The 72,089-nt window shown below is 44.8% G+C and overlaps 4 protein-coding genes across 6 annotated transcripts; all 4 read left to right on the top strand.

Annotated features, from left to right (window-relative positions):
- The first annotated feature begins 4,570 nt into the window (after positions 1-4,570).
- LOC109767812 (uncharacterized) lies at positions 4,571-5,759 on the top strand. The gene has a single exon (XM_020326532.2). It carries the CDS (start codon positions 4,571-4,573, stop codon positions 5,462-5,464), a length of 894 nt encoding a protein of 297 aa, XP_020182121.1. The 3' UTR covers positions 5,465-5,759.
- A 6,717-nt stretch (positions 5,760-12,476) lies between these two features.
- On the top strand, positions 12,477-25,754 carry LOC120965354 (uncharacterized). Of its 3 annotated transcripts, none has more exons than XM_073498316.1 (4): positions 12,477-13,146; positions 13,227-13,576; positions 24,146-24,233; positions 25,316-25,754. In XM_073498316.1, exons 1-4 carry the CDS (start codon positions 12,745-12,747, stop codon positions 25,448-25,450), a joined length of 975 nt encoding a protein of 324 aa, XP_073354417.1. In that variant the 5' UTR covers positions 12,477-12,744; the 3' UTR covers positions 25,451-25,754. The 3 variants fall into 3 exon arrangements, 1 of the variants encoding a protein (XP_073354417.1); XR_005758164.3 differs by lacking the exons at positions 12,477-13,146; positions 13,227-13,576 and adding exons at positions 22,257-22,941; positions 23,022-23,371 and having other exon boundaries at positions 25,316-25,573; XR_012183298.1 differs by lacking the exons at positions 12,477-13,146; positions 13,227-13,576; positions 24,146-24,233 and adding exons at positions 22,257-22,941; positions 23,022-23,371 and having other exon boundaries at positions 25,316-25,573.
- Positions 19,972-21,270, top strand: LOC109767811 (cyclin-D5-3). Its single transcript, XM_073498553.1, has 4 exons — positions 19,972-20,013; positions 20,067-20,229; positions 20,315-20,460; positions 20,552-21,270. Exons 1-4 carry the CDS (start codon positions 19,972-19,974, stop codon positions 20,768-20,770), a joined length of 570 nt encoding a protein of 189 aa, XP_073354654.1. The 3' UTR covers positions 20,771-21,270.
- Positions 25,755-36,978: 11,224 nt separating the features above from the next.
- LOC109767814 (uncharacterized) lies at positions 36,979-38,727 on the top strand. The gene has a single exon (XM_020326534.4). The coding sequence runs from the start codon at positions 36,979-36,981 to the stop codon at positions 37,855-37,857; it is 879 nt and encodes a 292-aa protein (XP_020182123.1). The 3' UTR covers positions 37,858-38,727.
- Positions 38,728-72,089: the final 33,362 nt, after the last annotated feature.

The following is a 72,089-nucleotide window of genomic DNA, read 5'->3' as shown; positions in this document are numbered from 1 at the left end:
TATTTTCAAAAATGGGGTTTACCAAATTTTTAATGACTCTGAGGTTCAACCCAATCCATCTTTTCTTTCTTTTTCCTTCCGGTACTAAAAAAGATTGAAAAGGATCAAATTTTGTCATATCACGAAGAAATATACCCCTCCCATAGCAATAACTAGAATTTAAAAAAAGAAAATGACAAAACATCTGGGAATAAACAATTAATTTCTATCAATAAATCTGCTAAAGCACACAGTGCAGTAGCAATAAATGCGAGAATATCGACTTCCATAACCTCTTTATTTTTTATTTTCACAATAACTCGGGATGTAATCCCAGTCCGGTCATTAATAACTTGATTATTTTTAGATAATAGTAGATAGAAAGAACATCTGTAAGGAGTCCTACTGAAACCAAGAAATATAGGCCTGCTTGACATCCACACCAAATAGATAGAGTTTTCCGGTATTTTTTTAGTGATTTTTTGAGCGGAGCCCTGGCTTGTCGTATCCGTCTGAATGGTGGCTCGCTTTTTCTAAGTAATGGGGAAGAGGACTGAAACATGCCACTGAAAGACTCTACTGAGACAAAAAGATGGGCCGTGAAAAGGTAGAGGAGGTAGGATGGGCAGTTGGTCAGATCTAGTATGGTGATAGAATTTCTATCTCCTACTCTACAAGGATCATCTAGAAAGCGAAGAGCTTTGGTTCCATTCAAATAGAGAAGCTGACATAGATGTTATGGAAATTAGATGAGTTGATTTGTATTTTGTATACTATACTATGTTTTCTTTATATATTAAATATGAAGTTCTTACTCTTTCTGTTGTTTGGAAAGATCGAACACGCGATGTTCCTATTTCTTAATTTCGTGATGAGTCGTATGCTTGCGACAAGAACGGCAAAAAAATTTGAATTATAATTGTCCAGGAAAGATAATTTTTTTGAATTTGAAGAAGAATTCTATTAATTTTCATTTTCCATTTATTTAGTTAGTTTTTCTTAATGAAACTAAAATTATTAACTAATGGGTAAATACAAATAAAGAAACAACTTTGCTGACCATGATATATTTTTATCTAGGCGGAAGAGTCCCGTCATTTGAGTCTCCAACATTAGTCCAATAATTACATATCCGATTTGCCTGCTAAAGAGAAAATCTATTTGATTATCTCTCGGCCATATCGATTTTTAGAAAGAAAAAACTAGAAAAAGCATCAATATAATAAAAATAATAGAGAATTAAAAATCATAACTTGAAACAAGAACTACAAATTTAAAGCAATAATAAAGAGTTGGCATGTTAATAAAACTGAGAAAATTAACTCGGAAAGGGTTGTAAGATCGAATCAAGAATTGCATTATATCCATTTCTTATACCTTCTATTTTATATGATACTTCATAAGAATAAACCATAGGGATAGGGTTATCTCATGCCTTTCCTCGTTCATGGTTCAATATTCTGGTGTCCTAGGTGTAGAGGAACCACACCAATCCATCCCGAATTTGGTGACATTACAAAAAACTTCACTCGAATACATCTGATTCCTCTTTTTCTGGTCTTGATTATTCAACGTCGGATCGAATCATGTCCAATGTCCATTGGAATTTTATCTATCCTTCTAATTTTCAAACTTTTTTTCATATACATTTTGCCTTTTGTGGAGGATCTATGCCTACTCTACTTTCCTATCTAGGACTGCGATATACAAAATATATACTACTGTGAAGCATAGATTGCTGTCAAGAAAGAATTTTATTAGTATTTAGTTAGGTATTTGCTCGTTTCACTTTGTCTCGCTTTCTCTAGAATCTCTAGAAAAAAGAATAGCTCTATCCTTTATTTAATATTTAATAATACAATAATAAGAGACTACTAAATAAAAATGAGATACTACTAAATTAGAACCTAATTAAGATAGTAGGACTAATCTATGCAGTGATCATGTCCTTCAAGTCGCACGTTGCTTTCTACCACATCATTTTAAACGGCTGCCGGAGCCAATGGAGAAGGCGGATCCGGAGGAGGACGAGGCGGAGCTTCCCGAGTAGGGCTTCAACACATGGCGGAGGCGGAGTTCGCTGTCGCCCAAGCCGCAGAGATGGCGGAGCAGCAGGCCATCCTGGAGTCCATCCAGGATGACGCCTATGTGGAAGCCAACCGGCAGTTCCTCCGGCAAGAGCAGGCGGCGTCCGACGCGCTCTTCGCCGAACTCGACGTGGAGATAGGGGTGGGGAGGCCGGAGCGGAGCAGTCAGAGGCGCCTGAGGCTTGGGAGCTACAGTTGTCGCCCATGCTGCCGGAGCCGGGCACGAAGATTGTCGACATCTCTAACGAGCAGTAGCTAGATCTCTACGTAGTACTACGTAGGTTATTTAGTTTGCATGCTTTTGTATGGATTTGAGAATCTAGTATGAGATGTCCGGACGCAGTTGTGCTAATTTGAGGAGTGCCCGGTCACTACCCGCGAGCGCGTCTGCGGGCGTTTGAGGGGCCGGATTTGCAAAGTCTGGCTGTAAATGCTCTTAGATCTCTCTTGTCGGTTGAATTTTCAATCATGTACGTTAGAATGAGCATCCATGTGCAAACTCTAAAATGAGGCCTACTCCCTCCGACCGGGGAAGTGTATACATTTAGCTTTAAAATTTGTCCACCAAAGAGTCTACTTCTATCTTCCCAATGCATATTCAAATAGAAAAAAAAATGTTTCCCTCTTATTACACGATAATCAAGACCAATAATATTCTACACATTATATTCTTAATTTCTACATGCACTTAGCTCATTAAGGGTTGGGTAATTAAGGAGGCGAGAGATGGTGGCTTGTTCCTTTTCGATGTATTTTTTTACTCCATTCCATGATCTGTCCTAAAATTTCTCTATATACACTTTACAACCGACGGAGGGAGTACCTAACGGCCACATAGGGTCGACTTAGAAGTAGTCATGCCGATTGGGGGTCATGTTTGGTTGCACGGGCTGCTTGTCCCTGGGTAGCCTAATTCATCCTGATGTCTGCTATTCTCAAAACTTTTTACTAGTGCAAACCATGAACACTACGTTCACATAGTTCCCTTCTGATAATTTGTTTCTTCCCACCGATCGATTGTCGAAGATATATATAGAAAGAGGACCGTAATTATGATGACACATGAAGGGGCAGTACTATACCCATACACACGTTTAGTTATACTAAGACTTGATGTATGGTAGTTGATGGTCTCTAGCTTAGCTAGTCTAATGGGAGCCGGGAATTTTCCAATTCGCAAGGAAGTAGGTTTGGTAGCTAGGTCATTAATCATAATCATTATCGTATATATGCAAACTATTTCTCTGCAGGAAGCAGCTTTTCCACCAAATACCAATTCCAATAAACGCTCACGTTCATCACCGGCTACCACACACGTGGATCGGAGCGTAGATCAGTGCGTAGAGCACGTGCAAGAGAATGGGTAGATGAGGAGGGTGGATGAGAGATCACGTGCAATATATACAAGACTCGTGAGCAAAACACAAACGTAAGAGTATTTGTTTCCGTTTTCTTGTGTAGATATTTAGTTTTTTTTTTGAAAAGGAGGAATACCCATGATCTCCCGGTCATTGTGTCCTGATGATGCAAACAGCCAAATTATTACAGGTTAGTGAAGTGCATGAACAGAAAAGAAAAGGCTAGTGATTATGAGAAAGAATATGTCTACAACATCAATGAAACCAATGGTTACGGCCAGTTTTGTGTTATTTCATTTTTGTCAACATTTCTTGGCAAAAAATGTGAAGAATATTTCTTTAAAAATGCGAATAATTCTTGAAAATTGTGAAGAAATTTGGAAGTCGAAGAAACTTTTAAGACATGAACAATTCTTGAGAAATTTGAAAACAAATTTGAGAAACATGAACAAACTTTTGAAATTCCAAAAATTTATTGAATTTTTTATATGCGGTGACATTTTAAAATATATATCGGAAAATTTGGTAATATGCGCTAAACGTTTTTTTAAATACACATTGAACTTTTTTGTGATATAGGCTGAACAATATTTAAATACACATTGACCATTTTTGTGATATATGTTAAACATATATTTAAAACACATTGAAATTTTTGTGATATATGATGAACAATTTTAAAATACACAATGAAAATTCTTTTAAATATGTCAAACATTTTCTTAATATAGGGTGAACATTTCCTTAAATATACAATGAACATTTCTGTGTATAACACACAAGGAAATTGTATAATACACGGAAAAATGATGAAAATATAAAAAAACGTAAAATAAAATAAAATAAACAGAAACGGAGAAAAGCAAAAAAGCAAAAAAAAAAAAAGAAGGAGAAAAGAGAAGAAACAACAGAGCGACCATGGGCCGGCCCAAACTGGGGCTTCGGGAGGCTGAGCTTCAGCGAAGCCACGTACTGCGGTCCGGTCTTCCCTCAAATCAGTGGTTTCTTTAGTCCCACATTGCCTGATGAAGAGAAGGCGTCGGAGAGCTTCGGCTATATAAGAGGCCGCCCCCTCGATCTGCAGGGCCACTCGCCGCCTCCACCTCCACCTCCCGCGCAATCCCTAACCCTAGCACCGCCAACGCCATGGCCAGCGGCAACGCGTCCACCGCCTACCTCTCCATCGTTGAGGACGTCGTCACCAAAGTTCGTAAGGACTTTACGAACTCCGGCGTTGGCGACGCCGTCCTCAACGAGCTCCAGTCTCTCTGGCAGACGAAGTTGCTGCACTGTGGCGCAATCTCAGGGAACATCGACCGCAACAGGGCTCCCCCCGCCGGAGCGTCCGCTGGCGGCGCGACTCCACCGGTGCACGATCTCAACGTGCCCTACGAGGCCACGTCCGAGGAGTACGCCACCCCAACCGCCGACATGCTCTTCCCACCGACCCCGATCCAGACGCCACTTCCAGCTGGGATTGATACATGGCCGTGGGACTATGCCCCATCGCCGATCGGTGACATAAGAAACGGGATGGGGATGAATGGGGCTGATCCAAAATCTGGCCGCCCAAGCCCCTGCATGCAACCTCCATCGCCCTGGATGAATCAGAGACCACTGGGGCTTGATGTGAACCTTGCTTTTGCCTATGAGGACCCAGACCGGATGATGCCACTGACGAAGGATTTTCTGATGACTTCTTGTGGAAAACGGAAGAGGGATGAATATCCTTCAGCTGCTTCATTTGTGCCACAACAGGATGGATGCGCAGACCAGGTTGCGGTTCATTATGATGCAACACCAAAGCCAGGAAACGATACAGCGGGTGGTGATGATGATGAACCTCCTCTTAATGAAGATGACGACGACGACGATGATGACATAGATGACTTTGATGACACGCAGCACCTCGTCCTTGCACAGTTCGACAAGATAACAAGGACAAAGAATCGCTGGAAGTGCACTCTGAAGGATGGAATCATGCATTTGAACGGCAGAGATGTTCTATTCCACAAGGCTTCAGGAGAGTTTGATTTTTGAATTTCATTTCATGGTAATTAAAGAGGATATTTTAGGTGCCTGCTGTATCTACTGTCTTTAACACAAGGATAAGGAAGGGAAGGTGACAAAAGAGTACTGGAGTTGTGGCGAGTTTGGCACTATGAATGTGTGTCAGTGTTTTCCTGTTGAGGCTTGCTTCACTCATGTCACTGTAAAAATGGTACAGTTGGTACGGTTGTGGACATGTTCTTGAGATGGTCACTTAAAGCTGGTGGGACTGAAAGTACCTTTCTACACCTGAGCTCATATGCTCCTGCTATGAACAGTAAAATAAATAAAATAGAAAAACATTCAAAAAATTCTGAAATTTTTTTGTGACATACTTTAAGAAATGTTTGTTGTGCATGCAAAATTTCATCACGAAATCACATTGATGGAGGTCGTGGCAAAAATAACAAAATCAGAGCTCCAAAATACGTTTGAAAGTAACATTTTCAGAGTATCGATTTTGTTCTTTTTACCATGCCTTCCACCAACGTCATTTCATGACGAAATTTTGCAAGCACAACAAACATTTCTTAAAGTATGCCACAAAAAAATTTCAGAATTTTTTGAAATGTTTTCCTATTTTATTTATTTTACTGATCATAGCAGGAGCATATGAGCTCAGGTGTAGAAACTCCACGCTGGTGGGACGATATTATCTCATAAAAATCATCAGGAAACAAGTAGTGGCTGCAGAGTTGTACGGAGAAAAGGGAAAAAGAGAAGGGACTGTCGTCTATTCTTAACTCGACTGATTTTTATTTGGGTTTAAGTCTAATTTCTGTCCTATGATGCGCTACCACGTGTCTTGATTTGATTTTTGATTTTGTCCTAGTGAATCTGAAAGCTGAATGACCAATGATAGACAGAAAGATGACTGAAAACCTTACAAGAATTGAACACTGAAAAACCTGAAGATAGATAGAGAGGAGGACTGCATAAACGAGACTCAAAGGTGGTTGAGAAACGTTCACTAAAGACTGAAGAAAGATGACTTGAAAGGAAATAAATGGAGAAGGAAAGAGTCAAGAACGACACCCAGGAATAAACTACCAGAGTGAGATCAATAGTGTGCAACTATTGCCCAAAACTGAACTGACAATTATCACTGAAACAACTGACATGACCCAAGAAACTGAGGACTGAAGAAAGATAACTGAAATAATCCTGAAAACTGAAGAAGTACACTGAAAACTGAAAAAAAAAACAAGTTCAGTTGGTGAAAATATAAATGACAAAGGAACAAAATGAAAAAGGACATGGCTAGCGGGCGCCCGAGCGTCCACCGGTAGGAACTAGCGCTCATCCAAATATGAAAAAGAGCAGCTAACGCGCACAACCGCAGTTCACTAAAAAGAAACCATCTCCTCGCGTGCATTTATTTGGGGATCCAAAAAGTTTAAAAAACTGTAACTTCTGATTTAAGTGTAGAAATTCAATTTCATTTTCACAGTTGGCTTTCTCGCGACGAGTTCTTCGAAACTAGATCTCATATAGAAAGGTTTTGTCGAACTTTTTTTCAAGGCAACTTTGGATACGATGGAGGCAACTTTAGTGCTATAGAAAAGCAACTTCATTTTTTCCCAGTAGGACCGCCTATTAGGTTGGTTTGTGTAAAAAAATGAGAAAACTACGCACAACATGATGCACCTTCTACATATGGAAAAGTCTAAGTTCACCATTGATGGGGCTACTGGAGGCAAAACAAGGACAATAACTTTCAGATCGTTATGTACTTGAGTATCACCTAAAAAATTAGCAATTTTTGGGGTGTTTTCGTGCAATTCCAGTGCATTCAACAAGCAACTCATGTGTGTTTCCTATTGGTTGGTTTGTGTAAAATGAGAAAATCAAGAAAATGTGTGCAAGTCCAACTCATCTTGTGTGTGTATCAACTATATACATCTGCATATAGCAATTGTTCTAGCAAACTCTAAGCAACTGCCCCCCTAGCAGAAATCCACACAACTGTTCTAGCAAGATCCAAAGCCACTATTCCTAGCAAAAAAATCCAAGCATTGTCCTAGCAAATCCTAGCAATTGTAATACCAAAACGCAATGCAAAATTTTTTATAGCAAAACCAAGCAAATGTATTAGCAAACAGCAATGCAAAATTATTCTAGCATAACCGAGCAACTATCCTAGAAAACCAAGCAACTGTACTATCCAATCCAAGCAACTGCATTACTAAATAACAACTATGAAAAAATTGTCCTAGCAAAACCAAGCAACTGTCCCTAGCATTCCTACTTAGATTGTCTACTTTAGATAGAAAAACGTATGACCAACTTGAATAGCCTTTGTGGATAGCTATCTTACCCCCTCCCCTCCCCATGCAACTTATCTATTCTAACAAAAATCCAAAACAAGTCAATTACAAAGAAAACACAAAATAAAAATTGTTCTAGCAAAATAATCCAAGCAATTGTCTACCAAAACAAAGCAAATGTATTACAAAAAGCACATGCAAAAACCTGTTCAAAATGAATCCAAGCAACTGTCCCAACAAATCACGAGAACTTGACAATGATAATTACTTGCCTAACAATGATGCCCGGTTTGCATGTCATTGCTAATTAGTTGGCTACGATACTAGGACAAGTTGTCTGTCGGTGTAGCTCATGCTGCATGTACTCTGAAACATAGTGTTGGCATACTCGATTGTGTGGTAGACAACTTATATGTGAATTTAGTGAACATCATGATCATGGGAGGCAACTTATTAAGGACTTCTCGTTGATAGGCAATTATAGTAGGCAAACTAAGAAGTTGCTTTCCAATAACACTAAAGTTGCCTCTAAAGCCCCCAAAGTTGCTCAGAAAAAAAGTTCGTTGAAATATACCCATATGGGATCTAGTTTTGAAGAACTCACCGTGAAAGACCCAATGGCGAAAACGAATCTAAATTCCGATACTCGAATAAAAAATTATGGCTTTTTAAATTTTGTAAAACCCAAATAAATGCACGTATTTTTTCTTTCTTCACTTGTGTTCGGATGGGACGAGGACCAGATAGTTTCCTTTTTTGTACTGTAACGACGACACACACCCTTTATGGCAGGTCTGCTCAGATGCAATGTGAGTTTTTTTGTCGCATAGCGTGTGTGTTCGGGAAGCCCAATTAGCACAGCTGCACTGATAAGTATCTAGGAATGAAAAAATAATAAAAATTACTGAAACCTAAAACTGAACAAACACATCAAGGATGAAACCTGAAACCTGATAAAGCATGACTGGACCTGAAGAATAAAGAATGAGGACTAATAGAAATGAGAAACAGAGCAACAAATGATGACTGAAACTAAACCAGAAGATAAATGACGACAAAAGTAAGAATTCTTAAGACTGAAAAACAATGAAATGAAAAAGGAAACGAAAAAGAGACACCAAAGAGAAAATCATGATCACTACTTCATCACTCGATGCGGTGCTCTCCTCATAGCTCTCTCTTTTTGACAGACTGTCATCAGGATCGTAGTTGGGCTCCTTACAACCGCTAAATGACATGTGCCCCATAGGATCCACAACCCTCCTGCTGAAAAAAGAAGGCATCATTGCAGCGCGTTGTTATTTTCGCGTATGCGGTTAGCTGAAAACTGAAAGGAAAATAAATGGTCTGAAATATGACTACCTTAACCCTAATCGTGACAAAGTTATCTTTATGCTGTCTGTTTATGGTTCTTGGTGGGCATCTTTTCTAATCAATACACACTTGAACACAAAAGTTACACCATATTTTGTTTCAGAATTTCCTCATTCTTAACGTACTTGGGCGTGCATAGTAAAAAATGATTGTGTTAAAACACTCAAACGGCATGAAAAAAATTAGTCGGTACCGACTGTACCCAACTACCCATCCCAAAACTTTCAGTAATGATGATAGGTTCATGGGAATAGACAGTGAGAACTAACTAAATGAAAAATCAGCTAAAGGACTGAATATTGGCAGATAAATATATACATTGTCTCCATTCAGGGATTCATTTGATGTTTGCATATACGTTGGCTAAAATGTTTTTTTTCTGAAACTAACAGAGCTTTGAACTCTCTGAACTTGACTCGTGTGAGAAGTGAACTCTGCATGCATTCTTCAGTTAACAAAGCAGAGCACCATGGGAATTTTGACAAAATGATCCGACTCTGGCATCTATCTTGTGATACTTGGCATCTAACTCAAATGACAGTAAAAAAAGAGTGGGAATCCAAAATGAGTGGGAATCACACCATTTACTAAAAAACGCAGAACTAGAAACTTAATCTTATGTGTTGTCAGATGAATCTCAACGCCAGCAGGAAAATCACGCCATTTACTAAAATCTAGATAGTTAGTTTAGAATGTGGTGCAGTACTTAAGAGGGAAATAGTTAGCGAAGGGAATGGAGTACATATAGGCATGCTCTCATGGCTGGTGTGAGATGCTACAGATATCACGTGTTGCTTGTTTAGGTCATACTAATATGACATGCTAGAGCTGGTGTGGGTCATGGTTGCAAGGTGTGAGAAGGGGCTTTCATGTTTCGGGATATTCTTGGTTAATGTTATGTAGTTGATATTCTTGACCTCTAAGATTTTTTGCTTTTATTAGAAACTTGATGATGTGTTCTTCATCATCAATGTAGTATCAATCTATAGTTAATCAATGATTTCGGCGGTTGGGAAATGTAACCTACTTAGTTTTGGTAGTTATTTCCTATTTCCTATGGAACCTCCTAGTTCCCCAAAGTCACTTGTCCAAGAAAATTTGACATTGCACAAAGTAAAAGTCATTTGTCAAGGCAACTTATGTCTCACTTCTGCCACTAATACGACAAAATTACGTAAAAAAGACCAAACAACCTCATCTTCGCCAACGTGTCCGGCTGCTCCGCCTAGTGTGTTGTTGCCTGGCGCACGCTGTTCCCTCCTGACTTGTCATTCTGCTGAACTCTCACCGGACCTTGCATCCATACTTATACTCATCTACTAAAATGAATTTCTCAAAAAGAGAAAACTTCTAATATAAACCAACACAAGATGCATGTACTTTGTCTCACGGGCTTCAGGCAATTGATCAAAATAGTGTTGCTTTTAGTTTTTGAGGATCTTAGGGCATCATCTCCAACGCCGACCCTCAAACCTCCCGCAACCGTCCGAACCACGGAAGCCATCCGACGCCGACCTGTATCGGTCTGGTCCGGACGCGATTTCTCCGGCAAACCAGAGACAAACGGGGGAGAGGGGGGGGGGGGGGGGTTGCGGGAGTCCAGACACGCGAACGTCGCTCTCCACCCCCCGGCCCACCCAAAAGGAAGGCGGAGCCCGCGCTTTTGTACCATCCCGCACTGTTTCCGCGCCAAAATCCCCCACTCTTTTCTTCCATTCCCCGCTGCTCTCTGCCCAAGTCCTGCTCATTTCTCCCACTCTCTCTCGTTTCTTCCGCCGCCGACGCATGGAACCGTCGGAGAACCTGTCGGATATGGAGTTCGCAGACGTGCCGGAGGATCCGAGCATCACACTCGCCGGGAAGATCAACTCGGAGATGCGGCAAAATCGCCATGTCAAAGCGAAGGCCGCAAAGGAGGAGAAGCTCAAGAAGCAGTTGGCCACCGGTGGGCCTCGTGGTGGCGATGGGTGTGAAGGTCGTGGAGGACGAGGCGGTCGGCGCGGGCGTGGCCGACGCTAGCAGATGGGCGCGCCGACAGTACATACAACGCCGTGGCCAGAGCCTTACAAGCCTCCGTACTACTACGCCGCCAAGCAGCTCGGAACCCCCACCAGTACGGTGCCTTACATTGTCGACGTTAATACGGCGCCGCTCTTCTCCAAGTATTCTTCACTGCCGCGAGGTCATTAATCATAATTATATCGTTTTGCTGGTTGCTTCTCAGGAAGCGTCTTGTTCCATTAATTCCAATGAACGCTCAAATTAATCATGGCTACCACACATACACATGGGCCTGAGTACCTCTTCCAGAGTAAGGCAGTGCAATGTGTGCACACATAAACAACCATCAAGTGTCATGTTCTTGTTTAAACCCACAAGAACAACACTACCATGTAAGGTTCCTCTGCCTAGCTTGCGGGTGGACGGTGCACACTACTCCGTTGTCACGGCAGACATATTTAGGACCCACTATTGCCCACTTGATCATGCTTTAGGCCATCAGTGAACTAGCTGTTGCCTTCTGTTTCTTGAGGTTGTTTGCTTAGGGATCATCGCGGTCAAATTCGGTCATTTTGATTAAGATGCATTTTCCATACGTCTGTCAAACAAAAGACCGTCCAAGTGACCGTGTGGCAGATCATATGGGCATTTTTACACAATATAAATAGGCTCACATGTGTCATTTATGTGTACATATTAGCATAAATTTGACAAGTGGTCAAGTATTTGGAAGTAAATTTTGGTTTGAGCATAAGAAGATTATTTATACTCTCGTAGATCAAGCACTAAGCCAAGTTGCAGAGAAGATATATTCAGCAACACATGGGTAAATGAAATAAAATCAACAGTAGCTTATTTCGATCGCTTCATATCAGTTAGAGATGTAAGTTTCACTGAGGACAACTAGAAGGGCTATAATGGGGATGTAACGCCCCAAGACCGAAGCTCCAGATGTCTTCCTTATTTTGCGAGTCAGCTGCGTTATTTATTTGTTTGTTGCATCTCATCTCATAGCATCATGCGCATTGCATTTGCATGTTTCATAAAGCTTGCATCGTTCGTAGTTGCCGCTCCTCGCTTGTCTCCGTTGACCTCTTGACATGCCCCTTTGTCGTTGTCGACCTCTCTCAGACCCCCTCATGTGCGCGTCCGAAACTTGCCCAAATCCGACCCGCTCAGTCGTCACCGTCGGGTCCGGATCATCCTCAAACATCCCTAAAACATCACCGGTTTCTCATTTTGGACTCCCTAGCCTATTTATCCGGGACCGTCCGATCAAGATCGGAGGTTCCAAAATAGCCCTAACCAAAAATCCAATGCTATAAGTAGCAGCCTAACCCTAGCCCTGTCCCATCGATCCATCTAATCCTCCCGCCGCCGCCACCCATGTTCCTCGGGAGCTTGTCCCTTCGCCAACCAAATCTTCCCCTCGGGATCCCCTCCCGATCCGAACCACCAACCGAAGCCGCCACCTTCCTCGTTTTCTAGATCGGGCCAACCACAACCTTCCAATCCATCGATCCCCATCCAACCACCTGCCCGAGCTCCTCCGTTCGAAGCCACCAGAGAGCCTCCGTGCTGGCTGGATGTGGGAACGAGAGGGAGCTCCTCCCGTTTGCTCCTCCCTCCATGGAGTCGTCGCCATCGGCGCACCCAGCCACCTGGACCTCGCCCCGTCTTCCTCGTCGACCAGGACCGGCCTCGTCCCTCTCTCTCGCCCTTCGTTCTCCTCCTTCTGTCTCTCTCGCGCTCTCAATTTCTGTCTCTCTCGCCAGGTACATGAGTAATAGGAGCTCACCCTGCTGCCATGGCCACCGTTCCGTGCCGTCGAGCCCCGCCTCCCTCGCGCCGGATCCATCCATCCCCGATGCCTGCGCCTCCTTCCTGCTCGGATCCAGCGAATTCCGAGCCAAGCCGTCGCTCTTCTTCCAGCTGACCCTCACTGGAGTCGCGCCATGTTCCCCTACGTCAAGCCTCGACCTTGAGCTCTTCCCCAACGCCGTTCCTGGCCTCCACCTCTCGTCGCCGCCGGTCAGCCAGGCCCCCTCGCGGTCTCCCCTTTTTCTTTCTGTCTTCGTCCCTGTGTCTGAAGCTCTCTGTCTTTTGAACAGAGGACGTGCGCAGCCGCCTCCTTCAATTCGTCGCGCCGCCACCTAGTTCGCCGGATCCGCTGCCTGTCGGCCCCTTCTCCGCCTGGAGCTTCGTCTCCTGCACCCGCGCCCATATCCGGTCATCCCCGCCGCCAAACTCCGCGTCCCTGCAGTCCCGCGCCGCCGCCGCTTCCTGTCGAGCGAGCAGAGGAGGATGATGCCTCGTTCAGCGCCGTTGACCGCGCGAGCATCGTCAGCGCCTCCCTGCCTCGCATCGTGGACTGGCTCCAGCACCCTTCGCCAAGGCCCAGCCCCGCGCCGCTTTTTCCTCAGCCCAGCGGCTCCTACACCGATCGGGCCAACAGCCCATGGTGAGCCACCCACAGTCCTGCGCCCAGTTTCGGCCCATGCATATTTTTTCCACGCGCTGTGAATGTTGCCATTTAACCAACAACCTGCATATTTACAGTTTGACACTCCATGCTCATGCATGTAATAGCTTCACAATCATGCATCGGATTAAAACAAGTTATATATGTAAAATGCTTAGAATTCTGTCTAGTTTCATAATATCCAACTTTCATCCATGTTAAAAATATTTAACTTGCTGTTTGTTTAATTTTGCATAAATGCCATGTTAAAATGATTTATTTCATAACTAATTAACCGTAGCTCCGAATTTAATAAACTTTATATGTAAATGGGGTAGAAAAATGCCTAGTTTAACTTGGTGCACTTTATTTTGCTGTTTAACAACATTAAAATTGTGTTTAGGGCAGAACAGTAGCAAATTCAAAATATGCTTATGGGGATTTTCCGGAATTGTTGTTTGTTGTTCCGGCCTCATTTAAACTTGCCTAAATAGTTAGTTTACTTATGCTTCACCTCTTGCCATGTTAATCAACATTTAACATTGTTGGGTACATAACCTAGAGAGAACTAAATAATTGAAGTGGTGTCTCGTCAATATGCAACTCGTTGCATATTGAGCTCCACGTAATTTGTAGTATTGTTTGTTGCACTTTGCCATGCCATGCATCTTTAAACCGGACATGCATCATCCTTGGTTGTGCATCATGCCATGTTTATGCTTGTGTGTTTACCATGTTGTTTGCTTCTTTCCGGTTGTGCTTCTCCTTGATAGTTCCGGTTATGTTGCGATTGTAAGGATTCGTTCGACTACGTCCGTTTGTCTTCTTCATGGACTTGTTCTTCTTCCTAGCGGGATTTCAGGCAAGATGACCATACCATCGAAATAACTTCTATCTTTGCTTGCTAGTTGTTCGCTCTCTCGTTATGTCGCGCTACCTACCACTTGGGATATCACAATATCTCTTATTTTAATTAATGCACCTATATACTTGGTAAAGGGTGGAAGGCTCGGCCTTATGCCTGGTGTTTTGTTCCACTCTTGCCGCACTAGTTTCCGTCATACCGGTGTTATATTCCTTGATTTTGCGTTCCTTACGCGGTTGGGGATTTATGGGACCCCCTTGACAGTTCGCTTTGAATAAAACTCCTCCAGCAAGGCCCAACCTTGATTTTACCATTTGCCTACCTACCACCTATACCTTTCCCTTGGGTTCTGCAGACTCAGGGGTCATCTTTATTTTAAACCCCCCCCCCCCCGGGCCAGTGCTCCTCTGAGTGTTGGTCCGAAACGGGCAGCCTGCGGGGCCACCTCGGGGCAACTCGAGGCCTGGTTTTACTTGTAACTTGACCTATCTGGTGTGCCCTGAGAACGAGATATGTGCGACTCCTATCGGGATTTGTCGGCACATCGGGCGGCTTTGCTGGTCTTGTTTTACCATTGTCGAAAAGTCTTGTAACCGGGATTCCGAGCCTGATCGGGTCTTCCCGGGAGAAGGAATATCCTTCGTTGACCGTGAGAGCTTGTGATGGGCTAAGTTGGGACACCCCTGCAGGGTATAAACTTTCGAGAGCCGTGCCCGCGGTTATGTGGCAGATGAGAATTTGTTAATGTCCGGTTGTAGAGAACTTGACACTTGACTTAATTAAAATGCATCAACCGCGTGTGTAGCCGTGATGGTCTCTTTTCGGCGGAGTCCGGGAAGTGAACACGGTTTGGGTTATGTATGAATGTAAGTAGTTTCAGGATCACTTCTAGCTTCTCGACCGTTGCGTTGCTTCTCTTCTCGCTCTTATTTGCGTATGTTAGCCACCATATATGCTTAGTGCTTGCTGCAGCTCCACCTCACTACCTTCTCCTACCCATAAGCTTAAATAGTCTTGATCTCGTTGGTTTTGAGATTGCTGAGTCCTCGTGACTCACAGATTCTACCAAAACAGTTGCAGGTGCCGTTGATACCAGTGCAAGTGACGCAACCGAGCTCAAGTGGGAGTTTGACGAGGACCTTGGTCGTTACTATGTTTCGTTTCCTGATGATCAGTAGTGGTGCCCAGTTGGGACGATCGGGGATCTAGCATTTGGGGTTATCTTCCTTTTTCTTTTGGTTTTGACCCTAGTCGGTCTATGTGTGTACTCTGGATGATGTATGTTTATTTAATATGTTGTGTGAAGTGGCGATTGTAAGCCAACTCTTTATCCCATTCTTGTTCATTACATGGGATTGTGTGAAGATGACCCTTCTTGCGACAAAACCACCATGTGGCTATGCCTCCAAGTCGTGCCTCGACACGTGGGAGATATAGCCGCATAGTGGGTGTTACAAGTTGGTAATCAGAGCCATCCCTGACTTAGGAGCCCCATGCTTGATTGAATCGCTGACGTTGTTGAGCCTAGAACAAAAAAATGTTTTGAGTCTTAGGATTATATATATTGGAGAGTAGGATTCTTTTTACTCCTCAGTCCCTTCGTCGCTCTGGTGAGGCCCCCTGACGTAGAAGTTTTGACTCTCCTCTCCTCAAATTTCACAATTTTTTTTAGGATCACGCGGGTATCTTGGAATCGTTTTGATGGTTTTGTGACGAGAACATTGTTCTTGGTGCCTCCTAACATTTAGGGGTTGTGGCAGTGTCCCGGGGAGTTGAGCCCCGAGGTGTTGTCGTCACAATTTTATCGTTGCAGTTCTGGAATACCTGAGTTTCGCCGACATCGAAAATCTCTTTTATGCAGTTGTTGGTGAGTCACCTCGACGCGACCCAGTACTGGGGCGGGAGTTCGGGAGTATTGCCATAACTCGTATAACGGATGCTTTTCGAAGGTTGAGGTACACGATTTCCGGAGTTTTCTTGGTTATGTGTTGACGGATGGATACAACTGGATCTAGGGATTGTTAGTTTGGGTGAGATATATTGCGTCCCCTGTATCCCCAACACCAGATTGCATAACCAGAAAGTTTCGGGAGTTTATAAGTGGGAATTCAAGTAGCTCCTAGATTATCTTTCCAACAGACACATGATACGATATGGGATCTATCATATGTTTGTTTCCGGCTTATTTCCTAAGCCAATCCTTTGTTTTGTTTTGGTTTGTGGTATTCGAGTTGGTTCGAAGTCAAATGTGGATTCCATACCTTTTCTAAGTGGTGTTCTCATATTCCTATGTGGATACTAATCCTTCTTGATCGTCGAGATTGTCATGTCAATTCTTTTCTAACCGGCGTGCTTCTCTCCAGGCTTATACTATCATTTTTCCCATTCGCAAAGATCACCTCTCAGTTTTTCCAACGTTGTTCGTTTCTTCCATCCCAAGTTGCCTTTGTTTTCCCGCCCTCCCACCCTTTTTCTTCAAGGACTCAGATCTCTTAATCGAATATCCATTTTATTCATGTGAAGTCTCTCCATTCTTTTCCGTCAATGTTCTTACCTGGTGATTCTCATGAAGATGCTAAGGAAGCTTCAAGTCTATTATTCTTCGTTCTTTTCTGCTCTGGTGGACTCAAGTCAAGCTTTCAGTGTTGATCGTATTCTTTTCCTCGTTTCAAATGCTTTCTCATGTCGGTGCATCTCTTAATCATCCACCTCTTGTTATTCATGTTATCTGGAGTGCTGAAAATATCTCAGAAGATTTGCATTTCCATTCCCAATCCGTTCAAGCTATCTCGAGGTTGTTATCTCTTTTGAGTCATTTAATTCAACCAGCGCAATCTTTCTTTTAATCATTCAACGGTGTATCTTTTGAGTGGGCCCTAACCCACAGGTCTTTTCCCAGGATCTTACCTAACTCTTCTAATTTTCCCGGAGCTATTCCCAAATTCTTTTCGAAGTTTGACGTAAGAATGAAGTATTATCAGCCACATTCCTTCTCCAAGATCGCTTTCAAATTCTTTTCTTCGTTGGTTCAACCTTTCTATTCTTCATTCCGAAGTGCCTCAACAATTCATGGTGGTTCTCATCATCATTCTCAACATTTGAAGACCGGAGAAGAATTTCTCCTAAATCTTGGTCCGTTCTCTTGAAGATTCATAGTTCTAGCTTATGCCATCCTCTCATAATTGTTTTTTGATTGTGAGAATTCTTTTCATACCCATCCGGAGCATTTCATGAGTTGTTTTCGTTTCTTGATCATCCAAAGGCCATCATTTCAGAAGATTTCTTCGTTTTAAGTTTTCAGCCTCGTTCTCCAATTATTCTAGATTGATGTCTCTTCGTTCATCTCCATATTCTCCCGGTGCATCGTTCAAGTATTCTCTAATCAGATCGTGATCTCTTCGTTCACTTGTATCTAAATTCTCTCAAGTATCTTCGTTCATTTTCTAATTCTTCCCGGTGTTTCTTTATCTTTTCGTCGTTCATTTTCAATTCTTACGGTGGTTCGTTCAAGAGTTCTCTTCCTTCGTTATCATATAGATTCATTCGTTCTTTCCAATCCTACCGGTGGTTAGTTGAAGACCTTCCCAAGTTTGCGCCATATCTATCTTAATCCTTTCTACGAGAATAAGTAGTATGCCAAATCCATTGCTTGTCATCAATTTAATTGGTGAAGGATGAGCATAATGTAATTCTTATTCCTGTTTCATCGAGTAAATTCAATTCCTTATTCCGAAGGTTCATCAAAATTCTTGATTTCATTTGTTCATCTTTCTTTCCGGAGTTCCAAGTTTTCTCGGTTATATCATTTCAAAGCTTCATCTTATCACTGCAAGGCTTCACCTTGTGTTTTCAACTTCCCTTTCTTTTTATCATCCTTTCTTTACCGGAGTTCTTCATGGAGGCTCTACATGATGGTTCATCAAGGATGCCTTTCATTCTCGAATTGTTCTTCAAGATTTTTCTCGAAGTTAAGATCCGCCAAGCTATACTCTAAAATAAACATGGTGTTCAACACATGTTTTGTTTGGAGGAGTTCAAGCATTTCTTCATCTTGCATTCCGAAGTGCAATTCTTTCTACCTTATCTTTTGAGGTGGTGTTATGTCATTCTTAACAATTTCCCTTCATGCTTCATGATTCACATGTTGTCAAGAATGAGGTATTTTAAATCCATCAATCTCTTCATTGGAGTTATCTTGGGTTATATTTCACGTAAAGCTTTCCCTAAGGATTGTTGCTATTTATGGTGCTTATAAATGACCCAAGTTCTTCATTTGTCCTCCCGGTGAAATAAGTTTCTCGTCTCCTTGTTGATATCAATCCAATCATTTGTTTCCGTTGGTGGCAGAAGCTCACCTCATAATTTTGAGATGTTTCTATAAGGCCGCTACAAGCTTATTCTTACAGTTGTTGTTTTTCAAACAACTCCGTTCAATCCTACTTCGTAAGGATGCTCTTTCAAATTCATTTATGGTAGGAGATGTTGGTTTCATTCTTCGTTCTATTCATTCCAACTATCTAACTATCATGCATTGTTTCCGGAGGCATTGTGATGTTGCTCTCTTCACCCATCACCTCGTTTTGTAAAGATCATGTTCTTTTTCTTGCTTATCCATTTAACCGGAGTGTCGTGTCCTCTTTTCAAGTTCTTCCCATTTTGTCAAGTCTTGCATCTCTTTTCAACCGGAGTGCTGTCCGAATTTGTTCTTCCTTATTCCTTGTTTATCTCGTTTCAACCAGAGTGGTTCCGATTCCTTCTTGTCCATTGTACTCGTCATTCATAGCTTTGCAACCTCCAAGGTTCATATGGTGTTCCTTGTTTCTATTTTCTACCGCAGTGCTCTCAATTGCGTTCATTTCCGTTGTGCTCTTTCTTTCAACCTTTCAACCTCTCAAGGTTCTTTGGTTTCACTCGTTTGTACAAGAAGCAACTTAGTCTTACCTCTTCCTCTTCCGCTTCTCTTTGGTGCCAGCCTTAGATCTCGGGACGAGATCCTCTTGTAGTGGTGGAGTGTTGTAACGCCCCAAGACCGACACTCCAGATGTCTTCCTTGTTTTGTGAGTCAGCTGCGTTATTTATTTGTTTGTTGCATCTCATCTCATAGCATCATGCGCATTGCATTTGCATGTTTCATAAAGCTTGCATCGTTCGTAGTTGCCGATCCTCGCTTGTCTCCGTTGACCTCTTGACATGCCCCTTTGTCGTTGTCGACCTCTCTCAGACCCCCTCGTGTGCGTCTCCGAAACTTGCTCAAACCCGACCCGCTCACTCGTCACCGTCGGGTCCGGATCATCCTCAAACATCCCTAAAACATCACCGGTTTCTCATTTTGGACTCCCTAGCCTATTTATCCGGGACCGTCCGATCAAGATTGGAGGATCCAAAATAGCCCTAACCAAAAATCCAATGAGTTAAAAGCACTGGGAGTCCTACAACTTGCGCACAATGTGATGGTTTGGTCCTAAAACTTGCAAATTGACCCTACCCAGTCCCAGAACTTGCATCAAATGTGCACATTTGGTCCTGACCAATGACAGAGCGCCATGTGGACGCGTGGGTGCCGACCCGGTCAGTGCGCGGCATTTTGCAAAAAGGCCCCTGCCTTTCATTTGAATCTACCCGCAGGACACGAAAACACCAGCCGTCCTCGTCCTCGGCATGCTCAAGTGGCAGATGATCGCCGGTACCCCGTTCCCGTACCTGAGCTGCTTCGCGGCCAGGTTCCGGCACGACGAGCGCAAGGCCATCGTCCTGCGCACCGTCAATTGCATCTTTGCCTCCATCAAAGGTCATACCACCCCCTGCTCCCGTTCCACCCCATCATCCCATTGGATCGGATCATGAAAAGATCTCTCGTGTGCGTGTGTGTGCAGCGATGAGCTCGGTGGAGTACCAGCCGTCGACCATGGCGCTGGTGTCGATCCTGGTCGCGCGCGGCGGCAGTGAGGGGAGGACGGGCCCGAACCTAGAGGAGGAGCTCAAGGTGATCTTGGGCTCATCATGGCAGCAATTACACACCGTAAGTCCCCATCATAATAACCCCTCCCTTTTTGGAAATCTGTTAGGTGAAAAGGGGCAATGATGAGTAAATGCTCTTCTCCGTGGCACAGGGGCATGTGTATTCCTGCTACAGCGTGATGGTTCAAGAGGAGGACAGGTCCGTGCAGTCGAGCAGGGAGGTGGCTTCCTCCGGCGTCTCCGCCGCCGCCCCCGCCGGGAGCCCGGGCACCTCCGTCGCCATGGCCGTGGCCGCCAACGACAATAATGCCATTGCCACCACCTCGGCGGACAATAAGAGGAGAAGGCTGCATTCGCCTCAGCGCCAGTAGGCAGTAGGAGGAGATGGATGGATGTTTTGGCTGGAGTTCAGCTCGCACTCCAGCTGCTGCTGATTTCTGTCACCCCCCTAGCCTTAGACTTTTTTTCATTAGCTTGAGCAGTGATTTTGGTGGTGGTGGTGGCTAAATAGGGGGCAGGACTTGATTCTTATGATTGTGCAATTATTACAGCTGATTGGTAAGTTAGGATCGGAAAGATTTTGGTTTTCAGGAGATCTTTCCCGTCCCAGGCTTAAAAAGGCAGTGTAAAGAGGAGAGAGAGAGAGAGAAAGGCCAAGCAGCAGTAGTGTACTGCTGCAAAGAGCTCTCAGCTCAGCTCAAAGTGAGGTGAAAAGAAAAGAGTGCAAAGCCTAGGCATGAGTTTCCAAGGGAATGATTCTGAGCAGGGCGCTGGGCATGTATTCGGCACCAATCAGATGCCTCTCTGGTCTGGATCTGTTTCTCCTGTCCTGTGAGTTTCCAAGGGAGAGTTTCAAAGGGAATGAAGGATGGCCTACTCTTTTGCCTTTTGGCGATGTCTATGGCCTCCTTGCAAAGTGGGTTTCTTCATCGTTATTTCGTGTTGCTGCCGCATGATTAAAGTATAACGATACTTCTTCTGTAATTTATCTGAAATAAACCAGAGAAAATGGAAATAATCTCTCAACCATCAGAAACAGGTGAATAACTGAATATGGCTGCAGCATGGATCGTAATGGTATGTACCGGTTTTACGTCTGAAGGGCATGACAGCAGCCCAGCTGAACCAAAGAATAAAATTATATCAGGCCTTCCGACAAAGAGAGGCTAAAGGTTATGCGTATGCACAAGCATGGAGTAAGAGTGAAGTAGCGTCACCTGCTCCGAGCAGCAATCTCCTTCTCCTACCTCAAACATGCCGGGACAGAGACAGAGTCAGACCCTTGAAGGAAAAGAAATTACAATGGTTAAACGTGTGCCGGGGCGAGCAAAATATATGCTTACAACAAAGATAAGTGTAATTCCAGCAGGCACAAAAGATACTCTCTAATAGTGTTCTATTACCTGCAGCAAATACGAAACAGAAAATGCAGGAAAATGTGTGAGGATAGGGTACAAAGGAACATGTGTGAAACATCTCGAGTGTTTCAGTATTTGTACGACCATAATATGCAAATATCACACTTCTTATTTTATAACGCTAAAACTACCAGGAAACCACAGAAGGCCATCAGGTTCAGGAACTCAGTTTTCGTGTCCTGCGGGTAGATTCAAACGAAAGGCAGGGGCCTCTTTGCAAAATGCCGCGCGCTGACCGGGTCGGCACCCACGCGTCCACATGGTGCTCTGTCATTGGTCAGGACCAAATTTGCACATTTGATGCAAGTTCTGGGACTGGGTAGGGTCAAAATGCAAGTTCTAGGACCAAACCATCACATTCGGTGCAAGTTGTAGGACTCCTGGTGCTTTTAACTAAAATTCAATGCTATAAGTAGCAGCCTAACCCTAGCCCTGTCCCATCGATCCATCTAATCCTCCCGCCGCCGCCACCCATGTTCCTCGGGAGCTTGTCCCTTCGCCAACCAAATCTTCCCCTCGGGATCCCCTCCCGATCCAAACCACCAACCGAAGCCGCCACCTTCCTCGTTTTCCAGATCAGGCCAACCACAACCTTCCAATCCATCGATCCCCATCCAACCACCTGCCCGAGCTCCTCCGTTCGAAGCCACCAGAGAGCCTCCGTGCTGGCTGGATGTGGGAACGAGAGGGAGCTCCTCCCGTTTGCTCCTCCCTCCATGGAGTCGTCGCCATCGGCGCACCCAGCCACCTGGAGCTCGCCCTGTCTTCCTCGTCGACCAGGACCGGCCTCGTCCCTCTCTCTCCCCCTTCGTTCTCCTCCTTCTGTCTCTCTCGCGCTCTCAATTTCTCTCTCTCTCGCCAGGTACAGGAGTAACAGGAGCTCGCCCTGCTGCCATGGCCACCGTTCCGTGACGTCGAGCCCCGCCAAGTCCTCCCTCGCGCCGGATCCATCCATCCCCGATGCCTGCGCCTCCTTCCTGCTCGGATCCAGCGAATTCCGAGCCAAGCCGCCGCTCTTCTTCTAGCGGACCTTCGCCGGAGTCGCGCCATGTTCCCCTACGTCAAGCCTCGACCTTGAGCTCTTCCCCAACGCCGTTCCTGGCCTCCACCTCTCGTCGCCGCCGGTCAGCCAGGCCCCCTCGCGGTCTCCCCTTTTTCTTTCTGTCTTCATCCCTGTATCTGAAGCTCTCTGTCTTTTGAACAGAGGACGTGCGCAGCCGCCTCCTTCAATTCGTCGCGCCGCCACCTAGTTCGCCGGATCCCCTGCCTGTCGGCCCCTTCTCCGCCTGGAGCTTCGTCTCCTGCACCCGCTCCCATATCCGGTCATCCCCGCCGCCAAACTCTGCGTCCCTGCAGTCCCGCGCCGCCGCTGCTTCCTATCGAGCGAGCAGAGGAGGATGATGCCTCGTTCAACGCCGTTGACCGCGCGAGCATCGTCAGCGCCTCCCTGCCTCGCATCGTGGACTGGCTCCAGCGCCCTTCGCCAAGGCCCAGCCCCGCGCCGCTTCTTCCTCAGCCCAGCGGCTCCTACACCGATCGGGCCAAGAGCCCATGGTGAGCCACCCACAGTCCTACGCCCAGTTTCGGCCCATGCATATTTTTTTCCACGCGCTGCGAATGTTGCCATTTAACCAAAAACATGCATATTTACAGTTTGACACTCCATGCTCATGCATGTAATAACTTCACAATCATGCATCGGATTAAAACAAGTTATATATGTAAAATGCTTAGAATTCTGTCTAGTTTCATAATATCCAACTTTCATCCATGTTAAAAATGTTTAACTTGCTGTTTGTTTAATTTCGCATAAATGCCATGTTAAAATGATTTATTTCATAACTAATTAACCGTAGCTCCGAATTTAATAAACTTTATATGTAAATGGGGTAGAAAAATGCCTAGTTTAACTTGGTGCACTTTATTTTGCTGTTTAACAACATTAAAATTGTGTTTAGGGCAGAACAGTAGCAAATTCAAAATATGCATATGGGGATTTTCTGGAATTGTTGTTTGTTGTTCCGGCCTCATTTAAACTTGCCTAAATAGTTAGTTTACTTATGCTTCACCTCTTGCCATGTTAATCAACATTTAACATTGTTGGGTACATAACCTAGAGAGAACTAAATAATTGAAGTGGTGTCTCATCAATATGCAACTCGTTGCATATTGAGCTCCACGTAATTTGTAGTATTGTTTGTTGCACTTTGCCATGCCATGCATCTTTAAACCGGACATGCATCATCCTTGGTTGTGCATCATGCCATGTTTATGCTTGTGTATTTACCATGTTGTTTGCTTCTTTCCGGTTGTGCTTCTCCTTGATAGTTCCGGTTATGTTGCGATTGTGAGGATTCGTTCGACTACGTCCGTTTGTCTTCTCATGGACTCGTTCTTCTTCCTAGCGGGTTTTCAGGCAAGATGACCATACCCTCGAAATCACTTCTATCTTTGCTTCCTAGTTGTTCGCTCTCTCGCTGTGTCGCGCTACCTACCACTTGGGATATCACAATATCTCTTATTTTAATTAATGCACCTATATACTTGGTAAAGGGTGGAAGGCTCGGCCTTATGCCTGGTGTTTTGTTCCACTCTTGCCGCCCTAGTTTCCGTCATACCGTTGTTATGTTCCTTGATTTTGCGTTCCTTACGCGGTTGGGGATTTATGGGACCCCCTTGACAGTTCACTTTGAATAAAACTCCTCCAGCAAGGCCCAACCTTGGTTTTACCATTTGCCTACCTACCACCTATACCTTTCCCTTGGGTTCTGCAGACTCAGGGGTCATCTTTATTTTAAACCCCCCCGGGCCAGTGCTCCTCTGAGTGTTGGTCCGAAACGGGCAGCCTGCGGGGCCACCTCGGGGCAACTCGAGGCCTGGTTTTACTCGTAGCTTGACCTATCCGGTGTGCCCTGAGAACGAGATACGTGCGACTCCTATCGGGATTTGTCGGCACATCGGGCGGCTTTGCTGGTCTTGTTTTACCATTGTCGAAAAGTCTTGTAACCGGGATTCTGAGCCTGATCGGGTCTTCCCGGGAGAAGGAATATCTTTCGTTGACCGTGAGAGCTTGTGATGGGCTAAGTTGGGACATCCCTGCAGGGTATAAACTTTCGAGAGCCGTGCCCGCGGTTATGTGGCAGATGGGAATTTGTTAATGTCCGGTTGTAGAGAACTTGACACTTGACTTAACTAAAATGCATCAACCGCGTGTGTAGCCGTGATGGTCTCTTTTTGACGGAGTCCGGGAAGTGAACACGGTTTGGGTTATGTATGAATGTAAGTAGTTTCAGGATCACTTCTTGATCACTTCTAGCTTCTCGACCATTGCGTTGCTTCTCTTCTCGCTCTTATTTGCGTATGTTAGCCACCATATATGCTTAGTGCTTGCTGCAGCTCCACCTCACTAACTTGTCCTACCCATAAGCTTAAATAGTCTTGATCTCGCGGGTTTTGAGATTGCTGAGTCCTCGTGACTCACAGATTCTACCAAAACAGTTGCAGGTGCCGTTGATACCAGTGCAGGTGACGCAACCGAGCTCAAGTGGGAGTTTGATGAGGACCTTGGTCGTTACTATGTTTCGTTTCCTGATGATCAGTAGTGGTACCCAGTTGGGACGATCGGGGATCTAGCATTTGGGGTTATCTTCCTTTTTCTTTTGGTTTTGACCGTAGTCGGTCTATGTGTGTACTCTGGATGATGTATGTTTATTTAATGTGTTGTGTGAAGTGGCGATTGTAAGCCAACTCTTTATCCCATTCTTGTTCATTACATGGGATTGTGTAAAGATGACCCTTCTTGCGACAAAACCACCATGCGGTTATGCCTCCAAGTCGTGCCTCGACACGTGGGAGATATAGCCGCATCGTGGGTGTTACAGGGGAGACATTGAACATTGGGAGCATAAGGTTACTGGGAGAAGCCATGTTATGAAAATCTCTTGTGGCGCGGAAAAATTCAGAAGGCTTAATGTTGTGTAAACATTAGGGTGACAAGTTTGAGATCAAATATATTGCCTAAGCGACTACCACCCGATGCACTATAATCTCAGTTTGATGGACAAAGTTTTTTTAACTACCAAAACCATCAATAACATCTGCATCATCTTTGTATCTGTAACTCATTATCTCTTTTATTAGTGTCTGCTATTGCATGCAACGAACTGAACACCACAAACATCCAACTACCTATATGCTGATATTAAGGTTGTATGGATTGACTGAGTAGCATGGGACATGAAGAGGGTGGATGAGAAAACAATGACCCCCTGAACTCCTTTGTATAAATTTGAGAGCATGTGCAATACGTACAAGATTAACATGAGCAATATGCACACATAAGAGTAATTAAAATTTGAAGTCGAAGGTCCCATTGAAGGTTAAAATGTTTATGTGGAATCTTCATCGAGGTGTGGTCCTGAAAAAGGACAACCTCGCTCGTCACAATTGGTATGGTAGTAAGAAATGTTATTTTGACATCAGTATGAGATAATTAAACATCCTTTATTTCATATCCCTTATGCACATTCTACATGGCCAGTCATCGAAGTTGCGTCGAATTTATATCCACCTTGTGGTGTTGCCAGCATATGATGGAATTATACATAAGTTTAATTCGTTTATAAGGTGGGAGCGTCTGCCTTATCATGGTTGATATGGCTATGTAGACATGCCATGGTGTTTAACAATAAAAATGCATCTCAAGTTATCTACCAATCTAAGCACCGGCTCCGTACATGGTCTTCTCTATAGAAAGTGGAACACCCACTATTTTTTATGGCGTGTGTATGCGTTTGGATCAGGAGTCCAAGGATGTTTTTACCCAACATGCATGGGTGATGGTATAGTCTACGGATAGGCCCCCCACCCTAGTCTAGTTTCGGTCTCCGGTGACTTTACTATGGCTGTTGTTTTATGTTTTTTGTTTGAGTGTGTTAGTGTCGGATGTGTGCATCCTAGCCACGCAAAGTATGGATGTATGCTCATGATGCGACGTGTCCCCCTGATGATATGTTTTGAGTTATAAAATCACATTTCATGTTAAAAAGAAAGACATAGAAGTTAATGCCAATGGTGCTACGATCGACTGATGAAAAAATTGAGGCTTGGATAGTTAGCTGGCCGAAATCGAAAACGTTTGTTACTTTGCAAAAAAAAAGGGAGGCCATGGCGGACACCTTTGAGGTTTGACATGAAGGCAACAATTGGAGTTGAAGAGTTAGCTACAGAAACTCGAGCTGAAGAGAGTTCTTTTATATATCTTGCAGCGTTTGTGGCTAAGTGAGAATGAGTTGAACCATTGACTTGCGGGACCGAGCATAACATGGACATGGACTCATAGTCATGGTGCAACATGGAAGACAACAAGGATTATCAATCAAATGCAACTACTAAACAACGACATGTTTTCCATGTCAAGCCAACTAAGCAAAGGTAAATCACATTAATCACTCCCCAAAATTGAAGATGCTTGTAATACAACCTCTAACAGGTATGATTCACCACAAAAGAAAAAAGGAAAACCCAAAGTAATACTCCCTCCATTTATTTTTACTTTGCATATGAATTTTATCCTAAGTCAAAGTTCATCATGTTTGACCAAGATTACAGGAAAAATATATCATTATTCACAATATCAAATCAACATCATTAGATACATCATGGAGTTAACTTTTATATTGCATGTCTTTAGTAGTATAGATGTTGATATTTTTTAAATATAAATATGGTTAAAGTTTACGAAGTTTGAATTAAGACAAATCTTATACGCGGAGTAAAAAGAAACAGAGGGAGTACAATTTTGAAACAAATATGAACCACTCCTAAAATTGGGAAATCATATTACTCAAGTTCTCTATTTTAACACTTAAGCTTGAAACCCTGGCCGTACACTTTGGGCCTCTGGAAGCAAGTTAAAAAGGAAGAGAAGCACACAATTGAGAAAGATTGACCACTTGCTTTTTTGTGCATGTTTTCTATGGCAATCTTGGCGAGTGGACTACAACACCACACGCCGTGATGGTTGGGTGGGCGGCCCAAGTGAGGATGATGATGTGAAGAATCAGCATGGGAGGAGGCCAGAAGGCATCAAGCTGCAAGCACACATGACACACGAATCTTTCGTGCCTTGGCGTGAATGTGTGGCTGCGTCGCTAGCCACATGAGCTTGTAGACGGGACATGCGCATGTCCCATTGGTGGCTTCGAGCCGGTGTCCAGTGATCCAGGCTGGGCCTCTATGGGTTCGTCCCTAGCTTGGCTGAACTAGGCCTAGCGGAACTGAAGTGCTCCAAAATTGGGGCCCCTGCAAATTGGGAGTCGTGTTTCGTCGCATGGGCTGCTCGTCCCCGGGTCCGAGCCTACTTCATCCCGACGCCTGCCATTCTCAATACTCTTCATTCTGTACTGATCAAGTTAGTACAAGCCCTGAACACTAGCATCACAAAGCTCCCTTCTTGTAACTTGTTTTTGGCAATCGGTCGTCAAAGATATATATCGAGAGAGGACCGCAATGACGGCATATGAGGGGGCAGTACCATACATGTATGTACATGTAGTAATACTAAGACTTGTTGTATGGTGATCGGTGGTGCCTAGCTTAACTAGTCTTGTGGGAACCAAGAATACTACATTTTGAATGGATTCCCATTCGCAAGTAAGTATAGCTAGGTCATTAATTATAACCATACCATATTGTAGATTGTTTCTCTGCAGGAAGGCCCTTGTTCCATTAATTCCAATTAACGCTCAAATTAATCACGGGGACCACACATGGAGCAGAGTAAGGCAGTGCAACACGCACACACATCAAGGACCATCAATAGCCTTACATCCGTCAAACTGACACTACTGGAATTTCCGAGTTTCCCGAGTGCCTGGAAAACTCGGCGATAGCCGTTTCCCAATCGGCAGAGACTTTGCCGAGTGTTGTTCTCGACTAAGGGTATTCGACCCGAACACTTCAGGCAAATCGCACTTAGCCTAGAGCCGTCCTCGGGGACTCGGTAAACCATTTGCCGATTTGCCGAGCTCTAGGTGGGGTACTTGGCACAAAAAAGGCATTTGAGGGGCACGATGGAGATGGCGGTTGCCACATGGCCAGAACCTTTGCCGAGCACCTACCGCAGGGACTCAACGAACTTAGACACCTAGGAGCAAGGCTCGAGGCGTCCTTGTTTGCCGAGACATCGACTTCGCCAAGACCTGATGGATAAGACTCAGCAAAATCCGAAGCACAAGCGACCGTCACGTGCCATAGGACTTTTGCTGAGATCTTGTCGAGATTGTTATCCTTGTGCTCGGCAAATTGTCTCGTATGGGCGGCTGATGCGTGCTTGCCATCTTCGCCGAGATTCATATATGGGCGCATGACAAAGGTTAGAACTGTTTACCGGGTACGTTTAACACATATCAGCAAACGTTTTGCTAAGTCCTTCACCGTCGCCGAGAGCTTTGCTTGGCAAAGGTACGTCCAGCCTAATTCATGGTTCCCTTCTTTGTCGAGATGCTTTGCTCACATGTCGGCAAAGACACCACCGAGACACGAGGAAGCGCCACCTGACCTTATTACCGAGTTTTGCACTCGGTAAAATTGTTTAGCCGAGTTCTGCAGTCGGGAAAGCATCTATTGGGTGTTGTTTTCATATTTGTTTTTTTATTAGCCCTACAACAAATAATATTCCACATATATATAGCACCAACATCACTTCCCAAATGACTCAAACATTGCCACGTTATAGCCAAACACCATTCCACAACATACATAACAAACTATGATCTCAAATACACAAACACAATGTCTCAAGCACACAAACGCAATACTCTCAAGAATACACAATGTTCTCAAGCATAGAAAGTTCAGAAAAGCACAAGTGAATGCATAGGAAAGCACAATGTTCATCACATAACTAGGAGCTTACATGGTTTTGGTGTTCGAAGTGGGAACATCTAGAGTAGTCATTGTGCTTGCTTGCCCAACTCCGGGTGCAGGTACCGGCACATTGTTCGACCCAATTGACGGAATGACCTGTAAGCACATGAGACAATAAGATGAATGGTAAGAACGAGGATGGCGATTGAATAAGTTAGAAGACAACTCACCATGTCCAAGCTAGTATCATCTGCAGGATGCGTTGGTGATATTGGCACAGTTTTGCCGCTCACGGCATAAAGATGTGCAACCATCTCTTTTAGTGTCTACAATTCCTTGTTCTGTTTCTCGATGATGCACCGGTCTTCAGCCCGCAATCTCTGCTCCTCCTCCTGCAGTCCCTTTTCTGCATCCAACCAGGCCTACACCATGCCAATGCATTGTCATTAGTGTTGCAATGCTAACATGCATGGCCCTTGTGTTGACCAATGAAGAAGAACAGACCTGAATAGTAAGTTGCACTGAAGACAACAGAAAGCTATAATTCACAAGCATTGAAAGTTGGGAGCAGAAAGTTGGCGAGAGAAGATATGGTGCGAAAATTTCACAACCCGGAAAACTAGGAAGACTCAATGTTGTGCAAACATCAGGGTGACAAGTTAGAGATCTGATATGTTGGCTAAGAGACTACCTCCCGATGCCCTCTAATCTCATTTTGATGGACAATGTTTTTTAACTACCAAAACCAACAATAACATCAGCATCGTCTTTGCATCCGTAACTCATTATCTCTTTTCTTAATTGTCTCCTATTGCATACAACAAACTGAATACATAAACAGTCAATTACACGTATATGGTGAGATTAAGGTTTTTTTGTAGTAGATGTATAAATGATAGCCGAACTGACCGAGTGGCATAGGCACATGAGGAAGGTGAATGCGAAAGCAATGAGTCACAACTCCTTTTTTTTCTGAATTTGAGAGAACGTGCAATACATACAGATTGACGTGAGCAAGACAGGCACATAAGAGCAGTATTTGTTTCCTTCTGTATTATGCATATATTTATTTTTCTTGGAATAGGAAGAATCTAGATATCATATCCCGGTTATTGAATCTTGATGATGAATACCATAATTAGTACAAGCGAAGTGCATGAAGAGACAAAAAAAAGTGTGATTATGAGAAGAAAAATGACTTCAACATCAATGGAACTATCCAATGCGACAAATAATCCAACTAGTAAATGACAGCTTGTAGTTCTCTGGAAAACTATGTCCGCCTTCCAAGGAGCGCCTCCAGAATGGGGGATGCACAAGCACCAATGTTATCGGACCTGCCGATCCCCTCCAAAAAATATTGTCAAGTCGTCATGTTTTTGTGTTAGGGCTAATCACGAAGTATGATAACTTGAAATATTGATGGGAAAAACTAGGATCCAAAAAAAATTAGCAACTTTGTCACATCCAATCGGTTATATATTAGCCATCTAGAAACCTAATCAAATTAGAACGAGAGACTCTTGCCAAAGAAACAAAAGAAGTTAAAAATCTAGGAAGTCATGACTTGAATTCCCCCCTTTTGTCCATAATTAATATATTCTTATTAAGCTGGGGACTAGATCATCTTCTCCAAGAAGCAAATATGTTTTCTTATTTTTTTTCCTTTTAAGTGATAGGTACTCAAATAATTTACTAAAATCTCTTGCTTGTAGAATTTCGTTTTCACATCCCACTACTGCCAACGCGTAGATAAGCTACATGCAAATAACAAATAGAATGAGAAATGCATGAACTTTCTTGTGAGTCACTCTTTCATTAATAGCAAAGAAGATTAACTCAAAACATTGCATCACTGTGATCTAATCGAAAACAGTTCACACGCAACACCTGGATAACAAATTGCATCATCGAAGAAAGACAAAGACACAATGTGTTATGGCGCTGCTAGAAGGAGGGCGCGGGAGGGCCAGCCGGGCGCCTTTTTGCCCACGGCCGGGCAAGAGAGGGAAGGTATTTCCTTCTTAATTCCTACTTGATTAGATTGATACATCTCCCTCCCCTTATATAAAGAGATTTACTTGACCCCCAAGCAAGCGACCCTTATCTTTAATTAACCCTAAGACTAACAGGTTATACCGCCAGCCCAGACCCATTAGGCCCATTACGTACTCTAACACAATAATTATAGATGGTGAAAGTATCAATTAAAAAAATACTCTCTCCGTCTCATAATATAAGATCTTATTACAACCATACATCCTAAAGCGACAAATGATTGTTTCGAAGGTTAAACCGTCACTCAATGCTGACACGCACCTTCTTATGGCCGCCCTTATGTCTCGAAGGTTACACCACCATCCATGCTGATACGCATCTTCTTAGCCACCGACTCGACATGTAGTTACTCGTTTAGATGTCGTAGAAGGAATATGCATGGAACCATGATGAAAACAAAATTCCGTTGCAACATCGTCAAGCTTCTTTCCCTAACAACGATAAGTCTACTTTTCCCTAAGCCCGCGTCGCTGGGGAAGACCTCGCCTGAAGTTCGATCCAATTAAATGGCACCAAAATGCACGACAGGCTCCACATGTGAAGCAATAAGGGCGGGAGGAATACAGCGAGCTATTCGTACAACAGTGTGTAAAGCTTAGCGCTCCAAGACAGTAAAGTCACATGACGGCTGAGGGAGATGGCTTGCCGGCCTATCACGCGTTTGGCCGGACGACAACTGAACCAGGTCAACCTCTCTCCAAGGTTTGCTGACTGCATGCGGCATGGGTTGCCACCTCTCTCGAGCCAACTCAGCTAATTTGGCGTTCTTTTCCTTGCCTTCTTTGCCCGTTACATGAAGATATAGCTAGCCTTGCAGACTTAAATAAAGAAGAACAAAAACGATATTGATTAGATATCTCTCAACAGTTATTTATGCAACCATATAGTACCACCCAACCCGAATGTTAGAATGTGCATGTATAATTGCTTACTTTGTACAGTCAAACTCAATCAATTTATTCCGATGCCTCCTATTCTCAAAACTTTTCGTGGTTACCTCCGGTGTATATAATTGAGCCTATATGTAACATATGCATGATCATGAATACATCCTACGCATAGTTCCTGTATCCTTGTAACTTGTTTCTACCAAATGATCGGCCTCTATGTGGAAGATATATAAAGGGAGAGAAAGGGAGGGGGAAGAAGCAAATTGAGCAAATAACTTTAAAATGATGGGGGTAGTACAATGCGTACGTGTAGTTGGTGGCTTATATTAGCAAAAGCGGCGATATGGTGGTAGCCATAGGGCATCTTCAACGGCAACCCGCAAATTTTCTCCCGCATCCGTCCACGGACACGGATGCGGAAGGCCGCCATTTAACGCCGCCCGCATACATTTCAAACACTTTTTCAACAATCGGATGACACTCATGCAAACAAAGCGGATTTCATATAAACCGAACGAAATTCATTATATTTTGGACATATTTTAACTTAAATAGCTAAAACTATGTGCATGTCTGGCTGCGCAGAGCTGCACTCCCATGACACGGATACACTACACTAGTCTACGGCTGGCCGCGGCGGATTCCGTTGTCTTCCCCATGTCCGGCAGCCCGCTCGCCGGATCGCCGTGAGCCCCATAGGTATATTCTTCCCCCGTATCTTCCCTCTGTCTGGCTGCACCACTCATCGGAGTGGCAAAGGGGATGCTTCAGCCGGAGGGGATTGGGGGCTCTACATCCGTGAAGCCTAGGCGGGGGTCAACGGCGGTCTGTGCTGAACTGGGCAAGACACCAGTTGTGTACGCCGGCGTCGCCTCGGCGGTGGCCTTCATGGGACCGAAGCGACGGCGGCCTCCCGTGCTCTACTTCTCCTCGATGATGGTGGCGAGCGCGAACGTGCTGGAGGAGCGGTGTGACACACCACTCGTCGTTCACAACAAGCATGATGCCTGTGCCGCCGTGGTCCACCGCTTGTCGGCCTGGAGCCACATGCCACTCCTTGGCGAGCTGGCTTCAAGGGGCGAGTTGCTGAACGACGTCCAACTTGGATCTTCTGCCTCCGCGAGTTGGCATGCAGCCGTCTGGACCATTGACAGAGACGGAGCAGAGAGTTACCTGGCTCGTATCGGGCTCGACGGGCCACCCAGCCAGCTTGTATGCCGGAGAATTTGGCTTCCTGCTCGCCGGATGCCATGGAGCTTGCGAAGAAAATGGCGTGCAAGGAGGAGATGGGAGCAGAGTGTGGTGCGTTTTTTGCTCGGTGTCTGGCATCATTTAAATAGTGGGAGTAGGTTCCTCAGTACACGCGCGGATTTTAATGGAGGAAGGCAGGCAGTCTGCGGTCGTTTGAATGTGGCGAGGAGGCGTGTTCAGTCGGGCGAGCAGCGGGCGACACTCTCTTAGCCGGCGCGTCGCTTCATTGCCGGCAGTGAGAGATCGCATCCGTCTGCGCCACCCTCCCGTACGGTCAAAACGCGTGCATCCATGTCGGCCGCTACATGCCCTGAGCCGGCATGAATGCGGCGCGGCAAGCGGCACGGCGCGTGGGATGGAAAGCGCGGGAGGGGCAGATGGGGGGTTCGGGTAGGCCCGGGCGGTCAGAAACGGGCGTGGCGATGGTCCGGACGCCCGCAAAGCCCCCACGTTTGTCACCGGTTTGCGGGAGAAAACACATCCGGACCGTCCTGCGGACCGATACAGGCCGGCGTTGGATGTCCGTATACATGAGGATCTCCAAACACTTGTCCACATACCCGCATTATTGTAGTACTACAATCTTTTTAGAAAACATATAATTGTAGAGCTCGTGCTTATAGTTACTCCAGATCTTCTTGCGCCATGGCATTTTTTAAATGTAGTTTATGGATTTTGGCAAATTTCTTTTCTTTTTACTACAGTGGGAAAAATATTTTTCGTATTGAACCATGGCAATTTAAATTCATGGCGCATGGCAAATGTAATTTATGTGTCATGGCATTTTTTTTTACTATATGAGTGCATACATGGCAATTTATTTAATACAAAGTATGCTAATTATAATAAAAACACAATAGCAAATTTCAACATGCATCTGCGATGGCAATTTTATTCATAATTCGTGTTTACTTTAAATACGCAAAAAATTCTCATAAAAGACATGAGATTTTTAATTAAAATACCATGGCAAATTTTGAGCGAGCTGGCTTGGAGCGGCGAGTTGCGGAACGACGCATTGGCTTGGATCTTCTGCCCCCGTGAGCTGGCGTGCAGCCGCCTGGACCATCGACGGAGGCGGAGCAGAGAGTTGTTTGGCTCGTATCCGGCGGGCTCGACAGGCTACCCAACCAGCTTTTATGCCGGAGAACTCGGCTCCCTGCTTGCCGTATGCCCTGGAGCTTGTGGAGAAAATGGTGTGCAAGGAGGAGATGGGAGCGGAGTGTGGCGAAGCCAACCGGCATTGTGTTAAATGACGAGCGGCTCGTGAACGGACGTGGGAGTAGGTTTCTCGGCACACGCACGGGTTTTAATGGAGGAAGGCGGGCAGTCTGCGGCCATTTGAATGTGGCGAGGAGGCGTGTTCAGCCGGACGAGCAGCATGCGGTGCTCTCTCGGCCGGCGCATCGCTTCAATGCTGGCAGTGAGAAATCGCATCCTCTGCGGCACTCTCCCATCCGATCAGATCGCGGGCATCAATGCCGGCAGCTATATTCTCGCCGACATGAATGCGGTGCGACACGTGGGAAAAGCGCGGTAGGAGCGAATGGGGGTTTGGGTAGGCCAGGGCGGTCAGAAGCAGGCGTGGCAGTGGTCCGGTCATCCGCAAAGCCCCACGTTTGTCTCGAGTTTGTGGGAGAAAACACGTATGGCCTGTCTTGCGGACCGGATACAAGCCCTCGTTGGAAGTCCGTATAGACATGGATCTGGAAACACTTGTCCACATACTCGCATTATTATAGTACTACAATCATTTTAGAAAACATATAATTGTAGATTTCGTGCTTATTGTTACTCCAGATTTTTTTTACCATGGCATCTTTGAAATGTAGTTTATGGATCTTGGCAAATTCTTTTTCTTTTTACAACAATGGAAAAAAATATTTTTCGTATTGAACCATGGCAAATGTGATTTATGTGTCATGGCATTTTTTTTCACTATATGAATGCATACATGGCAAAAACTTTTATACAAAGCATGATAATTATAATAGAAACACCATGGCAAATTTTAACATGCATCTGCGATGGCAATTTTCTTCATAATTTGTGTTTACTTTACATAAACGAAAATTTTATCATAATAAACATGGAATATTTAATTAAAATACCATGGCAAATTTTGATATGAGCCCGCCATAGATATTTTTGTTCATATTTTGTGCTTGAACTGTTCATTCTATTTTTCTCATGGCAATTTCCAAACAACGCAAGCCAATTCCTTTTAAAAATACCAGAGCAATTTTTAGTATGTATCTTCCATGGAACCTTTATTTTTCATAAAATTTGTGTTATTTTTGCATATACGGCAAAATTTTCTTACAAAACATGGAAATTGATTAATATACCATGGCATTTTGAATATGATTCTACCATAGCAATTTTTTTGTTTCTATTGTTCATTCTATTTTTTACATGTCAATTTTCCGAACATATTTTTTTGCCATGGGAATTCAGGAAAATTGCCATGCCATGCCCTTTTTTTAAGAACTCAAATTGTTGTAAAACTTGGCATTGTATAAAATACCATCATGGCAAATCGTTAAATAGTTTGTTCAACTCGATTGGGGTTTGTTTTGGAATTTTCATTTGTCATAAAAATCATGACATTTTTTAGTAAATGAGTGCAATATAGTCATGGGATACAAAAATATATTACTGTTTTTATGCCGTTTTGGCATTTTTATGGCTCGCCAGATGAAAATTTTGTTGTATTTTTGTTCAGATATTTAAAATAAGGTCGAAACATTAGTTTTTAAGTCTTTTATAGAGTCCGCCCGGGCCACCAATAGCAAACATTTACCCTAAAAAAAGTCTTTTATAGAGGTGTCCAAGAAAACTGGGCTTTTTTGGCCCAATTGGAGGCTCCAACTGAAGATTAGAGTGGTTAGCCTTGGGCCCAGATCGAACCATACCGCCGTGGATCGTTACCTGGGTTCTAGTCCGGTCAGAAGTATGATTACCAAGTGGAGTTGCGTCTATATATATCCCACCCCGTCCGCCTTCTCCTCCCCGTTCCCCTCTCTCGATCGACCTGCGCGCAGCCCCCCTCGCCGACGCTACCTAACCCTAGGAACATCCACCGCCGACGCCATGGCCAGCGGCAACTTGTACATCTCCGTGATCGACGACGTCGTCGCCAAGGTTCGTAAGGACTTCGACACCGACGGCGTTGGCGATGCCGTCCTCAACGAGCTCCAGGCTCTCTGGGAGACGAAGTTGATGCACTGTGGCGCAATCTCAGGGAACATCGACCGCAACAGGGCTCCCCCCGCCGGAGCGTCCGCTGGCGGCGCGACTCCACCGGTGCACGACCTCAACGTGCCCTACGAGGCCACGTCCGAGGAGTACACCACCCCAACCGCCGACATGCTCTTCCCACCGACGCCGCAGCAGACCCCGATCCAGACGCCACTTCCAGCTGGGATTGATACGGGGCGGTGGGACTATGCCCCATCGCCGATCGGTGACATGAGAAACGGGATGGGGATGATGAATGGGGCTGATCCGGAAACTGGCCGCCCGAGCCCTTTCATGCAACCCCCATCGCCCTGGATGAATCAGAGACCACTGGGGCTTGATGTGAACCTTGCTTTTGCTCATGATGAGGAGATCCGGATGATGATGCAACCCCAGCCACTGACGACTAAGGATTTTCTCATGATGTCTTCTGGAAAACGGAAGAGGGATGAATATCCTTCAGCTGCTTCATTTGTGCCACAACAGGATGGATGTGCAGACCAGGTTGCGGGTGGTGTTGATGATGATGAACCTCCTCTCAATGAAGATGACGACGACGACGATGACGACATTGATGATGACTTTGATGACACGCAGCACCTTGTCCTTGCACAGTTTGACAAAATAACAAGGACAAAGAATCGCTGGAGGTGCACTTTGAAGGGTGGAATCATGCATCTGAACGGCAGAGATGTTCTATTCAACAAGGCTTCAGGAGAGTTTGAGTTTTGAATTTCATTCATGGCAAAGATGATGTTTTAGGTGCCTGTTGTATGTACTGTCTTTAACACAAGGATAAGGAAGGGAAGGTGACAAGAGTACTGGAGTTGTGGCGAGTTTGGCACTATGAACGTGTGTCCTGTTTTCCTGTTGATTGAGGCTTGCTTCACCCACCAGTTGGTTTGTTGACCATAACTCATGTCACTGTAAAAATGCTACAGTTGGTACGATTGTGGACATTTTCTTGAGATGGTCACTTAAACTGGTGGGACGATCTTCTGGTGGGACGATGTTATCTCATAAAAATCATCAAGAAAAAAGTAGTGGCTGCAGAGTTGTACAGAGAAAAGGGAAAAGGAGAAGGGTTAAGTCGAATTTTTGTCCTATGATGTGCTGTCATGTGTCTTGATTTGATTTTGTCCTACGAATCTGATAGCTGAATGACCAATGATAGACAGAAAAATGACTGAAAACCTTACAAGAACTGAGCACTGAAAAACCTGAAGATAGATAGAGAAGAGGACTGAATAAACGAGACTCAAAGGTGGTTGAAAAACATTTACTAAAGACTGGAGAAAGATGACTTGAAAGGAAATAAAAGGAGAAGGAAAGAGTCAAGAACGACACCCCGGAATAAACTACCAGAGTGAGATCAATAGTGTGCAACTATTGCCCAAAGCTGAAGTGACAACTACCACTGAAACAACTGACATGACTGAAGAAACTGATGACTGAAGAAAGATAACTGAAATAATCCTGAAAACTGGGGAAAAAATCAAGTTCCGTTGGTGAAAATATAAATGACAAAGGAACAAAATGAAAAATAATGAAAATTACTGAAACCTAAAACTGAACAAACAAAAGGAAAAAGGAAAAGAAAAAGAGACACCAAAGAGAAGAAAATCATGATCACTACTTCGTCACTTGACGCGGTGCTCTCCTCATAGCTCTCTCTTTCGACAGACCGTCATCAGGATCGTAGTTGGGCTCGTAACAATTGCTAAATGACATGTGCCCCATAGGATCCACAACCCTCCTGCTGAAAAAAGAAGGCATCATTGCAGTGCATTGTTGTATTTTCGCATATGTGGTTAGCTAAAAACTGAAAGGAAAAATATTACTAATCCCGACAAAGTTATCTTTATGCTGTCTGTTTACGGTTCTTGGTGGGCATCTTTTCTAATCAATACACACTCGAACACAAAAGTTACACCGTATTTTGTTTCAGAATTTTCTCATTCTTAACGTACTTGGGCATGCTTAGTAAAAAATGATTGTGTTAAGACACTCAAACGGCATGAAAACAATTAGTCGGTACCGACTGTACCCAACTACCCATTCCAGAACTTTCAGTACTGATGATAGGTTCATGGGAATAGACAGTGACAACTAACTAAATGAAAAATCAGCCAAAGGACTGAATATTGGCTGATAAATATATACATTGTCTACATTCAGGGATTCATTTGATGTTTGCATATACGTTGGCTAAAATGTTTTTTTCTGAAACTAAGCAGAGCTTTCAACTCTCTGAACTTGACTCGTGTGAGAAGTGAACTCTGCATGCATTCTTCAGTTAACAAAGCAGAGCACCATGGGAATTCAGACAACAGTTTGTTAACCCAACGTTTGCCTGATTACAAAGGTGAATTACATAAGCACGTGTAATCGTGATACGAAGTAGGAACGCCACGAGGAGGCGGCCTGCTTGTGCGCCGGTTTCTTCATCCGGTGCGTCCAGAGCATGAGGTCGTCGAAATGATCTGACTCTGACACCTCTTGTGATACTTGACATCTAACTCGAGTGACAGTGCCAAAAGAAGAGTGGGAATCACACCATTTACTGAAAAACGCAGAACTAGAAACTTAATCTTATGTGTTGTCAGATGAATCTCAACGCCAGCAGGTAAATCATGCCATTTACTAAAATCTAGATAGTTAGTTTAGAGTATGGTGCGGTATTTTTGAGTGTGTTGACTGCCAATAGGCAGCAATGCTTGTCACTGCTTCGCTTCTTAGCTTCCTATCTAGCATTTCTTATTTTCAACTATATGCATACAAGTTATTATCCCTCATATCCCTAGAAGTGTTGAATGATAAGAGGAAAATAGTTAGTGAAGGGAATGGAGTACATATGGGCATGCTCTCATGGCTGGTGTGAGATGCTACAGATATCACGTGTTGCTTATTTAGGTCATATTAATATGACATGCTAGAGCTGGTGTGGGTCATGAATGCAAGGTGTGAGAAGGGGCTTTCATGTTTCGGGATATTCATGGTCAATGTTATGTAGTTGATATTCTTGACCTCTAAGATTTTTGTGCTTTTATTAAAAACTTGATGTGTTCTTCATCGTCGATGGAGTATCAATCTATTTCGCAAAAAAATGGAGTATCGATCTATAGTTAATCAATGATTTCGGCGGTTGGGAAATGTAACCTACTTAGTTTTAGTAGTTATTTCTAGGTGAGATTTCCTACGGAACCTCCTAGTTCCCAAAAGTCACTTGTCCAAGAAAATTTGACATTGCACAAAGTAAAAGTCATTTGTCAAGGCAACTTGATGTTTCACTTCTGCCACTAATACGACAAAATTACTTGGAAAAGACCAAACAACCTCATCTTCGCCAACGTGTCCGGCTGCTCCGCCTAGTGTTTGTTGTTGGTTACAATTCCCTTCAATTTCGACGTGATCCTGTTGGAACGTAGCCAGCTCCCAGCTGTGCTTTGGTTTTCATTAGCACTTTGAAAACGCTGAAGATTGCACACTGACTTTGAGTTGGGGGATAAAATGGCAGGCAGAAGAATCTTATGTCCGTTATGTTAGAATATATTGTAACATGTATATGCGGTATGATTATAAACCGCATATACGCCCGGTAGGTTAGCGTGTTGCGTGCATATTGTAATCAGGTAGTTGTGGTTGTTAGGATTTATCCTCATCTCTCTGTATAGCCTTTTCTTGAGGATCAATCCAACACAACCGAACTGCCAAGATCTTGTAAACGTCTTTGCCTATATAACATGCAACGCGTCCCTGCCAGAGGTATACGCTTCATCCATTCTTTCACGTTATACTTTCATGTGTCATTTGTGGGATTTGGAAAGCGAGGAACCTTGCGTGTTTTCAGCACATTTGGCCGTGTGAGCCGATTAATGTGATTTTTCAGATATGCTAATGGATTGTATTTTGTAGCAGGGAAAGAAGGAGGGGAAGAATGACACGAAGGTCTGGCTGCGGTGGTGTGCAAGACTTCTGGCACAAGTAGGTCTTGATGTCTTCAGCGCTAGCAGAAGCTAGAAGACCTGAATCCCGAGGCTGACTCCTGACTGTGTGAGATCCCCTGAAATGTGCATTCTCAACCGAGCCCATCAGGATAGTATGTTCTTGGAGAAGCCTTGCCGATGCCTCGCGTTCCTAAAACTCTGGGTAGTTGAGCAGTCCTTCTGAGTGTGTTGATTGCCACTAGATAGCAAACCGTTTGTCTCTTCGCTCCTCAACTTTGTAATGGCTTTTCTTCTCATGATTATTACTTCATACCCTTTTTTATAAAAAATATGATTTTCAGTCATTATGATGTACGCTCATATTAAATATTACTCCCTCCGTTTCATATTAGTTGCCGCTGATTAGTACAATCAGCGACAACTAGTATAGAACGGAGGGAGTAGCTACAAAACAACGATCGATGAACAACAACAACGACCATCCGCACCAACCATTTTTTGACATCACAAAGAGAAAGAAAAAAATTCTCCAATAGCAACGCCTTCCAGAAACAGCACCGCCATGGCTGCACAACCATACCCTCTGCCTCAAGTCGACGGTTGTAGATCGCATCTCGCCATCGGAGGCTACTGGAGAAGAGATCTCCCCACGGCCGCCTTCATCAACTAGTGTCGGGACATAGCCCGACCACTTGTATCTGGCAGCAGCAAGGGAAAGGGAGGAAGGAGAGGTAGGAGGTGGCGGTTGTGGGGAAGAGAGAAGATGACCGCTGTGGGAAGGGAGGAGAGGTGGCCAGTGTTAGGTGGTGAGCCTCGAAAGCAAGAGCACGGAGTGAAAGAGTCATATTTTTCGTTCTCATAATAAGGTTAGCAATTGTTTAGATAATTACGCTCGAACAAAAGGTAGAATCATCACCTTGGCTGGGCTTTGGCTCCCCAAGTGCAGTCCAGTTGGCGGTTGGCGATTTTAATGACCTTTTTTTATTGCAAGTTTTACCTGAAAAAAAAACAAGGTTTTGGTGGTTATTTCTAGGCAAGATTTCATAATTAACCCTTTAGTTCACCAAAGTCATTTGGGGAAGAAAAATTGGTAGGCACAAACCTAAAATCATTTTTTTGCCCCGCAAAAAAACAACTATGTCAAAGAAAACGAGCAGTCAGGCTGCTCCACCTAGCGTGCCGGTGGCTGGTGCACGATGTTCCCGCGTGAGACTCTATTCTGCAGGGCTCTCGCCCGGAGAAGCTTTGCCAATGCCTTGCATTCCTGAAATCTAGATAGTTAGTTTATAATGCAGTGTGTTCCTTTGAGTGTGTTGATTGCCAGTTGGTAGCACATGCTTGTCACTGCTTCGCTTCCTGGTAGAGTTTTTTATTTTTCAACTATATGCATACAAGTTCTTAGCCATCATATCCCTACAAGTGCTGAATCATAAGAGGAAAATAGTTAGCGAAGGGAATGGAGCACATATAGGCATGCACTCATGGCTGGTGTGAGATGTTTCAGATACCACATGTTGCTTGTTTAGGTCATATTAATATGACATTCTAGAGCTAGCGAGTGTGAGTTTTTTTTTTGAGGGATAGCGAGTGTGAGTTATGAATGCAAGGTGGGAAAAGGGCTTCCAGGATGCAGCAATTTGGTGCCCGTGCTCAGCTGGTCCTGAAATCGCTGTCGTTGGTTCATGACTTGGGATTCGCATAATTGCTTCTGACGCGTCTGTGCAGAGCGAGCGGAAGCGAAGACGGAAGAAGGGCCAGCTGCTACAACGGTTGGACATCCGGCCAAGGCCCGGACATCCGGCCTCCACCTACTCAAAGAGCTCCGGAAGCGCCCCCGACAGCCCGGACATCCGTCCCCATGCCCCGGACATCCGGCTACTCCCGAAGCCCCGGACATCCGGCCCCTTCACCCGGATATCCGACCCCGCCTATCCAGAGAGCATCTGTTCGGGCAAAAATCAGCCCGGACATCCGGCCAAGGCCTGCACATCCGGCCCCCAACCCGGACATCCGGCGCCTGTCTGCGTACAGTGAACGGGCCAAGGGCCCATGTATCCTCCCTCTCACTTACCCCTTCGTGGGCTAACACTATATATAGACCCCCTCCTCCTCCTAGTTAGGGTCAGCATTGGTTTAGCTCATATGTGAGATAGAGCTTTGCTCATCCATACGGATCTGCTCCTTGAGAGAGACTGCGGCCCCTCTACGGAGAAGATCCACCTTGGATTCAAGACCCCCTCTTGGGTGGCCCCATCAAGACCTCCTCACGGAGAAAAACCGGTTACCTTTGTATCGTCATTTGTTGATCGTGGATCTTGTATCTCCTCTCGTGTTTCGAGGATCTAGCACATGTGTGATTGTTCTTGTTGGTTTGAGTGATTCTCTCGTGTTTTCCCTCGTGTTCTTCGTGTTCTTAGTTGGGATCCGCTCCTTTCGTGAAAGATCGGCCGTATAGGGTTCCACCCTACATCATCTTGGTATCAGAGCCACATTGATCACGATTTCGGAGCCTCCCCTCTTTGTTTTCTAGCCTTGTTTTGTTGATTTTGTCCCTAATTCAAAAACTCCCCACAAAAATAGCCCCCTAGATTTTTTTTGTGATTTGTTGGTGTGATGAAGTTTTGTTGGATTTGATCCATGGATTTGCTTTGTTACTAGTGGATCTAGCTTTCCCCCAATTTTCCCCACTTTCCATCCACGAAACCTTCGTAATTTTGCCCCCAAAATCATCAATTTCCGCCCTCAAAATCGAGTTCCTCGAGTTCATCCTCAGACTTGGAGCCCGGACATCCGGCCCGTGGCTGTTGGGGATCGTAGCAGAAATTTAAAATTTTCTACGTATCACCAAGATCAATCTATGGAGTCATCTAGCAACGAGAGAGAGGGGAGTGCATCTACATACCCTTGTAGATCGCGCGCGGAAGCGTTCAAGAGAACGGGGTTGATGGAGTCGTACTCGTCGTGATCCAAATCACCGATGATCCTAGCGCCGAACGGACGGCACCTCCGCGTTCAACACACGTACGGAGCGGGGACGTCTCCTCCTTCTTGATCCAGCAAGGGGGGAGGAGAAGTTGATGGAGATCCAGCAGCACGACGGCGTGGTGGTGGAAGTAGCGGGATCCCGGCAGGGCTTCGCCAAGCGCAAGCGGGGAGGAAGAGGTGTCACGGGTGGGAGGGAGGCGCCAGGGCTTGGGGTGCTGCTCCCATGCGCCTCCCCACTATATATAGGGGTGGAGGGGGCTGGTTTCTTGCCCTCCAAGTCCATTGGGGCGTTGACAAAGGTGGGGGAAAGAAATCCCATCATTTCCCTTCCCCACCGATTGTTATCCCCCTTTTTTAGGGATCTTGATCTTATCCCTTCGGGATATGATCTTATTCCTTCTAAGGTGGGATCTTGGTGCGCCTTGACCAGGGGTGTGGGGCCTTGCCCACACTACCCATGTTCATGTGGGTCCCCCCATGCAGGTGGGCCCCACTTCGGAACCTTCTAGAACCTTCCCGGTACAATACCGAAAAATCCCGAACATTTTTCGGTGGCCAAAATAGGACTTCCCATATATAAATCTTTACCTCCGGACCATTCCGGAACAACTCGTGATGTCCGGGATCTCATCCGGGACTCCGAACAACTTTCGGTTAACCGCATACTAATATCTCTACAACTCTAGCGTCACCGAACCTTAAGTGTGTAGACCCTACGGGTTCGGGAGACATGCAGACATGACCGAGACGACTCTCCGGTCAATAACCAACAGCCGGATCTGGATACCCATGTTGGCTCCCACATGTTCCACGATGATCTCATCGGATGAACCACGATGTCGAGGATTCAATCAATCCCGTATACAATTCCCTTTTTCAATCGGTACGTTACTTGCCCGAGATTCGATCGTCGGTATCCCAATACCTTGTTCAATCTCGTTACCGGCAAGTCACTTTACTCGTACCGTAATGCATGATCCCGTGACCAAACACTTGGTCACATTGAGCTCATTATGATGATGCATTACCGAGTGGGCCCAGAGATACCTCTCCGTCATACGGAGTGACAAATCTCAGTCTCGATTCGTGCCAACCCAACAGACACTTTCGGAGATACCCGTAGTGCACCTCTATAGCCACTCAGTTACGTTGTGACGTTTGGCACACCCAAAGCACTCCTATGGTATCCGGGAGTTGCACAATCTCATGGTCTAAGGAAATGATACTTGACATTTGGAAAAGCTCTAGCAAACGAACTACAACGATCTTGTGCTATGCTTAGGATTGGGTCTTGTCCATCACATCATTCTCCTAATGATGTGATCCCGTTATCAATGACATCCAATGTCCATAGTCAGGAAACCATGACTATCTGTTGATCAACGAGCTAGTCAACTAGAGGCTCACTAGGGACATGTTGTGGTCTATGTATTCACACATGTATTACGATTTCCGGATAACACAATTATAGCATGAACAATAGACAATTATCATGAACAAGGAAATATAATAATAACCATTTTATTATTGCCTCTAGGGCATATTTCCAACAGTGGCCCCGGACATCTGCCCCCCCGGACATCCGGCCATTAGCCGGACATCCGGCTCATGGAGCACATTTTCGCGCGCGGTACTGGACATCACGTCCCGGAAATCCGGCCCGTGCCCCGGATGTCCGGCCCCTGGCATTTCAGCCTTCGGTGTTTCACCGTTTTGACCATAACTAATTCATCTGGAGTCCGTTTTTGACGTTCTTTAGCTCGTTTTGAAGCTATTGACATCCCTCATAACACAAAAATACTAACATCGGTGCAGGCACCACAGGAACATCTTCCTGAGCTGTGCTACTTTCCGGTTCAAGAGGTAGTACTTCATCAAGTTCCACTTTCCTCCCACTTACTTCTTTCGAGAGAAACTCTTTCTCCAGAAAGGACCCGTTCTTGGCAACAAAGATCCTGCCTTCGGATCTGAGGTAGAAGGTATACCCAATGGTTTCCTTAGGGTATCCTATGAAGACGCATTTTTCCGACTTGGGTTCGAGCTTTTCAGGTTGAAGTTTCTTGACATAAGCATCGCATCCCAAACTTTTAGAAACGACAGCTTAGGTTTCTTCCCAAACCATAATTCATACGGTGTCGTCTCAACGGATTTCGACGGAGCCCTATTTAAAGTGAATGCGGCAGTCTCTAAAGCATAGCCCCAAAATGAGAGCGGTAGATCGGTAAGAGACATCATAGATCGCACCATATCCAATAGAGTGCGATTACGATGTTCGGACACACCATTTCGCTGAGGTGTTCCAGGCGGCGTGAGTTGTGAAACTATTCCACATTTCCTTAAGTGTGTGCCAAATTCGTGACTCAAATATTCCCCTCCACGATCTGATCATAAGAACTTTATTTTCCTGTCACGTTGATTCTCAACCTCACTCTGAAATTCCAACTTTTCAAAGGTCTCAGACTTGTGTTTCATTAGGTAGACATACCCATATCTACTCAAGTCATCAGTGAGAGTGAGAACATAACGATAGCCACCGCGAGCCTCAACACTCATTGGACCGCACACATCAGTATGTATGATTTCCAATAAGTTGGTTGCTCGCTCCATTGTTCCGGAGAAGGGAGTCTTGGTCATCTTACCCATGAGGCATGGTTCGCACGTGTCAAATGATTCGTAATCAAGAGACTCCAAAAGTCCATCTGCATGGAGCTTCTTAATGCGTTTGACACCAATGTGACCAAGACGGCAGTGCCACAAGTATGTGGGACTAACATTATCAACCTTACATCTTTTGGTATTCACACTATGAATATGTGTAACACTACGTTCGAGATTCATTAAGAATAAACCATTAACCAGCGGGGCATGACCATAAAACATATCTCTCATATAAATAGAACAACCATTATTCTCGGATTTAAATGAGTAGCCATCTCGAATTAAACGAGATCCTGATACAATGTTCATGCTCAAAGCTGGCACTAAATAACAATTATTGAGGTTTAAAACTAATCCCGTAGGTAAATGTAGAGGTAGCGTGCCGACGGCGATCACATCGACCTTGGAACCATTCCCGACGCGCATCGTCACCTCGTCCTTTGCCAGTCTCCGTTTATTCCGCAGCTCCTGCTTTGAGTTACAAATATGAGCAACCGCACCGGTATCAAATACCCAGGAGCTACTACGAGTGCTGGAAAGGTACACATCAATAACATGTATATCACATATACCTTTGGTGTTGCCGGCCTTCTTGTCCGCTAAGTACTTGGGGCAGTTCCGTTTCCAGTGACCACTTCCCTTGCAATAAAAGCACTCAGTCTCAGGCTTGGGTCCATTCTTTGGCTTCTTCCTGGCAACTGGCTTACCGGGCGCGGCAACTCCCTTGCCGTCCTTCTTGAAGTTCTTCTTACCCTTGTCTTTCTTGAACTTAGTGGTTTTATTCACCATCAACACTTGATGTTCCTTTTTGATCTCCCCTCCGCTGATTTCAGTATTGAATATACCTCAGGAATGGTCTTTTCCAACCCCTGCATATTGAAGTTCATCACAAAGCTCTTGTAGCTCGGTGGAAGCGACTGAAGGATTCTGTCAATCACCGCGTCATCCGGGAGATTAACTCCCAGCTGAGTCAAGCGGTTGTGTAACCCAGACATTTTGAGTATGTGCTCACTGACAGAACTATTTTCCTCCATCTTACAACTAAAGAACTTGTCGGAGACTTCATATCTCTCGACCCGGGCATGAGCTTGGAAAACCATTTTCAGCTCTTCGAACATCTCATATGCTCGGTGTTGCTCAAAACGCTTTTGAAGCCCCGGTTCTAAGCTGTAAAGCATGTCGCACTGAACGAGGGAGTAATCATCAGCACGCTGCTGCCAAGCGTTCATAACGTCTTGGTTCTCTGGGATGGGTGCGTCACCTAGCGGTGCTTCTAGGACATAATCTTTCTTGGCAGCTATGAGCATGATCCTCAGGTTCTGGACCCAGTCCGTATAGTTGCTGCCATCATCTTTCAGCTTGGTTTTCTCTAGGAACGCGTTGAAGTTGAGGGCAACATTAGCGTGGGCCATTTGATCTACAAGACATATTGTAAAGATTTTAGACTAAGTTCATGATAATTAAGTTCATCTAATCAAATTATTCAATGAACTCCCACTCAGATAGACATCCCTCTAGTCATCTAAGTGAAACATGATCCGAGTCAACTAGGCCGTGTCCGATCATCACGTGAGACGGGCTAGTCAACATCGGTGAACATCTTCATGTTGATCGTATCTTCTATACGACTCATGCTCGACCTTTCGGTCTTCCGTGTTCCGAGGCCATGTCTGTACATGCTAGGCTCGTCAAGTCAACCTAAGTGTATTGCGTGTGTAAATCTGGCTTACACCCGTTGTATTCGAACGTTAGAATCTATCGCACCCGATCATCACGTGGTGCTTCGAAACAACGAACCTTCGCAACGGTGCACAGTTAGGGGGAACACTTTCTTGAAATTATTGCGAGGGATCATCTTATTTAAGCTACCGTCGTTCTAAGCAAATAAGATGTAAAACATGATAAACATCACATGCAATCAAATAGTGACATGATATGGCCAGTATCATATTGCTCCTTTGATCTCCATCTTCGGGGCGCCATGATCATCTTCGTCACCGGCATGACACCATGATCTCCATCATCGTGTCTTCATGAAGTTGTCACGCCAACGATTACTTCTACTTCTATGGCTAACGTGTTTAGTAATAAAGTAAAGTAATTTACATGGCGTTATTCAATGACACGCAGGTCATACAAAAATAAAGACAACTCCTATGGCTCCTGCCGGTTGTCATACTCATCGACATGCAAGTCGTGATTCCTATTACAAGAACATGATCAATCTCATACATCACATATATTTCATTCATCACATCCTTTTGGCCATATCACATCACAAGGCATATGCTGCAAAAACAAGTTAGACATCCTCTAATTGTTGTTGCATGTTTTTACGTGGCTTCTATAGGTTTCTAGCAAGAACGTTTCTTACCTACGTAAAACCACAACGTGATATGCCAATTTCTATTTACCCTTCATAAGGACCCTTTTCATCGAATCCTGATCCGACTAAAGTGGGAGAGACAGACACCCGCTAGCCACCTTATGCAACTAGTGCATGCCAGTCGGTGGAACCTGTCTCACGTAAGCGTACGTGTAAGGTCGGTCCGGGCCGCTTCATCCCACGATGCCGCCGAATAAGGATAAGACTAGTAATGGCAAGTAAATTGGCAATATCGACGCCCACAACTGCTTTGTGTTCTACTCGTGCATAGAAACTACGCATAAACCTGGCTCTGATACCACTGTTGGGGATCGTAGCAGAAATTTAAAATTTTCTACGTATCACCAAGATCAATCTATGGAGTCATCTAGCAACGAGAGAGAGGGGAGTGCATCTACATACCCTTGTAGATCGCTCGTGGAACCGTTCAAGAGAACGGGGTTGATGGAGTCGTACTCATCGTGATCCAAATCACCGATGATCCTAGCGCCGAACGGACGGCACCTCCGCGTTCAACACACGTACGGAGCGGGGACGTCTCCTCCTTCTTGATCCAGCAAGGGGGAGGAGAAGTTGATGGAGATCCAGCAGCACGACGGCGTGGTGGTGGAAGTAGCGGGATCCCGGCAGGGCTTCGCCAAGCGCAAGCGGGGAGGAAGAGGTGTCACGGGAGGGAGGGAGGCGCCAGGGCTTGGGGTGCTGCTCCCATGCGCCTCCCCACTATATATAGGGGTGGAGGGGGCTGGTTTCTTGCCCTCCAAGTCCATTGGGGCGTTGGCAAAGGTGGGGGAAAGAAATCCCATCATTTCCCTTCCCCACCGATTGTTATCCCCCTTTTTTAGGGATCTTGATCTTATCCCTTCGGGATATGATCTTATTCCTTCTAAGGTGGGATCTTGGTGCGCCTTGACCAGGGGTGTGGGGCCTTGCCCACACTACCCATGTTCATGTGGGTCCCCCCATGCAGGTGGGCCCCACTTCGGAACCTTCTAGAACCTTCCCGGTACAATACCGAAAAATCCCGAACATTTTTCGGTGGCCAAAATAGGACTTCCCATATATAAATCTTTACCTCCGGACCATTCCGGAACAACTCGTGATGTCCGGGATCTCATCCGGGACTCCGAACAACTTTCGGTTAACCGCATACTAATATCTCTACAACTCTAGCGTCACCGAACCTTAAGTGTGTAGACCCTACGGGTTCGGGAGACATGCAGACATGACCGAGACGACTCTCCGGTCAATAACCAACAGCCGGATCTGGATACCCATGTTGGCTCCCACATGTTCCACGATGATCTCATCGGATGAACCACGATGTCGAGGATTCAATCAATCCCGTATACAATTGCCTTTTTCAATCGGTACGTTACTTGCCCGAGATTCGATCGTCGGTATCCCAATACCTTGTTCAATCTCGTTACCGGCAAGTCACTTTACTCGTACCGTAATGCATGATCCCGTGACCAAACACTTGGTCACATTGAGCTCATTATGATGATGCATTACCGAGTGGGCCCAGAGATACCTCTCCGTCATACGGAGTGACAAATCTCAGTCTCGATTCGTGCCGACCCAACAGACACTTTCGGAGATACCCGTAGTGCACCTCTATAGCCACTCAGTTACGTTGTGACGTTTGGCACACCCAAAGCACTCCTATGGTATCCGGGAGTTGCACAATCTCATGGTCTAAGGAAATGATACTTGACATTTGGAAAAGCTCTAGCAAACGAACTACAACGATCTTGTGCTATGCTTAGGATTGGGTCTTGTCCATCACATCATTCTCCTAATGATGTGATCCCGTTATCAATGACATCCAATGTCCATAGTCAGGAAACCATGACTATCTGTTGATCAACGAGCTAGTCAACTAGAGGCTCACTAGGGACATGTTGTGGTCTATGTATTCACACATGTATTACGATTTCCGGATAACACAATTATAGCATGAACAATAAACAATTATCATGAACAAGGAAATATAATAATAACCATTTTATTATTGCTTCTAGGGCATATTTCCAACAGTGGCCCCGGACATCTGCCCCCCCCCCCCCGGACATCCGGCTCATGGAGCGCATTTTCGCGCGCGGTACTGGACATCACGTCCCGGAAATCCGGCCCGTGCCCCGGATGTCCGGCCCCTGGCATTTCAGCCTTCGGTGTTTCACCGTTTTGACCATAACTAATTCATCTGGAGTCCGTTTTTGACGTTCTTTAGCTCGTTTTGAAGCTATTGACATCCCTCATAACACAAAAATACTAACATAATCATTTGACTCCATCAAAGTTTTGGAACTTTGGCATCTTTGCCTAGGGTCTTCATCATAACTTCCGCATAACCACCACCGACTTCCGCAACCTAACCCATTTTATTCTCCATAGCATTAGTGGTTGCTTGAGTAGTGATTCGAGTCTCCTAATGTGTTTCGGCTACTTAGGGGCCATTGCTTCTTCATCAACAACCACCATAACTTCCGCATAGGCTTGCCCACCATACACTTCCGCCACCCCAACTTAACCCAATTTTGTTTGAGTTGTGAGTTGTGTCTCCTAAGGTGTTTCGGCTACTTAGGGACGGTGACCTTCAACTCCGACTCACATAACCCAATAACCCTCCACTCCCGCATTGCATACCCCAAAACCCATCATTGCATTTCCGCAATCCCATTAAGCTTCCGCAAAACCACCACCGCATTCCCGCTACCACCATTTGACATTTGACATTTGAGATTTTGAGTTCGCGGTTTTTCCGTTTCCTAAGGTGTTTCGGCTAATTAGGAACGGTTCAACATCGAGAACACCGCCACTCATCATCGCCACGAGGTCGTCATCGTACATAAGGACGGTAACCTCGACGACATCATTGTATATTCCCCTTGCAATTGCATTGATAACCCCTAGCCCATTTTGCGTCACTTGCCTATCGAGACTAGCCATTTGAGTATTGCCGGCAACGTGACTTGTGCACATTAGTGATCTACACCTCCCATTGCATACATACCATATCATATTGTTATCATCATATCATCTCTTGTGTCACAAGATTGTTCCTGCATATACACAATTGCTATCTTGGTTTGTACATTTCGCAAAGTGGCCATACAAAAAAAGAATAAGCTTTTAAGCAAAAAGAGAGAGCAAAGAAGCTTGTAAGCAATAGCAATAGCATCATACCACATTGCAAGATTGTCATATCCGATCATCTTGGATCAAACACCGGGAACCATACATATATAGCATACTTGGGATAGAAAGTTTATCCATTTTGCATCTTATAGGTTGTGCACAAGTGTCGTATCCGCCTATAGAGCAATCGTGCTAGCGTCTCTCTTGAGTTGTGCAACACGAGCGTTTTCCGTGGATTCCACATTTTGTGCTCATTCCTTGGTTGCACGACCCCATTTATCTATCCGTGTGTGTGTTTCCGTGTGCCACATATTGCTATTGGTCTACTTGTTTCGCTTGCGAATTTGTGAATCTCTTTCAACATTATTGACTCTTGCTAACATTTTGCATCAAATTTTTGTGCAACTATCCTCACCGAGCTCCACCATAGGCCTTACTTGTGTAGGTGTGAGAAATTGACAAGATCGGTACCAATTGTGCTATTTCCTTGTTACATCATTGAGTGATCATTGATCCATCTTCAACATCGGTCAAGGTACATTTGGTATAGTTCTTCTCTTTCTCCCCTCATATTTGCTCGAGTCTTGCGATGGATAGGCAAGGCATTTCATCTCCGGTCTTCGACAACAACGATGGCGCGAACAACTACATCACCGAACCGTCAATCTTCGATCTACAATGACAAATGCAAGGCATAATCAAGATTGCGAGAGCGCATCGACAACCTCGCCATCGACATACGACACTCCGAAGCACATACAAGAGACTACTTCGACAACAAGCTTACCGCATAAAAGAAGGAGGAAGATGCAATGATGGAGGAGATTCGGACTTTGTTGGCCAAAAGTTCTTCCCCTTCATCATCCTCAAGGCGATGGCGAGCAAGTCGACCATCTTCGGAGCGCCCAAGCGATACAAGCGCAAGTCGTCCACGTCCACATCTCCATGGCGACCACCATCACGTTTGTGATCCACATCGTCATGAAGGGCAAGTCACCTCCAAGCATCATGTGCACGATGACGATGAACGACATCTACTACGAGCTCAAGTACGACAACGACAACATCATCATGAAGATACTCGCCAAGCGCAAATGTACAAGTCCCAACAAGCCCTACTTCACGCCAAGTCCAAACTTCATGAGCACAAGAGAAGACAGTGATACAAGCGCGGCCAAGACGGAGCTACGGCTACAACAACCACTTCGGCATCTTCGCCAAGTGCTATGAAGGCATATTCGCCTTTGGACATACGGCATCTTCGCCTACTTCCCACGAGTTCGCCTACACCGACATCTTCAACAACGAGGCGACCACCTACGAGCGAGGGCGACACTTCATTCTTTGGAAGCCCCTCAAGGACGATGGTCAAGCATGGGAAATTCCCTTCGGTCATGGAGACGAGCTACAAGGTGCCACATCATATGGACCTGCTACAACAAGACGGCGACAAGAAGGTCGAGCAAGGGCCATCCCCTTCGACCACGGCGACGAGCACGAACCTCTTCAACAACATGAAGACGACGCCCATATTGGACTCATACTCCGAGTCAAGCTACGAGACCGCACATGAGACTTTATCTTTGGTTTCGGAGGAGAGTGATGTTTTGCCACATCCTGTGGCATTCATCTTTGGAGGAGTTATGGATGAGGAGATTGAGCATGGGACTATCCCTTCAACCAAGGCGGCGATAGGAGTTGAAGAGATGCCCCAATTCCCATGTGAGGAGAGCCACCCCACCATGAGTGATATGAGTGACTCCACCATATGTGACATTGAGTGCATCTCCTATGAGAGGATGAGTGTGACCACCACTAGCCCCACACATGAGAGCATGCCACGCATCCTATGTGAGGTTGAGAGCCATTTGAGTGACTCCACCAACCATACGAGTGAGAGCATCCAAGAGGGAGTGAGTGAGCCACAACACTTAGTGAGTGAGGTAGTTGAGAGGGCACGTGAAGCCACTATGGTTTCTAACAACTTAACCTCTTACGAGTGTGTTTTCTTTGGTGCTAGGTCTCCTACATGACGACATGCCTATCCTCGATGAGTCCATACCTCCAATGGAGACGACGATGGCCATGGTGGACAATGATGCACCAACCACATGGTTCCATCAAGATGAAGATGACAACGAGTGGATCTTCGACACCTCACCTACAACACATGAGCGACGCTCCAAAGGTAACATAGGTGATGGTGCTTCTCATGTCCCACTAGTGGACTATCTTACCAATGATTGCTTGCATGATGTTGATCCACCTATTCCCATGCTTCATGCTAGTGCGACTTCTTCATGTCATGCCTTACCAATTTATGATGAATATGATGATGAGCATGTTGAGTTGCCTAGTTGTGATGCTATGCTCCATAGGATATCATGTGAAAATTCTATTGGTCACTTCATGTTTGACAATCCATTGAACTTGTCATATGTTATGAGTGAGATCTCCCATATTGCTTCATTTAAATCTCAACATAGTAACTATGCATGCCCCATTAAAATAAATCCCATTTGCACTTATGGCATAGATGACGAGATGATGGTCATTGGCTTTTGTTTTTCATGTGATGATATTGCTATGCTTCCTTTACATGATTTTCGCAATTCATCTACTATACCATGCCATGATCACATTGTTCCAAATATGCTTTGTTTTGGATGTTGTCAATATTCTCCATGTGATGTTTCTACAAATGCTCATGAGGAGACCCCCATAGTTTCCTCATACATATTAGGAGATCTTGATGCATTCCATACTTTGCATGATCCCCATAATTGCGTGCATCATATGAATTTCATGAATAACAATGCTCTACATATTTCTCATGATGAATTACATAATTTGAGTCTCCATTATGCTATCATAATAACAAACCTCTCATGATGGATGACATGTTTCTATATCACGCATCTCATTTATTTGAGCATTGGATATTTTATGCTAACCAACACAAGCAGTATGCATCATGATGGATGATGTGTACATCTACCACGCACACACAATTTTTCCTTTGCCTTTGTTTTGTGTAGGTACTCACGTATACTCATCAACCTCTCAATCCCAAGAGTTGACGAAACGAGCTCTTGAGAGCAACGACGATTTGAGATTCTGCGGATTATCCTCGCCACTGTTCCCTTCGCGCAAGGACTACGCGCATTTCTTTTACTTGGCTCTCACACGGCTTTGGGCTATATATCAGTTGTTACGTTATGCCCATTTTCTCGTGTTCACTTTGCATGCTATGCCTCTTTCCATGCCTTTGCCATGCAATTGTGACCCTTGCTTGCACTTACATATGATTCACCATTATACTACTTCTATGTGTATTTGCATGCTTGGTGAAGATACTTGTTGCTATTGCCATGTTTACCATGTGCCACATGCTATTGTTGATTCTTGTGTTGGGAGAGTCATGATGTCCCATTGCTATTTACATATGGCCTCTCGCCAATACATTGATGATAATTTACTCATATCTTGCTTTCATGCTTGCGATATGTCATGTGCATTATTCATGACCATTATTTGTACACATGACATGCTTGCCATGATTCCTTCTAGTACGTTGCATCTTCGCACTACTAGCTTGCTTGACTTGATCACTATGATTGCTTGCTTTGTCGCATCACCCATGTTCCGTTATTACTCGCTTTCTTGGGTTGATGACATATATGTTCATGCCTCTCACTTGATTTGTCCCGATCATTGTCTCTTGTCTCCATTAGTTGCATCTCTCATATCACCTTGTATTGAGTGCCAACTTGCTATGCTTATTGATCGTGGAGACTTGGACATATTACTTGTGAAGCATGCTTGCTTACTTGAGCCTACTGTCTTTGGTTGTAGTTGCATCATATGCTTTCATACCATACCACACCTTGTCCTTTTTTATGATAAGAATGATGAGAAACTTGTTGGGTATCTTACCACTCGAATGATAGGTGTTACATTTGCACTAACCTCATTTGTTTTTCCGAGTGTTTGTCATATTCTTTCATTTTGAGGAATTCACAAGGCGGTACCATCGCGAGACATATTGGTTATGTGAAGGCGTAGATGATGTGCGACACCAACATTTTCGAGAAACTACTAAAGGTGAACTCCTTCCCTTTGAGCCATCTTCACATATGCATATTGGATGGGCCATACTTTCATTGTTGTTTCCTTCTTCTTGTCTACATGATACGTATATTGGATGGAGGACCGACATTGGAGATGGACCCTATGGACCTTCAAGTTGAGGAGTGCTCGGACTTAGTGGATGCACCACCGGACCAACACTACTACCACGACATCGAGCTATGGTACAACACCACCCATAACAAATTTGCATCTTATGCATGGATTGACTCACATTATGATTGCCTTGTTGCATCTTCCATTTCTATGTCATCCATGATATATGAGCTTATGCACTTCCTAAGCAAATTTTTTGTGATCTTCCTTGATGGCATTCATACATCATGATTGCATTGCCTACCATCAATTGCATGATCACATACTCACATTGAGCACCAATTGCCATATTCATGCTATTGATAAACCGTCTCACTATGACATCATTTTGCACCATGGTTGCATTGATCACATTCACAATACATTTGTGTGAACAATGAATGCTTTTGCTCCCATGAATGCTTTGCATATCATTTTATATCATCTTACTAAGCTTCATGCGCTTTGTCACAAACAATCTTGCCGAACGGACTCATGTTTACTTGATGGACACCTTGTGTGCGCTAACCATTGTCTTTCCAAGTGTCGTTTGTGTTTGATCTTTTTGCATGTGTACCACTACGGAGACACCTTGGAGTACTTGGATTGCGCCATGTCTTCCACTTTGTCCAACTACAAGTCCGTCCACGACAATCGTTTCCATGGTGATGAGGTTTTCGTATCCGAGGTTGGATCTTTCCCAAGGGAGGGGAGATGATGCGGAGCATCCTACGATCATCCCCATGTACACTACGACTACACCTCAAGCCCCAAGTGCCCACATGTTGACACCTCAAGCATACGCCATTGGACCTAAGGTGAACTCGCTCCTTTCAGAATCTTCCCTTTCCACATGTAAGACATGGATGCTACCTCAAGCGCGGACCTTGTGCATACTCAGGTACACCCGAGGAGACCATGGAGAACCCAAGGACCAAGGCCAAGCATGCGCGGAAGCGAAGATAGAAGAAGGAAGAAGGGCCAGCTGCTACAGCGGCTCGACATCCGGCCTCCACCTACTCAGAGAGCTCCGGAAGCGCCCCCGACAGCCCGCACATCCGTCCCCATGCCCCGGACATCCGGCTACTCCCGAAGCCCCGGACATCCGGCCCCTTCACCCGGATATCCGACCCCGCCTATCCAGAGAGCATCTGTTAGGGCCGAAATCAGCCCGGACATCGGGCCAAGGCCAGGACATCCGGCTCTTCGTGAGCCGCCGGACATCCAGCCCCCAGCCCGGACATCCGGCACGTGTCTGCGTACAGTGAACGGGCCAAGGGCCCATGTATCCCCCCTCTCACTTTCCCCTTCGTGGGCTAACACTATATATAAACCCCCTCCTCCTCCTAGTTAGGGTCAGCATTGGTTTAGCTCATATGTGAGATAGAGCTTTGCTCATCCATATGGATCTGCTCCTTGAGAGAGACTGCGGTCCCTCTACGGAGAAGATCCACCTTGGATTCAAGACCCCCTCTTGGGTGGCCCCATCAAGACCTCCTTACGGAGAAGAACCAGTTACCTTTGTATCGTCCTTTGTTGATCGTGGATCTTGTATCTCCTCTCGTGTTTCGAGGATCTAGCACATGTGTGATTGTTCTTGTTGGTTTGAGTGATTCTCTCGTGTTTTCCACCGTGTTTCCCCTCGTGTTCTTCGTGTTCTTAGTTGGGATCCGGTCCTTTCGTGAAAGATCGGCCGTATAGGGTTCCACCCTACATCAGCGGGGGCACTGGTAGAAAAAGAGGCTTCCATACGCCCCCATTAGTCCCCAAAACAATCGAACCGCGACCAAAGGGGTCTTTAGTCGCGGTTCGGGAGGAGACCCGCGACCAACTATCTGGGCCCAGCGCGCTCGGTCGACAGCTGGCGGACGGGAGGGGCTTTAGTCCCGGTTGGCCTGGCCAACCGGGACTAAAGGTCCCTGAAGGCCTTTAGTCGCGGTTGGCCAGGCCAACCGGGACTAAAGGCCCATCCAGCTGGCGGACGGGAAGGGCTTTAGTCCCGGTTGGCCTGGCCAACCGCGACTAAAGGTCCCCGAAGGCCTTTAGTTGCGGTTGGCCAGGCCAACCGGGACTAAAGGCCCATCCCTATATATAGGACTCAGCTCACTTCACTTCACTCAGCTCACTTCACAATTTTCAGAAGGGGGTGGTTGGTTTGCTTTTGGTTCCTCCTATGCACACAAGGTGTTTGATGAAATGCCCGAGAGCCTGAAACAAACATGATATGAAGTGTCCGAGCCACACTTGAGCTTTCTCATTTATTTTTCCTCCGCGATCGCGGTTAGCAACTTGAACCTTTCATGTGTCATTGATAAAATATGCATGTGTGTAGTTCATTGTTTAATTTGTATTATTTCTAGCTAGTTAGTTTAACAAATGCATGATGGTTAATTATATACTTTATATAATAATAATGCAGATGAATCGGCAATGGATGTACGGTCCCCGAGTCTCCGGCGAGTTCACTACGGGTTTGAAAGATTTCCTCGTAGTGGCAAATGCGAACAAGCAGCAAGGTTTTATTATTTGTCCATGTGCTGTCTGTAAGAATCAGAAGGGTTACTCCTCCTCAAGAGACGTTCACATGCACCTGCTTCGGCACGGTTTCATGCCAAGCTATAATTGTTGGACCAAGCATGGAGAAAGAGGGGTTAGAATGGAAGAAGATGAAGAAGGGGATGATATCGATGACAACTATCATGATCATTTCGGTGATACTTTCATGGAGGATGATGCTGAAGGTGGGGAAGGGTTAGGTGAAGGTGAAGAAGAGGCACATGATGAGCCCGCTGATGATCTTGGTCGGACCATTGCTGATGCACGGAGACGCTGCGAAACCGACAAGGAGAGGGAGAATTTGGATCGCATGTTAGAGGATCACAAAAAGTCGTTGTATCCAGGATGCGATAATAGTCTGAAAAAGCTGGGCTGCACACTGGATTTGCTAAAATGGAAGGCACAGGAAGGTGTAGGTGACTCATCATTTGAAAATTTGCTGAAAATGTTGAAGAATATGTTTCCGAAGAATAACGAGTTGCCCGCCAGTACGTACGAAGCAAAGAAGGTTGTCTGCCCTCTAGGTTTAGAGGTTCTGAAGATACATGCATGCATTAACGACTGCATCCTCTACCGCGGTGAATACGAGAATTTGAATGAATGCCCTGTATGCACTACATTGCGTTATAAGATCAGAGGCGATGACCCTGGTGACGATGTTGAGGGCGAGAAACCCAGGAAGAGGGTTCCCGCCAAGGTGATGTGGTATGCTCCTATAATACCACGGTTGAAACGTCTGTTCATGAACAAAAAGCATGCCAAGTCGTTGCGATGGCACAAAGAGGACCGTAAGTCCGACGGGGAGTTGAGACACCCCGCTGATGGAACACAATGGAGAAAGATCGACAGAGTGTTCAAAGATTTTGCAGCTGACGCAAGGAACATAAGATTTGGTCTAAGTACTGATGGCATGAATCCTTTTGGCGAGCAGAGCTCCAGCCATAGCACCTGGCCCGTGACTCTATGCATCTACAACCTTCCTCCTTGGTTGTGCATGAAGCGGAAGTTCATTATGATGCCAATTCTCATCCAAGGCCCTAAGCAACCCGGCAACGACATCGATATGTACCTAAGGCCATTAGTTGAAGAACTTTTACAGTTGTGGGCCAGACCTGGTGTACGTGTCTGGGATGAGCACAAAGGAGAGGAATTTGACCTACGAGCGTTGCTTTTTGTAACCATCAACGATTGGCCTGCTCTCAGTAACCTTTCGGGACAGACAAATAAGGGATACAATGCATGCACGCACTGCTTACATCAGACTGAAAGTGTATGTTTGGTTAATTGTAAGAAGAACGTGTACCTGGGTCATCGTCGATTTCTTCCCCGAAATCATAACGTAAGAAAGAAAGGCAAGCATTTCAACGGCAAGGCAGATCACCGGCCGAAGCCTGTGGAACGTACTGGTGCTGAGATATTTGATATGGTCAAGGATTTGAAAGTCATCTTTGGAAAGGGTCCTGGCGGACAATCAGTTCCGCAGGGAGTTGACGGGCACGCACCCATGTGGAAGAAGAAATCTATATTTTGGGAGCTAGAATATTGGAAAGTCCTAGATGTCCGCTCTGCAATCGACGTGATGCATGTTACGAAGAATATTTGCGTGAACCTGCTAAGCTTCTTGGGCGTGTATGGGAAGACAAATGATACAAAGGAAGCACGGCAGGACCAGCAACTTTTGAAAGACCCAGATGACCGGCATCCGGAATGGTTTCAAGGTCGTGCCAGCTACGCTCTTACCAAAGAAGAGAAGGTCATTTTTTTAATGCCTGAGCAGTATGAAGGTCCCGTCTGGCTTCTCGTCGAATATAAAGGGAATAATAAACATGGCGGAGAAAAAGTTCCAAAACCTGAAGTCTCACGACTGCCACGTGATTATGACGCAATTGCTTCCGATTGCTTTGAGGGGGCTCCTACCGGAAAATGTTCGAGTAGCCATTGTGAAGCTATGTGCATTCCTCAATGCAATCTCTCAGAAGGTAATCAATCCAGAAGATCTACCACGGTTACAGAACGATGTGGTCCAATGCCTTGTCAGTTTCGAGTTGGTGTTCCCACCATCCTTCTTCGATATTATGACGCACCTCCTGGTCCACCTAGTCGAAGAGATTTCCATTCTCGGTACTGTATTTCTACACAATATGTTCCCCTTTGAGAGGTTCATGGGAGTATTAAAGAAATATGTTCGTAACCGTGCTAGGCCAGAAGGAAGCATCGTCAAGGGCTATGGAAATGAGGAGGTAATTGAGTTCTGTATTGACTATGTTCCTGACCTTAAGCCGATTGGTATTCCTCAATCGCGGCACGAGGGGAGACTAAGTGGAAAAGGCAAGATCGGAAGGGAATCCACGATATGTATGGACGGTCATTCTATGACTGAAGCACACCACACAGTTCTGCAAAATTCCAGCTTGGTGGCTCCGTACTTCGAGCAACACAAGAATATTTTACGCTCGGACAACCCGGGGAAGCCTGAATCCTAGATTAGAAAGGCCCACATGGAGACTTTCGGCAGTTGGTTGCGAAAACATTTAATGAATGGCAATGATGTTGGAGATCAGCTGTACATGTTGGCCAAGAAACCATCTTCGACTATAATGACTTTCCAAGGGTACGAGATAAATGGGAATACATTTTACACCATCGCCCAAGATAAAAAGAGCACCAACCAAAACAGTGGTGTCCGCTTTGATGCAGCAACCGAGAATGGGCAAAAGGTCACATATTATGGTTACATAGAGGAGATATGGGAACTTGACTATGGACCCTCCTTTAAGGTCCCTTTGTTCCGGTGCAAATGGTTCAAGCTAACAGGAGGTGGGGTAAAGGTGGACGAGCAATACGGAATGACAATGGTGGATTTCAACAATCTTGGTTACCTTGACGAACCATTCGTCCTTGCCAAAGATGTCGCTCAGGTTTTTTATTTGAAGGACATGAGTAGCAAACCGAGGAAACGGAAAGATAAGAAAACGATCAGTACATCATGCGATGATCCAAAGCGCCACATTGTTCTTTCAGGGAAAAGAAACATCGTGGGAGTGGAGGACAAGACAGACATGTCCGAAGATTATAATATGTTTGGTGAAATTCCGCCCTTCAAAGTGAACACTGACCCAAGCATTAAGTTAAATGATGAGGATGCTCCATGGATACGGCACAATCGTAAGCAAGCAGGGACACAAGGGAAGAATTGATGTGTAATAATTTATTGTACCAAAGTTTGTATTTGGTCGATGAACTGAATGATGTATCAAACCTTTTGTCAAACCTTCAAGGGATTTTAAAATGAATTAGTTTTATTTTTCTGATTTTTTTGATATATAATTGTATTTTTAAGATTTTAAAATGAATTAGTTTCATTTTTCTGATTTTAAAAGGAAAAAGGAAGAAGAAGAAAGAAGGAAAAAGGAAGAAAAAAACAGAAGAAAAAACGAAAAACAGAAGAAAAAAACAAACAGAAGAAAAACATAAGAAAAAAACAAACAGAAGAAAAAACAGAAGAAAAAAGGAAAAAGGAAAAAAGGAAGAAAAAAAAGAAGAAAAACAAGAAAAAGGAAGAAACAAACAGAAGAAAAAAACAGAAGAAAAAAGGAAGAAAAAAACAGAAGAAAAACAAGAATAAAATAAACAGAAGAAAAACAAAATAATATAAACTTTAATAAAATATATAAGTACAAACAAAATAAAATAAATTTTAATAACATAAATAAATAAGTAATTAGAAACTTTAATAGCAAAAATAATTATCATAAAGTAAAATAAATAAGTAATTAGAAACAAAATAAATAAAGCAAAAAAGAAAACAAAAAACAGGCAAAAAATAAAAAATATGCCACCTACTGGGCCACCACGGCCTGAATACGACTAGAAACCCATTAATGAGCCAGGATTCAGGCCCGCAGAAGGCCCAGTAGGCCCACAGGCACATAGTGACAGAATAGGCCCGTAAGCCTGCATTTGAGAGGAGCTCGAAGTGGTGAGCGCAGCCGCGCTTATAAACCACTGTCGAAGCCTCTCGGCTAGCAAGGTGGGACTAAACATCCCACCGCACCGCGCCAGTTCCAGCACAGACCTTTAGTCCCGGTTGGGGAGGCGGACCGCGACTAAAGGGTACCCTTTAGTCGCGGTTGTTGTCCCCAACCGCGACTAAAGGGTCTTTCTGCGCGGGAACGAAAGCGGCGCCAAAACCCTTTAGTCCCGGTTGGGGAGGCGGACCGCGACTAAAGGGTACCCTTTAGTCGCGGTTGGTGTGGCCAGCCGCGACTAAAGGGTACCTTTAGTCGCGGTCCTCCTCCCCAACCGCGACTAAAGGTGCGTCTATAAATACTGCACTTAGCAGTTTCGCCATTTCCCATTCTCCTCTCTCTCGACGCCGAAGCGCTGCCCCGACGCCGATCGACGCCGAAGCCCTGCCCCGACGCCGACGCCGACGCCGAAGCCCTGCCCCGACGCCGACGCTGACGCCGAAGCCCTGCGCGCCGCCGCTTCCGTCCCCACTGAGCGCCGCCTCCGCCCGTGCCCTGCCCTTGCCCGCCGCCCATGCCCTGCCCTTGCCCGCCGGCCGCCGCCCGCCGCCCGACGCCCTGCCGCCTGCCGCCCGACGCCCTGCCGCCCGCCGCCCGCCGGCCCTGCCTACCGTCCTCCGCGCGCCGGCAGAAGAAGAAGAAGGAAGAAGAAAAAGGAAGAAGAAGAAAGAAAAAGGAAAAAGGAAGAAGAAGAAAGAAAGAAGAAGAAGAAAGGAAAAAGAAAAAAAGAAAGAAGAAAGAAAGAAGAAAAAGGAAGAAGAAAAAAAGAAAGAAGAAAAACAAAGGAGGAAGAAAAAAAAAGGAAGAAGAAAAACAAAGGAAGAAGAAAAACAAAGGAAGAAGAAAAAAAGAAAGAAGAAAAAAAAAGGAAGAAGAAAAAAAGAAAGAAGAAAGAAAGAAGAAAAAGGAAGAAGAAAAAAAGAAAGAAGAAAGAAAGAAGAAAGAAAAAGGAAGAAGAAAAAACAAGAAAGAAAAAGGAAGAAGAAAAACAAAGGAAGAAGAAAAAAAGAAAGAAGAAAAAGGAAGAAGAAAAAAAGAAAGAAGAAAGAAAAAGGAAGAAGAAAAAACAAGAAAGAAAAAGGAAGAAGAAAAAAATGAAAACCAAATGAAAACCAAAAGAAAGAAGAAAGAAAAAGGAAGAAGAAAAAAAGAAGAAGAAAGGAAGAAGAAAGGAAGAAGAAGAAAGAAAGAAAAAAGAAAAAGGAAGAAGAAGAAAGAAAGAAGAAAGGAAGAAGAAGAAAGGAAGAAGAAGAAAGAAGAAGAAAAAAAATGAAAACCAAATGAAAACCAAAAGAAAGAAGAAAGAAAAAGGAAGAAGAAAAAAAGAAGAAGAAAGGAAGAAGAAAGGAAGAAGAAGAAAGAAAGAAAAAAGAAAAAGGAAGAAGAAGAAAGAAAGAAGAAAGGAAGAAGAAGAAAGGAAGAAGAAGAAAGAAGAAGAAAAAAAATGAAAACCAAATGAAAACCAAAAGAAAGAAGAAAGAAAAAGGAAGAAGAAAAAAAAAGAAGAAAGGAAGAAGAAAGGAAGAAGAAGAAAGAAAGAAAAAAGAAAAAGGAAGAAGAAGAAAGGAAGAAGAAGAAGAAAGGAAGAAGAAGAAAGAAAGAAGAAGAAAGGAAGAAGAAGAACGGAAGAAGAAGAAAGAAAGAAGAAGAAAGGAAAAAGGAAGAAGAAGAAAGGAAGAAGAAGAAAGAGGAAGAAGAAAGGAAGAAGAAGAAAAAAAGAATTTTTACTTAAAGAATCTTATTTTTTAATTACTCCTCCTCTATGTCCCCTTAATCTTATTTTTTAATTCCTTTATACTTAAAGAATTTTTACTACATGCAGGAGTGACATATGGCGGACGATAGAACCGAGCCGCTTAGGGATCCGGAGGCTGAACGTTATTTAATGGACATCATCAACAACGAGATTCCTTATGTGCCGGGCTTAGAATATGAGCAACAAGAGGATGTAGTCTCTTCTTTTCTGAACCTTGACGGTGGAACAGAGATTGTCGATGATCAAGAAGGTGAAGGAACGGACATTGTCGACGGAGGTCAACCGTCAACAACCGACGATCTCGAATTGCAAGTAGCAACCACCTCCGGCGAGGTATATATATACATTGAGCCTCTCGTGATACAAACTTACTGAAATGTGAATACATATGTATTAACGCGCGCGACTCTCTTTCTTTTTTTAGCCCTCCGGATCGAGTACGACAAAGCGTGGCAAATCCAAGGCGATGAAAACAGGAGAAACATATGCCATTGAGTTTGTCAGTGAAACCGGCAAGCCCCTACAGCACACCTCAAAGTTTATCAACCAATGCGGAGTCGTTGTTAGAGACAACGTCCCGATCACCGTCCAGGAATGGAAGGAGCCAAAGAAGGCACGTCTTGGTTTCAGTTTTGTCGACAAGAGAACGAAAAAGGATTGCTGGAGAAAGCTTATGGAACATTTCATTCTACCTCCGGAATACAACAAAGTCGATGAATTCGGTAACGAGGTTCCGGGTGGACGTCAGAGGAGGAGGCTAGTTAAAGAGTTCGCTCTTCAGAAGATGGGCGAAGCATTCCGGAACTTCAAGAAAAATTTAACCCGTGACTATGTCAACAAGGGCAAGACTCCGGATTTCAATGGACAACATGAGAAACTGAAAGATGATTGGCCAGAATTTGTGAGGCAAAAGCAATCGGAGCATTTCAAGGAAATATCGAAAAAAAATAAGGATAATGCGAGTAAGAAAAAGTTCCATCATATTATGGGGCCAGGAGGATACCGCCTTTCGGAGCCTAGGTGGCAGAAGATGGAGGACCTGAGGGTGCGAGGAATCCCTCTAGGTACAGAGGGATGGGACCCAAGGGCCAAAAGCTGGTGGTACGGGCATGGGGGATCGCTAGACCCGGAGACAGGGGTGTGTGTTCACCGGCAGAGACAGTTTGCTCCCACCCAAGCCCTTATTGACGCAATGACCCAAGCTCAAGAGGGCTTGATCAAGTTCAACAGAGAGAAAGACGCACTGACAACAGCCCTCGGGAATGATGAACACGGAGGACGTGTACGAGGCAAAGGCAAAGTTCCGGGGAAAGTAGGGTTTTCCCAGGACAATGACCCGTACTGTTACAGAAGCCGTAAGAGAAAGACGGACCGGGATGCAGATCTTATGACGAAGTTTGCATCGGAACTCCATGAGTTGAAGCAGACCGTGCATGAACTAGTGAAAGAAAAATCGGCTGTAGGGCCGCATGAAGATCATGAAGCGGATCGCGGAAGCCAGCAGCGGAGAAGCAGCGTGGCTTCCACGGATGCCCCGCCTGCTGCTAGTGCACCGATGATCGAGATTCGTGCACCGGAGCCTCACTACCCCGTGGATGATGTAAAGGAGATGAAAGAATGTGATCTGCATTATCCCGTGGGGAACGTTTCCACGAAGGTAGCTAGCGGCAGTGCTTTACCCTGTACACCTGGAGCACTCCACCACAACAACCCCATTGCATATGGCTATGCTCGTGTCACGGTGGAAGACATAGTCCAAGGGTTTGAGGACCTGGAGATTGACAAACCTACACCCGAAGGGGAGAGAAGACTTGGAGATGTCAAGCGCCAGTTCATTCTATGAAAAAAGAAGTACATAGTGTTTCCAGGCGAGGCGCCAAGGCTAGCAAGTCCACCCCCCTCCGATGGTGGTGGTGGTGGTGGCGGTGGTGGCGGTGGTGGTGGTCGTGGTGGTTCACCTACACCTCCTTCACGCCATTCGACGCCGTCCCCCGATCCACAACCTCCGGCGGGTACGACGCCCCCCAATCCTCCTCCGGCGGGTACGACGCCACCCAATCCACCTCCGGCGAAGAAGCAGAAGCAGGCGGACAGCAAGGAAACCCGCTCCTGGACTATTAACCCGGACCCTTATGTACCTAAGACCACAAGGGTACCGGAGCCATCACTGAAGCCTCTCCTCCCAAGGCCTGGGGAACTTAGTGAAGCTGAAACCAAATTGGCCGCGTCTGCTGATTATGAGAAATGGAAGGCGGATATGAAGGCGAAAAAAGAGTCTGAGCCCAAGCAAGTATTCACTGAGAAGCAAAAGAAGTGGGCTAAGGATTTTTTGACCACACCGTCCCAAGCCGAGCTGAATATGCCTGACGACTATGGACATGAACTTCGTAGGCAAGCAAAAATATTGAAGGAGGAGAAAGAAGAAAGTAAAAAAAGCGGGAAACAAGTTGACCAGCTCGGGATGCGAAGAAACAATCGATCCCCCCGCTCATAGTGAAAGCCGGTCCGGAAGAGGACCCCGAGATCATAGCAGCTGCGGCAGCACTTGGATTGACTGTAGCGAGTGCCATGAAACAAGCGTCCGAGATGGGTTTGACTCTTCGTGCCTTCTTAGGCCTTGAGGATGCGCCAGTATGTGAGATAGCATTACAATATGTGCGGAATGGGCCTCTCGTCGAGCCTGCGCGGGAAAAGAGTCTACCACCACAAATGCAAAATCTGCTACGTTGGTACAAGCAATTCATAACATGGGCCGACAAAGAATATATTTATGCGGATGTTACAGATGAGCATCACACCAAACGGTACTCTGTAGAAGTTCATATGAGTGAATTGTTCCAGCTGTTCAATCTGCGCGACCTCGACAAATCTATGCTGAGTTGCTACGTTCTGTAAGTGATTTATTTCTACCTCATCTCGTTCTTCATTGCCTGCACTATATATATATATATATATATATATATATATATATATATATATATATATATATATATATATATATATATATATATATATATTGTCCTAACTATATTGTTGCGTACGCTATTATGCAGATTGAAGATTTGGGAATGCAAAATAAGAAACATCCATGATGTTGGGTTCATTGACCCACATATCGTTAATGGACATGTGTTACAACATCACCCCGAAGACGTGGAGAAAGACTTGTACAAGTTTCTTAGAAAGCATCAACTCAAAAGTCATATTCTATTTCCTTACCATTTTGGGTGAGTGTTTCTCTCTTGTGCCCATTCTCTTTTGTTTACTCCATGCATGGTATGTCTAATCGATGAGTTATGCATGACTGTGCATGTAACGTGTCCGCAGGTTCCACTGGATTCTGCTAAATATTGAACTTCACACCTCCAGAGTTCTAATCATGGACTCTATGGATTCGGATCCAAAGCGTTGGGCCGACATGAGAAAAATGCTGCAAAAGTAATTATTTTCAATCATTTGAGCTCTATATCGATCGGTCTCTTTCGTTCATTTCCTAATATCAAGTAACTAATAACTCCCTTGTTCATTTAATTTTCTTTGCCCTGTAGGGTTTGGAGACGGTTCTCAGAAGAAATTGTCGGTGAATTCAAACATGAGCTAGATTTCAGAAGGTTAGTTAATGTGGATAAGCAGCCACCGGGGACCAATCTATGTGGATACTATGTTTGTGAGAACATCCGGAGACACACCTCTGAGCGGAAGGCATCGGATAGCGTGCGGAACGCGACGGATAACTTGCGGAGGAGGCTTAGTCCAGAAGCTCGCTTCCGACCAATTCAAGAAGAATTAGCAGGATTTTTCATGAGGGAAGTCATCAATCCTAAAGGAGAACACTATACCGAGGACGAAGAAATTTATATGCATACCCGAGATTGAAACTTGTACGAAGTTGTATATGGTCATCCATCCTAATTGTGTATGCAAACTTGTTCGAAGTTGTATATGGTCACCCGAGATTGAATATATATTATATATTCCTCTTGAATTCTTCTTGTTTGAAATTTCATATGCATGTATATAGTAGCGTAGAATATGTGTACTGAAACTTTATCAAAATTAAAATAAAACACAAAATATAATATAAAAGAAATAAAACACTCCAAACTAAAAAGAAACCAGGTTTAGGGGGGCTAAAACCCTAAACCTGCGGAGGAGCCCTTTAGTCCCGGGTGGCCACGAGAACCGGGACTAAAGGTCCTCCGCCCCGACGGACCACGGACGTCCACGTGGACGGGCCTTTAGTCCCGGTCAGCCACAAGAACCGGGACTAAAGCCTTTAGTCGCGGTCCGTAAGAGGCGCGACTAAAAGGAGGGGTCTTTAGTCGCGCATATTTAGTCCCGGTTGCACAGCCGGGACTAAAGGCTGTTGCGAACCGGGACTAAAGGTCTTTTTTCTACCAGTGGGGATTCAAACGCTGGTTCTGGGCGCGGGCGACATTTCGGAGGCGAAATCGATGCACTGGGGCGACTGCAGTCTTCTCCAACAAGGTCTGCTCAATCGACAGACAGGGACCACCCTGAGGCGCCCGGCTAGCATGAGTATTGGTAAAAGATGAAGCAAATGCCAAATGATACTGTTTTTCTGCAAATGCTGTGCTGGCCTTGTACACTGCTGTATGATCTCTGTTATGGCAAAATAGTTGTATGTAGAATAATAAAAATTAAAATGATGGTTCATGTGTGAATTGCTAGGGATAGGTGTCATAGGTAGTTTAGCTCGGGTGGCTGCTGGCATGTGATGTCTTTCTTTTACCATCAGATGCTTAATTGTGGGGTGCTTGCGTGTAAATACAGGTTACATCTTGGGAGTGCGCCACCGGACAGAACGCAATGTCCATCTAGGATGAGTGCGTTGGAGCAATTGATACGCAAGTACGCGGAGGAGCCGACTAAGATTGTAGTGTAGCTAGAACTAGGACTGAGCTTCGACTCGCTTGGGGAGGCGTATGAGCATGATGACCCCACTAGGCATGATATCATGTGGTTATACAGCAAATGCTAGGGTCTAGCGAAAATGTTCCGCAGAAGTAAAGACTTGAAACTGAATTCATGAAAACTGCTTTACCTTCGCGTGTGTTTTATCATGTATGATGCTCTGCTACATTGAATTTGCTGTTGGTTCAGGCACTTCCATTCGCTGGCTGCAGTGGCGTCGGGACAGGACCTGAAAGATGAGCTGGCTCATGATGGTGAGCTGACAACAGTCTGGAGATGCATACAGCGCATGCTGAGTGCAAAGGAAATGAAAATGTACCAGGGCTGGCTAGCAAGATGGAGTGGGATTTTCGATCCACACTTTATGGTATGAAAATTGATGACTGTCTGTCAATGTTGCTTTTCTTAGGATTGTTTGCTGCCTATCATATAAGATGTGGGTGCTTTTGCAGGAAGAACTTTGCAAGCCAGACAATGAAGTGGACTGTGATTACATCGAGATGATGAAAACTCTGAACTGATGGAATACAGAGTTTAATTTGGTGAGAAGGTGCAGGCAATACCATCGTACTGAGTGCCATGGTTCGAATCATCTAACTATGAAAAGGCAATGAATCATCTAACTATGCTCACCAGGGAGGACAGTGGCGTGTACATCGTGCACTACTTCCGCCAATATACCGGGCTCTACCTACGTTCATCGCCCAGCAGCCAGGTATGGTGAGGTGGGAAATGAGGGGGTATCTGGAAGAAAAAATGAACAAACCAGTCAGTGCTAATGAAAAAGATGTGTTCTGTTTCTGTTTTGTCGCAAACGCAACTAGATGACCTGTGGAAGAAAATTGCCTACGAGCTTGTGACCATGAAAGAGAACAAGGGTGATCTTCCAGGTTTCCTATGCGAGGAGATTGTTGACTGATGGGAATGAATAGGAGTTCAGAAATCGTGCGGCTATTCAGATATTTTTTCCGTGCGTTGAGCGTGGAAGTGCCCCCCTGAGCACGCGAACCCCCTCTTATGTCAGTTTGTACTTCAAATTCGCAGCAAAAACCTGGCTTGGTACTTGTAATGGCATGGAATTTATTTCAATTTGTGTGTGCAACATATGTTATAGGGAGAGCGTTTTGAGGGTGTTAGTCCACTCGGATCCGAGGGAAAAGAGAATTAGCCAAATGGATTGATGATAAAGACGGGCCGTGCGGATGGCAGTTAAATTAGCCCTGTCCTTCGGATTCATTGGGTTACCCATGGGCGCAATTTCATACCGATATCCTACCCATATATTTTATGAGTATGGATACCCATTACCCATGGGTACAAAATGTCTCCAAGTTTTGCCCATACTCATGGGCAAAACTGCCATCCCTACTTCTGAGTGTGTTGACTGCCAATAGGTAGCAAATCGTTTGTCACTGCTTTGCTCCTCAATTTCCTAATGGCTTTTCTTATTCATGATCATACTTCATACCCTTTTATAAGAAACAACACGATTTTCAGTCATTATGATGTATGCTCAAATTAAATACTAGCTACGTATGTACGTACCACATACACATTGTTCAAATGTTTGAGAGTAACATGGTGAATTAATGCACACAACACGAACTGCTTTGCCTAGTCTGTCGTGGTCGGCGAGATGCGCTATTCCCTCGCGCCTTCACCTACTGTTGTGGCGACAAATATATTCAGCACACGCTGAACTCAGTTTACCATGCACCCACTCCTTGCTTCAACTACAGAGATTAATTTAACAGAAGATGCCAACACTTATTGTCGTGAGCATAGGCATTTGTTTTGCCAACTGGTTAGCTGCCGCTTTTCGTTGTTAGGTACTTTCACTTATCATGTACTCCCTACGTTCCTAAATATAAGTCTTTTTAGAAATTCCACTACGGACTATACACGGATGTATATAGACATGTTTTAAAATCTAGATTCACTCATTTTACTTTGTATGTAGTCTATAATAAAATCTCTAAAAAGACTTAGATTTAGGAAAGGAGGGAGTACAATCTGAAAGAGGCCTGAAGAGCATGCATATGCGTCTTGCACATGTGCCTTAATCAAGTCTTGAGGTACGCATGGGCTCCACGTGTCAGCTACACGCTCAGATTTTTTGAATCTACAGCATGCCACCCCACGCAAACCGGAGAAATCTACAATACTTTTCGTATAAGGTGTACGAATTTGTTTATATGCATTTTCTAACTCAACACGATTCGTATACACTATTTTTCAAATTTACAATAAAGACACCTTTATTGGAGAAATAAGAAAATCATTGGAGATACAGAAGGAAAGGACTATATGTGAATACAGAAGGAAATAAGAAAATCATTGGAGTTACTTGG

Source organism: Aegilops tauschii, chromosome 5 (genome assembly GCF_002575655.3).
Source record: "Aegilops tauschii subsp. strangulata cultivar AL8/78 chromosome 5, Aet v6.0, whole genome shotgun sequence".
Lineage (NCBI taxonomy): Eukaryota > Viridiplantae > Streptophyta > Magnoliopsida > Poales > Poaceae > Aegilops > Aegilops tauschii.
The sequence above is the reverse complement of the archived record's forward strand: the minus strand, read 5'-3'. Positions and strand labels throughout refer to the sequence as shown.

Bases quoted from the DNA above. Each gene is read 5' to 3' on its own strand.
- LOC109767811 (XM_073498553.1), top strand. From the start codon at position 19,972: ATGACAGAGCGCCATGTGGACGCGTGGGTGCCGACCCGGTCA. The intron at 20,014-20,066 runs GTGCGCGGCATT...ATCTACCCGCAG, and splicing joins CGTGGGTGCCGACCCGGTCA to GACACGAAAACACCAGCCGT. The intron at 20,461-20,551 runs GTAAGTCCCCAT...TCCGTGGCACAG, and splicing joins CATGGCAGCAATTACACACC to GGGCATGTGTATTCCTGCTA.
- LOC109767814 (XM_020326534.4), top strand. From the start codon at position 36,979: ATGGCCAGCGGCAACTTGTACATCTCCGTGATCGACGACGTCGTCGCC.
- LOC109767812 (XM_020326532.2), top strand. From the start codon at position 4,571: ATGGCCAGCGGCAACGCGTCCACCGCCTACCTCTCCATCGTTGAGGAC.
- LOC120965354 (XM_073498316.1), top strand. From the start codon at position 12,745: ATGGAGTCGTCGCCATCGGCGCACCCAGCCACCTGGACCTCGCCCCGT. The intron at 13,577-24,145 runs GTGAGCCACCCA...TCTCCTTGATAG, and splicing joins GATCGGGCCAACAGCCCATG to TTCCGGTTATGTTGCGATTG. The intron at 24,234-25,315 runs GCAAGATGACCA...CTACCAAAACAG, and splicing joins TCTTCCTAGCGGGTTTTCAG to TTGCAGGTGCCGTTGATACC.